This window comes from Manihot esculenta, chromosome 8, assembly GCF_001659605.2.
Source record: "Manihot esculenta cultivar AM560-2 chromosome 8, M.esculenta_v8, whole genome shotgun sequence".
Lineage (NCBI taxonomy): Eukaryota > Viridiplantae > Streptophyta > Magnoliopsida > Malpighiales > Euphorbiaceae > Manihot > Manihot esculenta.
In genome coordinates, this window is record NC_035168.2 from 18,133,359 (window position 1) to 18,205,447 (window position 72,089).

Consider the following 72,089-nt stretch of genomic DNA (forward strand, 5'->3'; position numbering starts at 1 on the left):
TCGGAGTGGTTGTCGTGGGCACTCACCACCTCACGATTTCTGTCTTGCAAGATTGACCAATCACAACACAACTTTATTTTTTGGCTACATTATTTGGTTCCATTACCGAGAGAATCTATTGAATCTTTTCTGTTCATTTGGATTAAAATCGATCTCTCATTCCTTCCCTATGAGAAAGATATCTCTCCCTTTATCTCTCGAAATGGCTAGAACTTCTCGTGTTGCTGCCAAGGTTGCTACCAACAAGGGTGTTATGATCTCTTGCACACCTACAATGGACAAAACATGCCCCCAATGGTCAATGAAGTCAATCTCAACCATCTAAACAATAAGCAAATGATCCAATACATCCAAAAGTTGCAGAATACTTTTGAGCAATATAAGGCTCGAGGGGAGGTGTCAGTCATGACTCCTAGGGGAAGGGAGGAAGCCTCTGTTGATACTCCGAGGACTCAAATAGAGGCAGTTAAGAATCGGTCTAAAGGGAAGGTCGAGTTAGAAGACAATGAATTAGACGATATTCCAAAAGGTATAGACTGGAAGCTAGTACGGGCTATTCAAAGGTACCAGAGGAGCAAGATGAGGACTTTGGCCTGGATAGTGCCTCATCCCTTTCAAAAGAAATCTTAGCGAAAATATTCCCAACCAAGTTCAAGCTGCTTAGCTTGGACAAATATGATGGAATAGCATATCCCATTAGTCACTTAGCAATCTTTAGGATGACCATGTAGCTTCAGGATATCAACGACTTCATGTTTTGTCAAGTGTTTTCATCAACACTCATAGGTTTAGCTTAGAAATGGTATCAACATCTGAGTCTAGGTTTAATTTTGAATTTTACGCAGTTTGCTGCATTATTTAAATCTAGATTTATTACTTATATACCTCCTAAAAACTCTCTTCTGACTTGCAGAAGATCCACCAAGGAGAGGGCGAGTCTTTAAAGAGCTTTATCTCGCGGTTCAATTTTGAAGCAATATATGTGGAGGAGTTAAATCATGAGATAGCGTGTGAAGTACTAAAGAAAGGTACACGCAACGTCAAATTCATGAATTCCTTAATAAAAAATCTAGCTACAATGTATCAACAGCTGATAGACAAAGCCCAGAAGTATATCAGGTTGGATGACGAAGTCCAAGCACTAAGAGAAGACAAGAGGGCAAACCAAAAGCAAAACTAAAGCTAGAGAGGCAAGGACATGAAGACCATAAGAGTTACCCCATCTCCCAAAGGAGGGATGACCAAAGTAAGTATAAGAATTATACTCCACTAAATGACTCATGAACATGTATTTTAATGTGGATCAGGAAAAGCCAGGTGGCCCCCTAAACTTAATCGCGAGAAAGCAGAAAGGCGAGATAGGGCCAAGTATTGTCATTTCCATGAAGACAACGGACATACGATGGAGGAATGTCGGCCTAAAAGATGGGATCGAGAGACTAATAAGGGATGGCACACTTCGGAAGCCTTCTAGGAAAAGTAGAGAAGAGAGGAGGCCTGAACCTGTGGTGACGACTCTTGAGACTCCCCCTGATCAGGAACCTATAGGGGTTATACATATAATTTTAGAAGGACCCAACGATGAAACAAACGAATCGCGGAAGATGTCATGAAGGCTTACTAGTAGAGACATATCACATGCCTTTAATGTAGAGGATTTAGTCCCTAAAAGAACATATGTAACCAGAGGTCATGCCGGGTCTGTGAAAACTGGAAATGACTGTCTAGGGTCTTGAAGGTCATTCATCTAGAATCCTATAAGTTGGCCAAGTTAGATGGCTGAGTTATTTTCCATTCTTGGAATATTTATAATCTGAGAAAATTTTATCAATAAATAGTTAATGAGGTATTTTTTTTCATATGTTGTGCTTTTCACTAACAAAGGACGGTGAAATTATCTTCTTCAAGAAAGATTAAGAAGACCGGGCATTGGTCCTACTAAATAAGGCTACAAGGCGGGTTCCGCTAGGCCAGATGACCAGGCATTGGTCCCACTAACAAGGCCACAAGGCAGGTTCTGTCAGGCCAGAAGACTAGGCATTGGTCCCACTAAATAAGACCACAAGGCTGGTTCTGCAGGCCAGAAGATTGGGCGTTGGTCCCACTAAATAAGGCCACAAGGTGGGTTTCGTCAAGCTAAAAGACCGGGTGTTGGACCCACTATACTATGCCATAAGGTGGGTTCCGCCAGGCCAGAAGACTGGGCGTTGGCCCCTCTAAAAGGCATTCAGGCTAGGCTACAAGGCGAGCGTAACTACGAGGTGTTAATCCCATATCAATTTCTAAGGAGGGTTGTCTTCAATTATTCCTTCCTCGTCCCGCCCATCCCCATCCTCCTCATCAGAAGATGTCGTCAATCTAGGAGAAGTTCTTTATATGAAAACACATGAGAAGCTCCTTCTTGACAGAGTCTTGGCCTTGTACAAATATCTCCCCACCCTAGGCCATCGTCTCTTAAAGTTCTGCCTCAAGCTCAACAACCCTGGTAGAGGCGACCCGGGCCTCCTCAGCTTGAGCCTGCAATTCCAAGACTTGATGATTTAGTAGAGCCACTTGATCCTCGGCAGTTGATCAAGCATAATTTAGCCATATTTTTATTATCTTTATTACTGTTTAAATATACATTTTTCTAGTTTAATCTATATTTTTATGATGTTTTTACAGAAAAGGAGAAAACTGGAAACTTGGAGAAAAATTGAAGAAAAAGATGAAGAATCGATTGGGTCGAAGTGATTTGGCCAAATCACTCGCAGGAAGCTGAAGCAAAAAATTGGGACTGACTTGCAGAAACAATCTGGGCAAGCGATCTGGGCAAGCGATTTAGGCAAATCAATTGCCCAAATCAAACTGACCCAGCAGACTCCAGCAGCGCGGGAAAAAGAAAATTCAGAATTTAAAAAGTGTTGGAGTCCTATCCTACTTCAAACATTACAAGACCAATCCTATGACATCTCCAAGAGCCACTCCAAAGGAAGACTTTCTCCAAAGAAGATTTATTCATGATTAAATACAAAAGCAAAGAAGGAATAAAAGACTATAAAAGACCAAGTCAAATTAGGATTCCAAATCCTAATTGGATTAGGACTCTTCACCTATAAAGAGGGACAGCCACAAACCAGCAAGGAGGCATCGAAAATTCTGCAGAACTTCAGCAGCAACGCAGCAGCCTCCTTTCTTCCTTTCTTCTCTCTCTTTTTGTGTATTTTTGTCCACCATGAGTGGCTAAACTCCTTCCTTTCTAGTTGAAGTTGGAAAATTTCAGTTTGTAATGAATTGGGAGATCTAAAACTCCATTGTTGAGCTCCTATTTTTCAATATTTATGCAACTTGATTTTCATGCTATTATTGCTTTGTTATTAGAATCAATTAAGGCCTGTTGTTTTTAATTGCATAAGTAATAAATTGTTAGTTTAAATAATTTAGGTCTGTAATTGCTTAGATTGTTTGAAAACAAGCACACTTGGTTGCATAATCTAAACTTGACCACGCAGTTGGCAAGGTCAGAATTAGGTTTCTCTAAGTCTTAATGCAGTTAACAGTTGAAAAGTAAAAAAACCCCAAGGACGTTCCTTGGCAACTTGTTAACTAGTGTTTGATTAGCGAACGTTTCCTAGTCAAACTAAAACTAAAGAGGAATTTGGTTGTGAGAAGCGTCTTCCACAACCTAAACTAATTTATTAAAATAAATAGGAGTATCAAAGAATCAATGATCAATTCTAAACAACTGAAATAGATCCATACTTCAACTAGAGTTTTTCTCTCATTGATTTACTCATCTTTTCAAATTATTACTTTCTCTTACTATTTAGTTTTAATTTTAGTTCTCTATCATCAAAACAAACCCCCCTCTTTTTATTTATTTTTGTTATTTACTTGTCCAAGTCATAATTAGGAAGATCTTTAGTGTCAAATCCCTGTGGTTCGACCCTATTGCCACTATCTACAAATTAATTTGTTGATTGATAATAGGTTTATTTTTTATGGCTTCGACAACCGCTATCAGCAGTCTTTGCCTGATTCTTGAGAACTAGCTTGGAAGCATTGGCCTTACTAAGCACAACCTGGAGCTTGTCCATAGACTCTAGAGTCTCCTTCATGGTGCCTTCTACCTTATCAATCCGAGTCTTCAGCCTCGAGCATTCCTCTACCAAGAGCCTCCTATCCATTTGCTGAGCACCAAACTCCCACCTCAGGATTTTGTTACGCTCCTTAGCCACATAGGCGTAGAGGACACTCTCCAAGGAAAAATGCATGACATTGTCAAAAAGCTCATCCTTCTTGAGCTCATTCAGGCAGTGACGGTCCTCGGGCCTCAACACATTCTTGGTTAACAGGATGGCCAGGTTAGAATCCACAAGGAGAGATGGCATCCAGGTTAATGCCAATTCCAGGCGTTGGGTGCTAGGAGGCCACGAGGAGTCAACCCCCACATTTGTAGGAACAAGCTCGTTAGGAATGGGGACGACAACAAAAGGCTTGAAAACTGGGACAGATGCAAGAGGCACCCATGGCAGAAGACTCAGGCTGCAAGAGGGCTGAATCTTCTAGTGTAGGTTGGGGAGAAGAAGGAGGAAGCATGATTATTTCTTCTACCTGGCGAGCAAACTTGGGAGGGGGACTGGTTGCCCTAGCAACAGCTTTGCCTTTGCGGGAAGCACGCGCCGCCTTAGCAAATCTACTTCTTAACCCAGCTATATCTGCGTAAGTTGAAAAGTAAGTATGTAAGGTAGTTTGAAATTTAAAAGAAGGCAGAAAGAAAAGTATCTTAATCTCTAGGCAGGGAAGTGCTCTCCCCAAGGCTGGGTAGGTGAGGACCCTGAGTTTGGCTTACCTGAAAATGACTCTGCCAAGACAAAATAGTGTTCCTCACCGCCTTGGTAATGTCTATTTTTTGAAGAGACATAGCCATCGTCAAGAGAAAGGCTAAAGCCTCATCCTCATCCTTCTTCGATTGGGCCCCATCCTTCCTCAATTCTACCCATAGGTTCCAGTTCATTTGGCGGCACCCAAAACCCTTAAATGTCCGGTGAAGGATGATGAAAAACTTATTTTTCCACTGCTTTAATGAAGAAGGTATCCAATCGAATATCATCTGGCATTTCTGCCCGCAAATAATTAGAGCTCTTCATTTTTGCGGGTACCTAGTTGGTACAACTGAGAGAAGAGGACTACACTCGGTTCCATGTTGTTATTAAGACAAACAAACTAGAAGGTCACCAAGATTCTCCAGTTGTTAGGATGAAACTGGGCAACCGAAAGCTTATAGAATCGAAGGACATCAACAAAAAATGGGTTCATAGGGAACCGAAGACCTGCTTTCAGCTACTCCTTGAAGACTATAATAGTGTTCTCTGCACGGATCAAGTCATTCACGCGAATGCTTAAGAAAGGGGCAAAGATAGAAAAGTCTTTCTAGGAATTTGGTATTTATCGTGAAAGCGATCCACATCTTGCTTTGATAGGATGGACGGAATATCACTAATCAAGCTACCTTCATTTTCTGGAGCTGCCCTTAGTGGAGCGATAGGAGCTAGGGCACGAATGGGGCCGTTGGAGGAGGAACTTGAGGTGGAACCTCCACTGGGAGTAAGAGAAGAAGAGAAAGTATTCCTATTCATTCTAAAAAGAAAAAAAGAAAACATAAATTACCATGAAAGTAAGGGAGTATAAAAGAAAGGAGTGACTAAATCTTCCAAAGAACAGAGATGACGGTTGTGAGCAAAAGTGATACTGAGAGAAGAAGAAGGGTCCTTATAAGATGGTTTTGATGGCAGGCTTTAAATGCGACTCAAGAAACAAGGCAGCCATCATAGAAGAGCTATGTAGGAAAAACGGTGTGATCAAGTAAGGACCAATCTTGATGGACCATGTACCCCAGATCGTGAGAACAACTGTTACCTTCGAATTTGAAGAATCAAAGACCAGCAGAGGGACCTCTGATGCTATACAAGAATTGCCCAAAGTGATCCATGAGTTGTCACCACAAGATAAAGGCATGTGGCAAGCATCTAACAATCCGGTACCCAATCCTACCCAAAAAAAGAATACTCGGACACCATTACACCCGGCTCTTCATCAAGACTCGACCTCCCCTGAAGAGGTCGAGCCTTCATATAAAGTTACCATTAGTAAGCACAATCCAACAGACTCCCGTTATACCTCCAATCATGGGATCACCAAACAGATAAACCGGCGAGATCCCTTATCAAATAGCTAGTCACATCATCATTAGAATATCAGGAGATACTATATTTAATTTCGTCTTTTTACAGTATAAATGCCAACAATTATAGAGACAAGATATGTAATTCTTACACAACTACACTTGAATTCTAAGCAACTTTTTACCTTGTCTCTATTCTACAGTTTACTGAATTGAATATCGGAGTGGCTACCGTGGGCACCCACCACCTCATGATTTTTGTCTTGCAAGATTAACCAATCACAGCACAGATTAGTTTTCCAGTTGCATCGCTCGTTATGATTTAATTTTATAAAATGACAAATTATTATCATTTAAAAGTAACTTTATAGCTTATAAAAACTTAAAACATACACCGATACAATTTCTGGCCGCTATCTTAAATCCATTTTTGTAACAGTGATAAATAGTAAAATATAAAGTATAATTATTAATTGCTTTCAAAAAAAAAGTATAATTATTAATAAATATCATTATTTTTAGGAAAAGTTATTATGAGGTACCTGAATTTTAACGAAATTAATTAATTGGTCTTTATAATTCTTAAAGTCAATTAAAATATCTCTCATTATCTTAAAATACAACCATTTATTCCTTTTGTTAATAATTGCTAATAGATTTTGTTAGTCTTGAATGAAAAGTCATAAATATCCTTTCTAATTGAGAAACTTAACTAGGATTGATTAGTTAAATTGAAAATCGAACTAAATGAATAGAATTAAACAAATCAAACCGACATATATATATATATAATCTTAAAGAATCCTATCTCCACTTTGTGGCCCATCTTCAATCTCATCTCTCTCGCCCTTTAGTTCTCCTCATCCCTTTCTTCTCCCTTAATCTTCAATTGAAATGCGTTTGAAATGCCTCTAGAGTATTGCCTTCATCTTCTATATCATATTCAACTCTTTTATCTTCATTGTTGTTAGAGTCTTGAAATATCTTCATCTTCGCTACCATCTTTTAGTTTGGTTAATGGTCAATGATAATTTTTTTCTGATTATTGTCCTCTTCACTGATGGCCCCCTCTCACTCAATTTGATCGACACTTGATAGTTTCTCTTTTTGCTATTTCATATTTTAGAATTCTGGGTTTGTAAGGACTTGGGGATATGGGATTCATTAGTATGGTTGTTTGGGTTTGCAATGAGTTTATGGAGTTGTTGTTTGTGGAGGTTTATATATTAACAAATTATTGCTTGAGATTTGATTATAGTTATTTCTGAGTTTATAGATTTGAGTTGTGTTTAATTTATTTATAAAATCTGAAGTTTAGTTTTTTAGATTATTGTTTATATTGATAATTAATACATGGTTTCTGGATTTGATTAAATTTGGATCATTTTCTGTTTTTGTATGATTAAATGTTCTTTTGACTCCAAAATTTAGGGTTCATTTAATAATACTATACGATTTTTATTTTTTGAAAACTCAAAACACATTTCTGATTTTTGTTATTTTTTCTTAAAACTATTTTTTAGAAATTATTTACATAAAAAAAAGTTTATACTTTATTACATAAAAGTAAGTAATAAAATATTTATTTTAAATATAATATAAATAATTTAAAAATGATTGCACATAAAAATAAATATTAAAATATTTTTATAAAATATATGATATTATTATAAAAATTAGAATAAATTACACTATAACCTCTAAGTTATACCATAGTTAACGGATCATTCCTTATATTTTTAAAAACAAATACTTAAACTCTTCTATTTTTATTTCATCCAAATGCACAGTCTTTATTACATTCTGCAGTTTAAAGGTAGGTAAATGGTTGATCAAACCTCTAAAAATTATTTTTTCTTCCCACTATATCTTTATTACATCATACAACACATATAAAAGAAATCTTTACATTTAAAAATCTAAATCCTCATTCTTCCTTTTTCATTCTGCAGTTTTTATATATTAAAACAAATCGGTTCTTAAATTTAAAATCTGCAGTTTTACATCTAAATCTTTTAATTTTTATGTATTAAAATAAATCAGCCCTAAATTCAAAATCTTCAGTTTTCTCAAAGTTTTCACCATTTTCATTTTCCTTTGTATCAAATCCAACTAAATATATAATATTAACTCCTTTCTTTTTATATACAAATACAAAAAAATTTAGAATTTTCTGACTTGCTACCATTTCTCAAAATTTCTGAATATAGAATTCAAGTAATTATAAATACTTAAATCTTTCAATTTTTATGTATTAAAACAGATCAATCACTAAATTCAAAATATGCAATTTTCTCAAAACTTTCACCATTTTCAATTTTCTTGGTATAAAATAAATTATATAATATTAACTCTTTTCTTTTTATACACAAATACAAAACAATTTGAAATTTTTCGAGTTCTTGCCATTTCACAAATTATCTAAATATAGAATTCAAGTAATTATAGATACTTAAATCTTTCGATTTTTATGTATTAAAACATATCAGCCCCTGAATTCAAAATATGCAGTTTTCTCAAAATTTTCACAATTTTCAATTCCTCTTATCTTTCACGGCCAAAAGCAAACATTACAAAACAAACATTTTTATTCATTCAAATATCTCATACAATTAAACTATTTTTCTACTACTACAAGCAATAAAAATATCCAAATTAATAATAAAATTTTCACATTTCCTAATACACATCTATTAACTTTCCATTCAGCTTCGAAGGAGAGAATGAGAAAGAAAAAAATTAGGATTTGGGTTTTTAGATGTAAAAATTTCTTTTATATGGGTTATATGGTGCAATAAGAGTGTGTGGAAAAAAAATAATTTTTAAAAATTTGACCAATCATTTACTTTTGAACTAATGGAGAAATGGATGGAGAGATTATATATTTGGATGGAATGAAAATAAAGGGGTTTAAGTATTTAGTTTTAAAAATATAAGAACTGATCCATTAATTATGATATAACTTAGATACTAAAATGTAATTTACTTTAAAAATTACTATTTGGTCCCTGGTATAGGAAAACTCATTAGTTAATCCATATATTTTGAAAATATATTAAAATATACTTGAGAATTTAAAAAGTCTACTAGTTAATCTGTCCATTAATTTTAGCCTTTTAAGTGTTGCAAAATAAAAAATTGCTATTTAGGATATATGATATATGAAAACTCACTAATTAGTAATTTAATTTTAAAAAATACATTAAAATGTACCTAAAATTTTATAAAATATATTAATTAATTTCTCTATTAATTTTAATTATTAAGAGTTATAAAAAAAAATTTACAATGCCATCAATATAAAAATACTAATTAGTAAATATTTTTACAAAATTGAGAGACCAATTAATGAATTTTCTTTTATTACAGAAACTAAATAGTAACTCACTTAACAGTTAAACTAATATGACTAATTAGTATATTTTTTAATATTTTTGAGACATTTTAATGTATTTTCTAAAAATTGAGAAATCAACTAACGTGTTTTTTTCATATCATAAGTACTAAATAGTAAATTTTTTTTTTATAAAAATTTAAAATATCTTTAATACGGAAAGAATAATTAATAGATATTTTCATAAAACTGAATGGCTGACTAATTAGTTATACTACGTATACTAAATAATAAAGCATTTAAAAATTAAAAATAAAAGAAAAGCTAATTAATAGATTTATTAAATCTTCAAGCACTTTTTAATATATTTTTAAAATTAAAGAGTTAATTGTAAGGATAAAATAGTAAATTTTTTTATAATAATAAAATAAAAATATATTTTATAAATTAATTAAATTAATATACATTAAAAAAATAAATTTGATGGATGAAGATAAACTTTTAAAATTGTTAATAATAATTTGATAAAAATTGTAAAGAAATATAATGTCTTCGATAGAATCTAAAAAAAATCAATGGTTTTCAGTTTTTATATTTCAATAATAAAAATAAAATTGAAATATTAACAATCGAATAAATTTTTTATTTTTTTATTAAATAAGAAATAAAAAATCAGCAATGAAAACGAATACACATTTAATTTTATGAGTTTAATATTTTTAATCCATAGATCGATTTTAATAATTAAATTAGATCAAATTAAACCATATAAAAAATAGTTAATATTCGATTATTTTGAGATTTATAATTGTTATCTCTCTTTTAATCGATAATTTTTTTATTTGATTAGTAAAATTATAATGATTAAATTTTAAGATAATGAGCGATATTTTAATTAATTCTAAAAGTTATATGAATCAATTAATTAATTTTATTAAAATTTAGATATTTTATAATTTTTTAAAAAAAATTAATAAAATATCAATTATATAATTAATTTATATTTAATTATAATAATTATTTATAAATTTAAATATTGAATACGTTATAACTTTAAGTGTTGAATAGATTTAAAACTTAAATTACCTTTTCTACTACCTAAACAAATAAAAATATTTGGTCTCTTTAAATAATTATAAAAACCAATACGATGTCGCATTTCAAAATGCAACAAGACAGTTGACATATATTTTTAAATTTTATAATAGTTTTTTCAGAAAGCAAGAAAATATTCCATTAGAATTTCATTCTATATTCAAAAGGGTGATCATGATTCCACTAAGATTTTTATTTTAGCAAAAAAAAATTAAAATTTATGTTTATTATCAAAATACAATAGGTTTATGACACGTGGGAGCTGGGAAATAATATCTCACTACTTTTCTGATTTAAATAAAAAAATTAAATATTTATATAACTATTGATCTATAATTTAATAATTAAAATAATTGTTTTTACCTTTTTATTTTAACTAAATATCACTGTGTTATTTTCTAATACATAAAATTAAACTCTTGAGATTCGTAAGTACCATCCCAATAATGAATTTTTCAACCTTTTATGTAGTTCCTTAATTATTATTCAGCGAAATTAATTTTTGTAAAATTTTAAAAAAAAATCAAATTTTCATAATAACTTTTAGCTTCGCCTCCAGGATAGTGTACTCCTTTTTAATCTTTCTTCCCTCAAATTTCATTTCCGTGGCTATTTACGATCAACATTCGGTTTAAACTAAAAAAATTGATTGAATTGAATCGATTTAAAATTTTAGTTTGATTTTTTATATATTTCAGTTCGATTCGATTTTTAATTTTAAAAATTTCGGTTATTTCAATTTGGTTCGATTTTAATCAGAAAAAATTAAAAAAATCGAACCGAACCGATTAGTGATAATAATATGTTTTGAAATTAAATCATATTAAGATTAAAATATTTTAATTAAATTTTAAAATATTAAAAATAAAGTGTAAAAAATAAAAAAATTATTAAAAATAGAATAAGATCAAACCGAATCGAATCGAACCGAATCAGACCGGTTCGGTTCGATTCGGTTTCTGATCAAAATCGATTCGATTTGGTTTTCATAAACACTAAAATTTCGATTTTCAGTTTATTCGATTCGGTTCGGTTTTAAACCGAATCAACCGAATGCTCGCCACTAGCTATTGATGAGTTTTTTTTTTCTTTTAAATAAATATCAAATTGTTATGTTAAGAATATATTTGATTCTCTTAGATTTCTCTTAATTGCGGATTCCATTTAGTGAGGTTTCATAGCTTTACTTATTCGACAGTCTCTTTAATAGAAAAAATATCATGTGAATTGTTGAATATCCTTTATTCAAATTTTAAATCCTTTATTACTACTCGGCGATGAAAACTCTTCTGTGAATCACAGAGACAGTAAATTTCTAAAAAAAAAAGAAATTTATTCTCATTCGCTTATATTAGCTTTGAATAGAAATTTTCAACTCTCCACATCATTATTTTTTTTTATATTGATCAACTACCAAATTTTCTATTACACTTGTGTGAAATAGCATACAATTTAAAGTTATACTTTAAAAAGTTATAATAATCTTAAAAATGAAGAAATAAGAATTTTGGAAAAGAATCCTTCCATGTGGAAAATGCCTGTCACTCTTTTTAAATTGACACCTGATTTCCAAATGAACTTGAAATGAGAATTTTGGTTAAGAATCCATTTGTATTCACATGCGATTTCCAAATCAACTTGGAATCTGGATAAGAATCCTTTTCATTGCAAATTTAACATTCAAAGCCTACGAAACAGGACAAAGGTTGTCTTAAAGAGATTCCCTCCAAAAGAAAAAGAAGACATTAACTAAAATTCCCACTAAGCAAAAGCCTTGATGATACAATTGTAAGGTCCATATCTTTAAAATTATATATTCTCATTTCTCATACAAAGAATCCAATTCATCCTTCACAAGAATCAAAGATCTCACTCCATTAGGTTCATCATGCAAATTGTGAGTTCCCCTTTACATCGCTAAATACATATTTACACCCTAAAATTTTATTAGAAAAGTATGAAATTGAATATTAAAAACGTCTCATGAACCAGTTAAACAATTTAAAGGCATAATTAAAATTAAAAAAAAATTACTAAATCCCTATAATATAAAGAAATTAGTCTCTTTATTTTAAAAAATATATATTTTGCATCTTAAAAAGTCTATTAATTAATTTTTTTTATTAATTTTATCCATTGAATATTGTAAAAAAAAAACTTAAAAAACCTAAAATATTATGCTAATAAAATTTATACAAAATTAAAGAATCAATTAATAAATTTTTCAAACTATAAAGACTAAATAGTAAAATATTTATATATAAAAATTAAAAAAAATAAATTAATAAAATTTTTAAACATTAGAAATATTTTAATTTATTTCTTAAAATAGAAATCAATTAATAAATTTTTCTATATCATATAAATAAATTTCTCATAAAATAAGTTATATTCTTAATACAAAGTGATAAATTACAATCAGGCTGACTTATATTCATAACACTCAAATTATCACCTAATTTTACCATTAACAATTAGTAACTTAATAATAATCATTATACATATAAATTTTAAAATTAAAACTTACCCTATATTTTCTATAAAAAAATATGTTTTCTTTAAATTCAAATTCGTCTATATAGAAAATTTGGGAATGACAAGGTTTATCTTAATTCCACTTTTAACAAGACTTTTCTGATTTTTTTTTCGGGTTTCGTGTCTCATCACATTTTGGCCAACTCCAAACTACAAAAAGTGAAATCAAGCAGAAGATAAGAAGAATATCTTCCAGTCACCAACAATAAAGTGCGGGGAAATTACCTAAATATAATTTAATTTTCTCAAAATAGGAAGGATCTAGCATTCACACCCAAATGTTCAACAGTTGTAAAAAATAATGATAGGAATAACAAATACAAGCACCAATCACATGGTTGTAAGAAAATAGTTTCCATCAACATGCTTGGAGAATGCAGCCATGTGATCCCAACATGGCTTCTTTTAAGAACCACAGCAGGCTGATTTTTGAGCAGCTTGGTTGGGCCCTCCTGCCTGGTCCGGTTGGTTAATTTTGATTGTCTGTGGCTGCAAAAAACCCAACAGAGGCATATGTTTATAACAAAAGCAGGAGGGTAACAAACCCAAATATGGGTTTGGGCTAGTTAGCAGCATGAAATGTTGATTCAATAGAATGATCAATAATTCATATTTGTTATCACATATGAATGGAACTTTTTGAATTGCCAAGATTGTCTTCCTATCCGTGATCATTTGGATGAATATGAATGCAATTACCAGAAATGCTATGAAATTACAGCTTTAACTGTGGTGAATAAACACGACTCTCGAAGGATAAAATTCTAATAATTTGTACCTCAGCCTTTGAGTCTGTATCTGCAAGCCTTTGCTTGATATCCCTAGCTATTGAAAAAAACACCTCCTCCACATTTAAATTTGTCTTTGCACTCTATAAGAGAATTTCTTTGTCATATATTCACACACATATATACACAATCAACAAGATATCAAATTAATTTCAACATAAGCAATTAAATCAACATACAGTCTCAAAAAACTTGATGCCATATTCATCTGCAAGAGCCTGGCCCTTTGAGGTAGGAACAGCCTAACAATGAAGTTCCTCATCAATTTTATTTAATGAAAAAAAGAAAAAAAAAAAAAAAAAACACACACACATGGAGAGAGAGAGAGGGAGAAAGAGAGAACAGACCCTTTTGCTTTCATCCATGTCTGCCTTGTTACCCACAAGTATCTTGTTCACATTGTCAGAAGCATGCTGTTCAATGTTACGGATCCAATTCCTAATATCTAGATATAAAAATAAATAAATATATAAATGAACAAGTAAATTGAAGAAAATAATAAGGATGGAAACGATAACAAAATATGATAAAAGGTACTTCATCCTTGACATTCCATAAGTAAAATAACAGCATCACCAAAGATAAAGGTCCACAATTATATAGTTGTAGAAAACTATACAAATGATATGGAGACCCAATCAGCAAGAGTAACAAATAAAAGCATGGCAAGCTAAACTTCAAAAGATAGGAGTAAAGAAGTAGTTACTATTAAAAGATGATTCATCAGTGACGTCATACACAAGCAAAATACCCATAGCTCCACGGTAATACGCTGCAAAAGGTAACTGTACTTCAGCAAACTTCAGAACCAATTAAAAGCAACAAGGAGAAGTTTTAGAATATAAGAAAGAAAATAAATAATTTACACAGAAGGCCACCAAAAAATAAATAAGAAAATCTTAAGGCTAATCTAGAAGCTACCCAGCATTCAGTCCAAAGTCACCACGACAGATATTTCTGTATGCTTGAATTTAAAATGCTGCTACATCTGTTAGCAAAAGTCCAGAAAAGGGAACAGTGGGCTGTGGATCCAATTCACTGAAAGTTTATTACAGAAAGAGGCTGAGGAAGAAAGAAGAAGGTTCTTCCAAGGATTATTCTATAATGGACAGCTGAAATTAGTTAGAAGGAATCTGCTGCCAAATGATTGGGCGATGATTGCAAATGCTGTGAATGAATAAGAGAGGTCAAGTTTGTTTTTATCTTCTCTTCTATTCTGATTTGTAAATAGAGAAGAACATGTCAACCTCGGGAGGAGTTGTTAGCTGCTATGAAAATCGAACAGGAGCAATGCTTCTCTTCTTTCCAACAAGAACAGAATCAGAAATTTTCTCACCTGGAATCTTTAATCACTTCTTTTATTTGCGGTAAAGCTATGGTTGACGAAGGTACCGCTTCTTCTCATGCGACCTCTGCGGCCACGAATTCACTTCCACCAGTTGTGTCCCAACCAGTCCTTTTGGACGATACCTCAATGGCCATCAAAAAAATTGAGCTTCCTAACTTTGAAGGTATAGATCCAGTGGAATAGTTAGCAAGAGCATAACAGTATTTTGCATTGAATCACACACGAGAAGAGATGAAAGTGCAGCTCGCTTTAGTGTGTATGACAAGGTCAGCTTTTCATTGGCTGGGCTGGCTTCGCCAGGCTAATCCCAATCTTTTATGGTCTCAGTTTTCCAAAGACTTACTGCATCATTATGGTGGGGATATTAGAGCCAATCCATATGAAAGATTAGCTACAATTCATGAGGAAGCTTCAGTGGATGAATATATTGATGCTTTTATAGAATTATTGGCTCAAATAGAAAGATTAACTAGCAACAATCCCTAGGCTTCTTTTCTCAGCGCGCTCAGAGAGGAGATTCGGGTACGTATTCAATCTCATGACACCACTTCTCTGTCTCATACAATGAATCTCGCTCGAGAAATTGAGCTGGAGATTCACTTTCTTCGACCACCTTCTTCCTGGAATCAATCTTCTTCTAAGGACATAAAATGGTCCTCTGGATATGGGCTTCGTTCTGTGTGCAGTTTTCAACCCAAGTTCTCCACTCTCGTATCTAAAGCCCAGCTCCTTTCTCACGCAATTAAAAACCCTTTACTGCCTCCACCTCAGCCCCCTGATCGACCTCTTTTTCCTCCCCCCAAATCAACACCACCTACGACCTCCACTTCCACAAATCATGACCCTTCCTCCCCAACAGAAATAGACCCACCAGACAGTATTCTCATCAAAAAAATTTAGACCTCCAAGCAAAGGGGTTATGTTACAAATGCAAACAACATTTTCACTCGATGCATGAATGTCCTAATAAGACTCTCCGAGCTCTTATTGTCAGTGAAGATGAAGTACCCAACCTTTCTGATGATTCTGAATTTGAAAAGTCTGAATTAACGGCTTCAGTGGTAGAAATCTCGGATGAAGCCCATTTTTCCCAAATGGAACTACCATTCTATTCGGTTGGAGGGATTTCGTCCCCAAAGACAATGAAATTGGCGGGAACTATTCACAGAACGCCCATCACAGTCATGATGGACAGTGGGCCCAGTTATAATTTTATCTCTGGCGACTTAGTTTCGAAATTGCAGTTAAAGGTGAATAATACCCCTTTGTTTGATGTTAAATTAGGTGATGGTCACAAAGTCCAAACCATTGGCAGATGCAAGGATGTTCCTATCCACATTGGTGAGTTTCTCCTGAAAGTCTATTGCTATATCTTTTCTCTTCGTGGAGTTGATCTTATTTTTGGGTGGTTTGGTTGCAAACCTTGGGAGAGGTTAGGGCAAATTGGGGCACTATGCAAATGTCGTTCTATCACCAGAACAAACAGATCACTCTATCGGGTAATCTAGAAATGTTGCGAGCTCAAATTTTTGCTCCTCAAGTTCACAAGTTAACTGTAGTGGATTATTGTGTTCTGTTATGGGACTGTTTTGTTCTGGAAACTACTGAGCAAAGGGAGAATGAAATTTTTGCAGATCAGCAACAACAGATGGATGAGTTGCTTCAGTATCATACAAAATTGTTCAGGGAATCTTCGATATCACCTCCACATAAACCTGCAGACCATGTTATTCCCCTTCACCCAGGAACTTCGACGGTAAACGTCAAGCCATGTAGATACGAGTACCACCAGAAAGACGAAATTGAGAAATTGGTGGAAGATATGCTTGCTGCTGGAATAATTAGACCCGGTTCCAATCCTTTCTCAAGTTCAGTTTTATTGGTTCGCAAGAAAGACAGAAGTTTGAGATTTTGCTTGGACTATCAAGCTTTAAACAAAGCCACAATTCCAAAAAAGTATCTGATACCAATCATTACTGACTACATGGTGCAAAATATTTTTCTAAGTTAGACTTGAAGTCCGAATATCATCAAATTCAAGTTTCAGAACCAAACATTCCTAAAACGTCATTCCGTACCCACTCTGGCTATTATGAATTTGTAGTCATGCCTTTTGGATTGACTAACGCACAGCTACTTTTCAAGCTACAATGAATGAATTATTCAGGCCCTATCTGCGGCAATTCATTCTGGTATTCTTCGACGATATTTTGATTTATAGTCGAACTTAGAAAGATCAAATACATGTAGAGACATTTTTGCAATTGCTAGCACAACATCAGTTTTGAATTAATAAGAAGAAGAGCTCTTTCGGGAGAACCATGATAGAATATTTGGGGCATGTTGTCCCTGTTCAGGGTATCTCTATGGATACAGCAAAAGTTGCAAGTGTTCTTAATTGACCTCAACCTAAGTCAGTAAAAGCGGTGTACGCTTTTCTAGGGTTAACCGAAGACTATAGGCATTTTATCGAGAGATATGGGATGTTGGCCAAGCCTTTGACTCAACTTCTCAAGAAGGAAAATCAAACCAAGTTTGTTTGGACACAAGCAGCCCAGGATGCCCTCGTTAAGTTAAATCAAGTTTCTTCCTTGGTTTTAGCTACACCAAATTTTTCCATACCTTTTGTTCTTGAGTGTGATGCATCAGAGACAGGGATAGGAGCTGTGTTAATGCAAGAACAGCAACCTGTGACATACTTCAACCGAGCTTTATCAGCCAAAACCTTGTCTAAATTTGCTTATGAGCGAGAAATGATGGCCTTGGTGTTGGCTATACAGCATTGGCATCCTTATCTATTGGGAAATAAATTTTTGGTTCACACTGACCACCACAGTCTGAAACACTTAGTGGACAGCTCAACAATATTGGGGTGCCAAAATTTTGGATTATGACTTTGTAATTGCACACAAACTGGGCATCTCTAATTCAGCGGCAAACGCCTTATCAAGAAGGAAAGAGGACATGGAATTGCAGGGGATTAGTTTACCACAATGGATTGACTAGGGTCATATTCAAGCAAAGATTCATCAAGACATGAAACTTCAATCAATAATTCAAAGTTTGGCAAAGAATCTGCTTTCATATAAGCACTACTCCATCATTTAATGTTGCTTGTTTTACAAGGCAGGTTGATTATTTCTCCCACATCTGTTTGGATTCCTAAATTAATTAAAGAATTCCATTCCTTGCCAATTATCGGTCACTCAGGAGCTTTTAGAACCTACAAAAGGATTTCTTCTAATCTATATTGGCCAGGAATGATGAAACACATCCAGAACTTTATGGCAGAATGCTTGGTTTGTCAACAACAAAAGTATGAGGCTTCATCTCCAGCTGGATTACTTCAACCATTGCCAATTCCAAATCAGGTTTGGGAAGACATTTCCCTTGATTTTGTTACTGGATTACCTCGGTCCAATTTGTTTGATGCCATATTAGTAGTGGTGGATCGTTACACAAAGTATGCACATTTTCTGTCTCCGGCATCCTTACACAGCCAAATCTGTTGCTGAGTTATTTGCTAAAGAGATCATCAAGTTACATGGCATGCTGAAGTCTATAGTCAGTGATCGGAATCCCATTTTTCTAAGTCATTTCTTATCAGAGTTGTTTCGCCTTCAGGGGACACATTTGAAAATGAGTACAGCATATCATCCTGAACCGGATGGTCAAACAAAAATACTTAATAGAAGCTTGGAAACCTATCTTCGATGTTTCACATTCGAGCAGCCTTATCACTGGAGTAAATGGATCTCTTGGGCTGAATACTCGTACAACTCTAGCTTTCACTCAGCCACTGAAATGACTCCCTTCCAAGCAGTGTATGGAAGACCTCCTCCAACACCGCAACAGTTTTTACCTGGCGAGACTAAAACAAAAGCAGTAGCCCAAGAATCGGTCATTCAAGATGAATTATTGAGACAATTAACTTACAATCTGAAATGGGCTCAACAACAAATGGCAAGGTCAGCTAATAAACATAGAAGAGATGTTCAATACGAGGTGGGAGATTCTGTTTTTCTGAAATTTAGGCCACACCACCAGACCACTCTCAAGAAAGTAATCAATCCAAAGCTCTCTCCCTGCTATTTCAGTCCTTTCCACATACTGCAAAAAGTTAGAAGTGTAGCGTATAAACTACAACTCCCTACTTCTGCAAAAATACACCCAGTATTCCATGTTTCACAACTCAAAAAAGTAGTGGGCAAGCATCCGGTTCTATCCACAAGAAATGGCCATAGAAGATGAGTTAATTAAACCGGAGGAGATTCTGAAAATTCAGGAAGTATTCATTGAGGGGACTAGGATAACACAAGTTATGATCAAGTGGAAGGGACAAACAGTAGATGAAGCCACCTGAATGAATCATTATGACCTTGTCAATCAATTTCCAAACTTCGGCCTTGAGGACAAGGCTGGTCTCTTAAGGGATAGTATTGTTAGCAAAAGCCCAGAAAAGGGAACAGTGGGCCGTGGATCCAATTCACTGAAATTTTATTATAAAAAGAGGCTGAGGAAGAAAGAGGAAGGTTCTTCCAAGGATTATTCCAGAATGGACAGCTGGAATTAGTTAGACGAAGGAATCTGCTACCAAATGATTAGGCGATGATCGCAAATGCTGTGGACAAATCAGAGGAGAGGACAAGTTTGTTTTTATCTTTTCTTCTATTCTGATTTGTAATACAGCTTCCTTGCTATGGGCTAGTAACGGTTGTTATTAGCAATCATTCTGTACTCTTGTTTTCTGAGGAATGGCTATGAATCACCTCTGAGTTTTCTCCTTTCTCTTCCTTTCCCTTCTATTCTATATTTCAGGTTCTTCACTCTATTAACATTTGTGTGTGTATATGAGTCAATAATCAAAGCAAGCATCCACATAAAGGAGACAACATCCAACTACCTAAAAAAAACACCACCAAACCATCATCTTGAAAGTTGAATGAAGCATTCTCTCTTATTCATTTAGTCAGGACTATTCACCAGTTGATTGAACTCCCAAGTAACCTAGTTGATTAGACCAACAACAAAAAGATTGAAAGATAAATTTTGGAATCTAACCAATCATGCTTATCAGCTCCATCAATAATTTCTTTTTAAACTCATCCCTCGAATTTATTTCCAAGTTAAAACAGAGTAACAAACTAATTTCTTCATGCTTCAATTGTTGACATAAGACTCCAACAAAGTCGGTCTGAAACTAAGAAGCTAGGAAGTATGCATATGGCAAACTTGCAGGTATCCTTTCATCAACTCTATAATGAATATGAAGATGTGCTCTATAAAGCTGCATTTCAAGGGAGAAAAAAAATATATAATCTCAATATTGAATACAATAGGGATATGGTTGGACAATGTGCCACCACCCCTCCATATCCTTCAAGGTGAAAGCCACCTCTGCTGGAATATCTCAACTCTATTGGTGGAAATCAGGAGATTAAAGATCAGCATTGCTTGAACAAGTGAGGGCTGCAAATGAGCTGAGCCTAATATCACTATGTATGAATTCAGATAAAGCCTAAATGAGGTAAAATCATAAATATAGACAAATTTAGCTGCATAGAAAACTTGAGTTAAAATCATGTCTTTCTTAACTAACTTTTATGTTGTAACTGTTCACGATTCTTCAAAAAATCATTTTATAAATGCAAACTTTAATATGCTTGACCATCCTTTGCTCTTTTAATATTAGCAACATATAGCAAAATGTGCAACTTTTACAAACTACACTTGGTATATAAAGATAATAATCTTTATTTATAGGATTAAGAACTTTAATAAAAATCATGAATAAATAACTATAAAACTAATATTCAAAATCAAATCATTAATGAGTTTACAACACTGAGCTGGCTCACAGGCCTCAATGAGTATTAGAAGTGTTCCGAAGTACACTAGACTTCAATTCAGTAACCTTAAAGGATTAACTGAAGGAAGCCATTAATAAGTCAAGTTCAAAGTTGATCCTAGGCTCATTTGTAGCTTTAGAAATGTAGTATGTGGCATGGTACAGTAATTTTTGCCTCATTGTAAACTTTCATACAACCAATCCTCCTGTTTCATCAATTAACTATCCTAATACTTTTATCTTTTTTACCAACACAATTGTCAAACTTCACAAACCATAAATGGGATAAAATTAAGCAAACAAGGACTAAAGGAGATACCAAATAGATGTTTAGAGTCAGTTCTACACAGTTAAGTTTGACATGTGAAATGGTGAAGGACGATGGAGAGAGAGATACAACAACTAAGCCTTAATCCCAAACTAGCTAGGGTCATCTATATGGTTCCTTCATTTCCATTCAGCTCTGTTAGACATTGATTGAGATGTAAACAAATTGAGCTGAGCCACACGCTCTAACTAGCTTAGTCTTGACTCACCAAAACATTGCAGGCTCAAGATGGATGCTGATTTTAATGTTAAAGCTCGAGCTCAACTCATTGCAAGCTCGTTCTTAGCTCGTCTTTTGTGGTCCGGTGGCACGTGGGCTAAGTCCTTTTTAATTGTTGGGTTTGAATCCCAAGCAATGTAATTTAGCTTTTTAGGTTTTACTTCTTTTTAACTTTTCCTTTAGTTTTACTTCTTTTTTAATTTTTCCTTTTTATTTCTCTTTATTGCATTTTTTTTTCATTTTTTTTATTTTTATGTTATTTTAATTCTTTGTTTACTGCATATTTACAGGTTATTTAATTGATATTTTAAAGCAAGCTAGCATTATTTACCATTTTACTATTTCCTTTCCTTTTTCATTTTTCCTATTTCTTTTTTCTCTCTCTTTCCTTTTTTAATTTTTATGTTATTTTAATTCCTTGTTTACTGCATATCTACAAATTATTTAATTGAGATTCTATATTTCATTTTTCTGAAAAATATTTAATTTAAAATTTATTATATGATATAAATATATTAATTATTTTAATTATTTAAAATACTTTTAAATTTTAACGTTTATTATTATATATATGAATATGTTTTTTTGTGTGAAGTTTCAGACTATAATTAAATTTTTGATTCAAACTTTATATGTACATATGATTAAACTATTTTCTTAAAGGGGGTTTCTATTGTTACTTGATGTAAAATAAAGTAAAATTACTTTGTTACAGAAATAAATTGAACTTTACATGAATTATATCTTTTATATTATAAATTTACATAAAGTGGTAGTTATATTTCTAAAGTAATCATTTTATGGAAATTATGTTAAATTAAAAAAAAAAAAGGTGATTTCTCAAATATATAAATATATTTGTATAAATTAATATAATAAAATTATATCAAACTAATAACTCAATTATTAATTAAAAATAACATTTTATTCTATTATTAAAAGAATACGTTGTTATCTTCATATTCTAAAGTGTTATTTTTAATATATATTATTTTTACAAATTTATAAAATGAAAATATAAATGTTAGATTTTAATTTTTAAAAAAATTTACAAAAAATATTATGTTTATATATTATTATTATTATTTCATTACTATAATATATTTTCTGTAATATGATTGATTAGGAAAATTAGATTCACTTTACAAAACATTTAAAGTAAAATAATAAACTTGTCATAAAATTTGATGGTTTTTGTAATAAAGTATTGCTTTGTTTTGAACAAAGTGACTATAGAAGTCACCTTTCCTAGAATTACACTTTATAATACAAATATATATGTGTGGATTTTACATGTTTAATTTTAAAAAAAAAAATCTATTAATATATGAACAACTTAATTTTCATGGAATAAGTGAAGAATATAAGTAGAAAAAACATTTATGAAGCACATATCTAAGTTAGAAGGTGTACAAGGAGAGGGATAGCCTAGTAGTAAACTTGAACCTTTTAAAGGTCCAAGATTTAGAGAGAATGATATTCTTAAAGGATGAGAGAGAAATAGAGACAGAAGGAGAGGGAGAGGTGGGAAGAGAGAGAGGGGGGAAGAGAGAGAGAGGGGTTTGAATCGTAATCCATATAGTATTTGGTTTACTTCCATTCTATAAAATTTTATGGTATTCAATTGAATTCTAGATAAAAACCGTTTAAAATGAATTCCATTGTTTGTATGGACAACTTAAAATACAGAATTCAATTGAATTCTACATCATTTAGGTTTGATATAATTTTATAACTGAAATTAATTTGCTTTCATTTCCTAAAGAAATGAATTAAGATTATAATTTTCTACTTAATCATAAACAATTGTTTATTTAATAAATTTACAACATTAACAAACATATATACCAATTACAATATATTAATATATTAATAAATTAATAAATGCAACATAAATTTGTCTCATAATAGACGAGGTCTATATAACAAAAATAAAGTGTCATTACTAAGAGCAAAATAAGGATTAATAGTAAATACATACAAAGTTATTTTTATGGTTTTTAATATAAGAATATGAATGATTTACAAAAAAATTATTTAATTGTTCATTTAGTCTAAAAAATATTATGTAATTTTGTAGAATTTATTTCAAAAATCCATCAAATTTATTAGGAATTAATTTTAGTTATAATCAATTCAATAGAATTAAATTCTTCGAAGTGATTATTCAAACCAAACACATGATACATGGATTCAATTGAATTCCACCAAATTTTGAGAATGGGAATTGCACCAAACATAATGTAAAAGTTTGGAATTCAAAGAAAAAAAAGAGAGAAGGGGAAGAGAAGGGACAAAGAAAGAGAAAAGTTAATGAACAATTTAATGTTAAAATTGAAACTTAAACTTTAAAGTTCAAAATTTAGAGAGAGAGATATCGATTTAAATTTCAAATCCCATTAACACTTAAACTACATAAGTTTAATTTATTACACAATTCAATATGAATAAATGGTTTAAAATAAATTTTATGGTTAAATTTTTTATTCAAATTTATATTTATAAAATGATTTAAATAATATATATTGAAAATGGAGAGAGTATTATTTTCAAACATTTTAAATTTATTTCCTATAGAAAAATTAATTTCATATTTAAATTACAAGCACTTATTTCTTATAATACAAATATTATATTATACATTGTTACATTATTTTATATTAAGAGCATATTTATTATTTTTAAAAAAAAATTATCATATAAAATTAACTTGATTTTTACTAAAACAAATTAAATTTAAATTACAAATAACTATATTTTATAAATACATTTCATGTATTTATCATATTATAGTTTTAAACTATATTATATTTAAAAAACATATATAACTTAAATATTTTTACAACTTCATAAAACAAAATAACTAATATAAATATTTTTACTTGATTAAATGATTTTACGAGCGAGGAAGCTCATGAGCATGTTTAACCTGCTTATAAATGAACCTATTAACAAGCCTGCTAACAAGCTAATATACGACCATACTATCGAACTTAATCAAGAGTCAGCTTATCGAGCCCGCTCAGAAGCCTGCTTTAACAAACTGAATATTCCTGATCTTGATCTCAACTTATTTATTAAAGAAGCCTAAAAATTAGAATCAAGCTCAACTCATCTAGAAAACAAATTTAATTGATTAAGCTTTCATCAATTGAGCCCCAAAAAGCTAACAAATAGTTTAGTTTTTTTACACCCTTAGTGAGACCTCATGGAGACAGAGAAAAATGGTGCAAACAAGCAAGTACTGGCATCTTCTAGTCCCTATATTCCCCTTTGGTATCTAATTTCTTTCTATAGTCATATTTATCGATGATGATAATAAAGTTCTTAGGATGTCTTCTTGAACATACTTAGGGTTGTGCAGTTTTTTATTTTAATCGAAAAACCGAACCAAATAGAACCCAACCAAACCAGCCAATTTTTGTTATTTGGTCTATTCGGTTTGGTTCAGTTATTAATTTCAAAAAATATTGATTTTCGATTTGATTCGGTTAATTTAGTGAAAAGCTGAGCTAACCAAACTGACCAAACCAGTAAAATAAATTTTACAAGAAGAAGAAGGATCTTATGTGGTACTGACTGACCTATAAAAAGGCATAAGATAGGGTATTGTGGAAGAGCGATGGAGAAGAAAGGAGTCCAATTTAAATATATAAATGTCATAAGAATATACAAGGGGGTAATCAAAACTCACAAGTATAAGAACAATGAGCAGGAATATGGACGAGTTCCCATAATAGTTTGATTGGATGGAATTTTGCACCAAAACATAATCAATTGAAGAATTTAGGTTCTGTTGTCCAAAATAATAATAGAGTAATAGATGAGGATGTAACTTATAAAACCAAAATAGGATGAATGAAATGGATGTGCATGATATACCAATAGGGGAAGCTAACACAAGATTCTTAGATTAAAAATTATTCTCTTTTTTGAAATTATCTAAGAACCTAATAAAAATATTTAACCAAGCTAAAGTTCCTGGTATTCTCTACAATCACAATACTGATTGTGCTCTTTTAAAAACTAATACTTCTCGCCTATTAGTAAGATTGATTAAAAGTAGTTTTTGTACCGTATCACAAATAACACTAGACAAACACATAGAAATCTTACAGGTTTGTTTGAATCGTCTAGATATAGTTTCCAGCCAGTTAGCTTGATTTTAGAGATTCTGATGTCCACTGATGAGTAATCAAATTTCCCGTAAGGTTCTCCAAGTAAATTATTAACTAGATTATATTTTTGTTCAACTAACTACTACTCAAAATCTGTTGAATCTCACATCGGTTGTGGAAAGGGGTAATGTGCAAGATGGGCCATAGGCACTCCTCCCCCTTGAGCTAGCTTTTGGGGTGAGTTAGACCTGGCCAAAATTGATTTTAGAGATTGTGATGTCCGCTGATGAGTAATCAAATTTCCCGTAAGGTTCTCCAAGTAATTCTTAACTAGATTATTTACTTGTTCAACTAACTACTCAAAATCTGTTGAATCTCACATCAGTTGTGGAAAGGGGTAATGTGCCATTTATATTGGTCATAGGCACTCCTCACCCTTGAGATAGCTTTTAGGGTGAGTTAGACCTAGCTCAGAGTTATCTAAATTATTTTCTTGTTTAACTACTACTCAAAATCAATTTAGAGTTATCTAACTGAGAACAACCTTTATTTACTACTCTTTTGAATTGCAATCGAACCAGAAACTTGGAAATTCTATTGATAATAGAGTTTGTACCAACATACACTCCTCAGGAGAATATTACAAGCACTCCCAAATACTTAGGAATTGCAAACACTTAGGGAATGCAAGCACTCTGAAAATAAAAACACACTTAAAAAGAATTTGTCACTCTCTTGTAATATATAAACTATTTATATAGGAGGTAAGAATCTTTCTACCATCAAGAGAATCTTTTCGTACCCTTCACAATTCATAAAGGTTTTGATTGTCACATCTTAGTCTTTTTCTAAATCATTGTCTTTTGCCAAGTCAAAGTGCAATTTTGAGCATTTTGGTTTTGCTTTTAAGTTCACAGATTCCTCCATATTTCCAGGTGTAGTAAATAATTAATTTTCAATCCTTCTTTTAGCACGAACCGTAAAAAATCTTTGAGAAATTTGGATAGATTAATAGAAGATTGAGCAATGCTGAATAAATTTGACTTTTTAAGCATACAACTTAATCCTTTATTGTTATAGACCAATTGAGTTTTAAAGAATTCATATTTATCCCATCATTTTATCATGATTTTCCTTGTTAGCCAGATACTCATTCTATTGATAATTCATTGAATTTGCAGAAAGATTAATAGGAAATTAAGCAATACTGGATGAATTCTAGCCTTTCACCTCTTTTTGCAGAAAAAGTTAGGCATCAGATAAGGCAAAACACGAAGGTATAAGCCCCTATGATCCATACACCTATAGAGAACTGGCATCTGAAGTCGTCTCTAGAACAATGAATTTTTTGCAAATGCAAAAAGAGAGTGTTAATGGAAAAAAATTACTAGGAAAATGTTTGGAAAGAAATAGAATTTCAACCGATAAATTCCCTTATAAAAGGAAATTTCAGGGGGAAAGGAGGAAGAAGTATTATATACCTAATAGGTCTAAGAAAACTAAAAAATCAAGCCCCTCTAATTCTGAAGGGGAAACTAAAAGGAAAAGAGGCCCTAAAAGTGGCAAACAAAGAAAACTATAGTATGTTATACGTGTGAAAAGGTAGGAAATTACACTAATTCGAATTGTCCTCTAATAGACAATATAGAAGATCCAGAAAAGAAAAGGAGTAAATTAGAGACCTATATTAAAATATAGATAGGGAAAAGTCCGAGACATCTAATTCTAAGAGTCCTCTAGAAAAACTCCTTTATGATTTGAAGGTGATATCAGATAGAGTTAAAAATATAAAGAAGGTTAGAGAGCCCACTATGCGAGACTTAATGGCGGAATTAAATTTAGTAAAAGTTGAACTACAAGAGTTAAAAGAAAGAGTAGTAATTTTCGAACTACTCCACAAGGAACAAAATCAACTTGACTTTAAAAGGCCTGAAAAAGATCTCTCCAATGGAGAAGAAATTAATAGTATCAATAATCTTCATTATGTCAATCTAGTGGATCGAGTAATAACTTATAAATGGCATACTAAAATAATAGTAGTTGTCCACAAAGAATATTTATTTAATACAATCTCGTGTAGATTTGAATTGCATAAAGGAAGGGTTGGTGCCATCAAGATATTTTTCCAAGAATATGGAAAAGCTACACATTGCAGATAGAAGCAAGATGGTGGTAAAATATAAGCGAAACAATATTGCTATTTGCAATAAAGATATTTGCTTTGAAAACCCTTTTTTGATGGTGAAAGGATTATCTCATCCTGTTATTCTAGGACCTTCCTTGCATATGTCATATCTGATTAAAAGTTTATAGGAAAAAGGAATAAGCACTGAAATAGAAGAATGGGTTACTTTTCACATCGTATCTCAACAAGGGTAAAAGAGATAAATATGCTCAAAAGCCAAATCGAAAATAAAAACAAGTTTATTAACTCCTTAAAACAGGAAGTGTCTTTTAAGGTCATAGAAGAAAAAATTAATGACAGAAAGATTCAACAAATAATCAAGATAATTCAGGAGATGCTTAATTGCATTTGTGTTGAAAGTCCCAATGCTTTCTAGGAGAGAAAAAGAATGTGGTTATTTTACCATATGACTTGACTTTAATGAAAAGATAATTCCTACAAAAGTCAAACTGATAGCAATGGGGCACCAAGACACTTAGAAATATATAACAAGGAAGGTGCAAATCTAGAAAAACGTAGAAAACGTTGCAAAATTAGAAAGGGGAGTACTTAGATCAGTAATTAATTATAAGTCTTTAAATAAGGCATTAAGATAGAATTAGATATCCTTTGCCTAATAAAAGAAATCTATTAATTAGACTCTATGAGGCAACCATCTTTCCAAAATTTGATATGAAATTCGGATATTGGCAAATCCAGATTGCAAAAGAAGATAAATAGAAAACAACATTTACAGTTCCATTCGGATATTATGAATAGAATATAATGCCTTTCGAGCTAAAAAGTGCCTCAACAAAATTTCAAAAAATCATGAATGATATCTTTAATGCTGATTCAGTATTTACTATAGCCTATATAGACAATGTCTTAGTACTTTCTAAGATAATAAATCAACATTTTAAGCATTTAAAGATGTTCATTAAAATTATTAAAAGCAATGGATTAGTGGTCTCTACACAGAAGATAAAACTCTTCCAAATAAAAATTAGGTTTTAGGGTCACAATATAGAAAAAGGGACAATTATTCTGATTGATAGAATAAGAGAATTTGCTGACAAATTTCATGATGAGATAAGAGATAAAATTTAGTTGCAAAGATTTTTAGGAAGTTTTAATTATGTATTAGACTTCTATAAAAGTCTAACTCACGATGCAAAACCTTTATTTCAAAAGTTAAAGAAAAACCCTCTAGAGTGGACTCTAACTCACGATGCAAAACCTTTATTTCAAAAGTTAAAGAAAAACCCTCTAGAGTGGACTAAGGAATATATGCTAGCAATGAGGAAGATTAAAGACACAGAAAAATCTTCCTTGTCTTCCTATACCTCACTCTAAAACCTTTAAAATTGTAGAAATTAATGAATTAAAAAAGAGTTATGGAGGAATCCTTAAGCAAATGATCAATAATAAAGAGTCATTAGAAAGGTTTACTAGTGGCGTGTAGACAGGTCCTAGGGTTAATTATTCTACAATAAAAAAAAGAAATATTATCAATAGTCCTATACGTTCAAGAATTTGAATCAGATTTGTGAAACTAGAAAGTCCTTATAAGGATAAACTCTAAAAATGCAAAAGAAATACTCTTAAAATATTGCATCAAACAGATTATCGCTAGATGAAAAGCCATCTTATATGTATTTGATTTTGATATTAAATTCATTAAAAGGAAACTAACTCATTGTCTAATTTCTTAACTCGAAAATTTCTTACAGGAAATGAGTTCAAAAGCTCCTACAACTCCATCAAAGAGGCTGCACGAGATCTCTCCGCAGTGTGGACAAACTAAGAGAAGATGCTTATAAGATAAGCATCAAAGCTACAAATTATAACAAGGTAAATTACCCATATATACCCTTTTTTTTTCTCTCAACTACTATTGACAGAAAAAGTTAAAGCACCACTCTGTAAGTCCCTATCTGCCAAAGGTTTTTTATTATTATCAGGCTATCCTAGCAAAAACAGAACCAGTGATTTTTTCTCTCATTGAAAGATCAGCGCATGAATGGACTTTTAGCAAAACTAAAAGAGTGATATCTCATGATGAATGCGGAGATTCTCTTTTTAACAAAGAGAATTAAGCTACGGAAAGCCTAGAGATTATAAAAAATTTTGATTATATCTAAGCACGGACAAGAACCCTCTTATATGAGAATAGACAATGAAAATTCAACTAGTTCATGCAGTTTTAACAGGATAAAGAAGTTGGGAATTTTTCCCTTGGTTCCATGATTGATTTTTTAATGGGGATTATTTCCTATCACTTTAAGTAATAAGGTAAGATCAACTCATGAACAATTTGTTGAAACGAACAGGACCTTAAAGTATCCTATTGTTCACAATCCTTTGGATAGTTAGGTAGGACTATAAAATTGCAACTAAAAAACAGAAAAAGTTTAATGGATTCTCAATGGAATGAGTATCCAAAATGGTGGAATAAATATGAATTCTTTGAAGCTCCATCAGTCTATATCAGTAAAGGACTAATTTACATGACTAAAAAACCAAATTCATCTAGTACTGCTCAATCTCTTACTAATCTATCTAAATTTTTCAAGGATTTATTAGAGTCCGTGCCAAAAGAAGAATTTAGAGAACAGTTATTTACTGCACTAAGAGATATGAACGAATCTATCAGCTCAAAAGCAAAAGTAGAATGATCAAAATCATGCTTTAACAAAGCAAAAGACAGTAATTCAGAAGACGACGACAAGATGTCAAAACAATTATTCGTAAACAGCTAAGACCCTTATGAATTGTGAAGGGTACAAACAGATTCCCCAAGCACTCCATTGATTGAGTGGTCTCCAAAAAGTGACATAAGCAATGACTGTAGAAAGATTCATACCTCTTATATAAATAGTTTATGTATTGCAAGAGAGTGACAATTTTTTTAAGTATGTTTATATCCTCAGGGTGCTCGTATTCCCTGCATGTTTACAATTCTTAAGTATTTGTGAGTGCTCTAACATTCTCCTGAGAGTGTATACTTATACAAACTCTATCAATAAAATTTCCAAACTTTCAATTCGAAAGTGCAGTAAATAAAGTTTGCTTTTAGTAAGATAAATTAATTGAAGAAGCTCGACAACTCCAAATTAATCTTGAGTTGCACTTAGTTGAATAAGAAAATAATCGAGTTAAGGATCTACAAAGAACCTTCTGGGTAGAGAAATTTGATTACTCGATACACTATTCCAAACCACCATCAGCACACATCTCAATGTCTAAAATCAAACCAACTAGTTGAAAACTACACCCAGACCATCAAGGCGAAACTGTAAGATTTATGTGTTTATGTCTAGTTTTATTCGTGATACTATATAAAAACTACTTTTAATCGATCTTACTATTAGGCAAAAAGTATTAGTTTTTAAAAGAGAATTAATAAGTAAAGGGTCTAAATGCAAAATAATTATTTTTAATATTTAAAATTATATGAAATAATATTTTTTTAAAAAAATTAATATCTTATCAAGTTGGGACTTATTTGGAATCAAATGCAAAGTTAAGGGTTAATTGGCAAAAAAGATCGAATTGGGCGATGTAAACTTTGATAGAAGTTGGGGAGCTTGTTTAGACTTTTTTCCCAAAAAGAAAAAAAGAAACCCCATCCTATTGAAGTATGAGTTGGGACCGATTCAACTGAGTTCTATCATTTCTGGGTTTCAGGGGTAACCTGGAGCAATCATATTCCTAGGTTTTCCAATAGAACTGGCTGGGACAGTGCAGGTCTAAAAACAATGATCAAAATAACCGTTAGATATCACTGGGAAATTGATTTCAAATAAAGCTAAATGGCGAAATGATCCATATAGCTAACAATTCTAGGATTATGGCTTAGTTGTAGTAGTTGTTGTTGACTTCTTGTTGCTACTGCCCTTCAAGTATATGCATTAAAAAAAAAAAGATAAATACATGTACACATGCATTCGCAAAGGTCAATTCTTTTGCATAAATCTACCATATGGCATCATCAATTTTTCATCTGCTAGAAAATGCATGAAGGACAAATTGACGATACAAAGAGATGATTGATTAAGAATTTAAGATAGTTTAGCCATGTCCAACGGACATTAAAATGCTCAAATATAGATGGGATAAGTTTATTCTAGAATGAGCGTAAAGAGAAAGGAAAATAACTAAAATTACAAGGACGGAAATGTATTAAAAGATTTACAATTTTTGGATATCAATGCGAAATTGGTTTTAAACAAATTTGAATGGCAAATATACATATAGCTGAGCTAACTAGTTTAAAATCAAGTTTTAGCAGTAGTTGCTATTGTTGAAATTCATTGCATCAGGGGCCAAAAGAAAAAGGATAGATGTAATTTAAAAAGTTCAACTCATTAGCATAACTCTACCCTATGATATCATCAACTTTTAAAAAATATATGTCCACATATAACCATATTTTATCATCCATGTATGCCACATTTATATCCATACTTGCTAAAGAAGTCAACATAACAATTCAAGGAAAAAATGATAAGGGATTAGGGAAATTATTTAAGAAAAGAGTTCTTTTATTTAGATATTAAATCAAGTCAAAATGTGGCTCTTTAAATCATATAAGCCTAGCATAGGAAAGAAGCTCACATGTTTACAACTAATGACAACTAAGAAAATATGATATCTTGTAGTGTTGCCTAAAATGTTAAGATACAAGCAAATGATGCATCAAAAAGTGTTCCCTCCTTTTTCTTTCTTTCTTTTTTTTTTTTTTTTGGGGTATAATAAAGAAGAAAGCAGGTATCCATATTGTAAAAGTAGCACCATAAATCAATTATTACATTTTAAAGGCATTTAATAAAAAATAAAAAAGGAGTTAAGCCCCGAGACCTACCGGTTGTAATTGTTCGAAAACGCTCTTGACCAGCAGTATCCCAAATTTGTAGTTTGATCCGTTTTCCATCAAGCTCAATTGTTCTTATCTTAAAATCAATGCTGTAAACAGGAAATTTGGCCACTAAAAATTTCCAAGAGTAAACAAAAAGTAACCCCCTAATATATCCAAGTTCAGAAAACACCCACCCAATGGTTGTAATGAAGCTAGTTGTAAAGGAACCATCTGAGAAACGCAAAAGAAGGCAACTCTTACCCACACCTGCCAAGGTACATATCAAAAGAAAAAGAGAGAGGGAAAAAAGAAAAGAAAAAGAGAGAATGAAATGTTATGGTCCTGAGTTAATACATAAAATGGTGTCAATACAAACATAAACATTTAAAAGTAAAATAAAACAAAAGAAAGGAGTTTTAATTCATCTAAGATATAACATTCAAACAACAGGGCAAGCTCATGTGGTGCCATATGCATCCTCTTGGCATTGAAAAACCCGACATGGTTGATTCCATTCCAGCAGCCACTTCATCCAACCCATGTAATTTGATAAATTTAATAATTAATCAAGGACCAAAAGGGAGAATTATCATCACGAAATCAAATGCACCAGCTTACACTAAGGATCCTACCCAATTCACTTTAGTTTTGACTAAGAGGTGCAAACATGCGTGTATAGTTGTTAGCCAATAGGTATTGCACTATATAAAGTCGCATACATAAGGGGAAAAAAAAGGAGCATTAATATGCTGCTCCTTTTTTTTTTTTGGTATTAAAAGTTGGGATTAAATTTAGGTTCATTATTGAACTAAGAATCGAGTCAAAGTAAGTTTAAAACATGCATTACACAATCAATCGTTTGAAATGCTGGCTAGGATGCAGACCATATGCTTGGAAGCATATTCTCATTCCCCTGTACATGATTGACCAAACCTCAAATTGAAAAGGAAAAAGAAAAAACAGGAGATCACATTTTAATTCAAATAGATTGAAACAACTCCCAGTACCAGAGGGTAGAAACATAAAATCATACCGCTATCGCCGATCAAGAGAAGCTTTATAAGGTAATCGTAATCGGCACGAGCTCTTGCAGGTGGAGCAGCCATCGATGAATTACTATCACAAAGCCCAATCAGAAGAAAAAAGAATAGAGAAAACAAATTAAACCCTAGGGAGAAAATGCATCAGCCAACATGAATTAGCATGAACGACGAAGAACAGTGAAAATTGAGGGAAAATATGTAAAATGCAAATTAATCGAAGAAGAAGTACCAGATCGGGAAGAAGAGACTGAGATCTAATAAGAGGAGATTAGTACTGGAGGAGGAAAGTGTCTTCTGGTTGTAGCACGTCAGCACCGGTCGGCCGTTGAAAAATTTTTTAAAGAGAGAGAGAGAACAGAAGAGAGTAACTTTTAAGAGAGAAACATGGATGCAACTTTTAACTACAGCATTCACCTGATGGCCGTTCGATTACAAATTATTTTAGATCTCTGTGATATCCGACGCTTGATATTGAACATGATAATGCCGAGGTACTACCGAATACGATTTCTGTTATTTTTTTAGTTAAATAAACGACCGTTTATTTGCAAAGGAATTGAGACGACCAGGTAATTTACATTTTAGCTTTGAACTGAACAAAAGTTCAAAAGTATTTGTTTAGTCTTTTTGTTTAGAGCCAAGTAGGCAGAGAAAGCAGATAAGGTCATTTACGTTGTCTTTGTTTTTTCTTATGCCCATCGAAAAAACATCTTTGACATCGGCTCATCTTTTTGGTTGGCCCTAATATAATTTTTTGATGTATTTACGAGAAATATTAAATCTGTATTTGACTTTTACAGTGAAATTTTTTTCGAATTAGATTGTTTTCACTATTTGAGTATGGTATTTGGTTGTCGCTGTCATTTGGATAGTTTAGCTATTGACATTAGCACATTTTTTTCATTGGTAATAGTATAATTTTTTGATGTACTTATGGAAAATATTGAATCTGTATTTAACTTTTGTAATGGAGTTTTTTCGATCTAGATTGTTAGTATGGTATTTGACCATCGTTGTCGCTGTCATTTGGATGGTTTGGCTATGGTGACTTGCTTATGAAACGGTGGATTTGGTGTCGAAGCGAGCGACTCTCAATAGTAGCTCTATGCCTATTTAAGCTTGGAATAGCATGGGTCAGCTTGTCGATAGTCTGCTGATTCGATAGTTGGACTCATTATTTTGGTTGGCCTCTGGCTGTCTGGATTGTTCGTGAAAGTCTAATAGTTCGTTTGTTGATTTGGAGCAATCTTTTCGGCGACTTTGCTTAGTAGTTTATCTTTTCGGCGACTTTGCTTAGTAGTTTCTTTAGTCTCGGCAATGGTGGAGGTGAACAATCAATGCTCTTCTTTCTCAAAGATTTTTGGTGGGTTGGCGAGGTTTCTGGGCTTTTGGATTTGACTTGGACTTAATTCTCTTTGTTAGTATATTTATCTTTTTTTCTCTCTAATGGTCTTTCTTATTTCTGTTACCATTTTAGAGTTTTAATGTAAAAGATATTTGTATGGTAAAAAAATAAAAATTTAAAAATAAAAATAAAAAGTTTAAAAATCAAACTGCTTTTTTATTAAATCAAATAAAAAATAATAAACAAATCGAATCAAACTAAATTGAAATATTTCAGTTTCATTAATCACTTTGATTGTAAATTATATCACTATTTGTTCTCAATAAGATAAAACTCAGTTGAAAACATCAAAGTTTTGGGTTATGTGATTAACAACAATAAGAGCAAGAAAAGATTTTAAGAGGGAAAGACATAAAAGTAATTGTAACGTCCTCTTATCATCTATTCTCAACAATCAATTAATAATTAATTAATTAATTAATTAATGAACTAATAAGAACAGAACAAATAACCGTAAATTGTAAATTACTTTACCTATCCAATAAATTACATGACTTATTATACATTGAATTTGCACTACATGCCTTGATGCATTGAGAGCCGTGTATCTCCTTTCCAAGCAGTGTAACTGTTGAAGCCTTCCGAATGTGATGCCCCGTATAATTAGGATTCGGATCGTGTTCTCTTCCATTTATCTTGCGCCTCTTGTTCTTTTTAATTTTTTGCTTCGTATTTTCTCCTTAGCTTGCCTCTTATTTCATAATGCTTCTTTTGGAATGCCTTGTTTTTACAGAAACACTTTTCTATGTTTTGGAATAACATGATTTGCACCTTTTGAAACTTGCTAAGATTTTCTTACATGACTTATGTTTGGACTTAGTTCCTATCATGTGCTTGCATAAGGTATCCTAGGATCTTAGTGTTAGCCTGACTATTCACGGTTATTCCCTATAGCTATCTAACATTAAGATGTGTTAGTAATATGTTCTACGGCTAATCTGTTAGTTATACTTAGATATTATTTTTCATGTATTTTAAATATTTAAATACATTATATAAAGATTGTTATTTAATTTTATTATTAATTTAATTGAAATTCGAGTAAAGATATAATTCATGATACTATATTACTGATTAAAGGAAATTATATTTGTGATTATAATTGTGAGATTCCAATTGTATTTAAGTAATATTTCCAAATATTTATAGTCGATATTTTTATCATAATTGAACAATAATTAAAACTGTTGAGAACGGTATATATCATGTTTTTTTCCTTTTAAGAGAAGCAACTTATCTTATAAATTGAGATATGTGAGATATCTAGAATTAATATAGATATTTATTTTATAAATAAGTGCTGCATGAGAAAAATAACTTTTATTTATAGATTATTCAAGTGATGGTTGTGTAAGTGATCATTTGACTTGAAATCAATAAATAATTATAGAGACTTTTATGTTTTAATTCATTTTACACGTTATTTAGTTTATAAGTAACAAATATGGAAGAATTTGATATATTAGGAACAGTATGAATATATGAAGGTATTTATATGATTGAGATAACATTCATCGCCCTAGATTAAATTAGAGAATGTCTCATTTGTTCTATACTAGTATTGATCATGAAATCTCTGCGCAAGGTGGAATGAAATGAAATTAACAAATAAGATTTGAAATTTTATTCAATCGGCCAATGATCAATAAATAAGACCTAATATGATTTAAGATTATAGATACATCACATGTATTAAATGTTAAATAAGCACATTTGTGATGGAAGAATATTAATTACACCGATAAACTATACACTTAAAATTAAGTCAAACCACTTTTAACATTTTAAATATTTAGATAATCTTGACATGTTATTAAACAATATTCTTGATTTTTAAATTAATTAAATAGTTAATTATATTTGTTGTCAATATATTTATAATTTAATGGATCACACACAAAAAGAATTATATGAGAAAATAAAATGTGAAGTTAAATCAAATAGGATTTGATTGCATATGAATTGATATTAGGATAAAATTATAATTTGAAAGAATTACGATTTTGATTTAATTAACTAAATAGGTATTTAATTAAAATTGTCTTAGATTTATATGACTTATTTATTAAAATTTTGGACTATAATTATAATTTATTTATATAAAAGCTTGTTCGAAAGCCTTCAGAATTTATAGGGAATGCATAAAATTAGCACTCAAAATCGCTCCCCTTCTCAAATTTTTAGAATGATTCTAAGATTTTTTTATTATTATTTTATATATACATCGTTAAAGACCGGATACTTAGATGTTTTGTAGTTTGTGATATCCTAACCAAATTCAATGATCCCGTATATATATTAAAAAAATAAAAAATATTTATTTTATCTGTAATATTATTATTATTTTTATTTAAAAGTGATTCATATTAGTAATTAAAGTGTATCAGAGTTTCGTTAAAATAATTAAAGTGTAACAGTTGATTATGTTTATTATTGAATTAATCTGATTAAATTTTGTATGCTAAAAGTTGTGATTTTGAAAATTTTGTGGGATCAGAAATTAAAATTATTTTGATTTTTAATTTTAATTGTTTATTAAGATTAAGTAAAATAAAAAATAAAAAAAACAACTTGGATTCACGATGAACGGTCATCGTGAACCCGGCTTTTTGGCAGGCCAGTTACAGCTCGAGTACGCCCACCGACGAGCGTCGCGCGCCTGTCGCCGGCGATGCTTGGTGGTTGGCGCGGCTGAGACAAGCAGGCTTGAAGTCGCCGGGAGAAGGGAGTGGCATAGCGATCCGCTGAAGCGTTAGATTGCAATTCCCTTCACGAATCCCTTCGGCGATGGAGATGCCGATCGGCGCGTCTGTCTCCTCGGCAACGCGTTGTCGCCATGCGATGGTCGGCAGCGTCGCCTTCTCGGGAGCTGGCCTGATGTCGCGGTCGGCCGTTCTGCGTGTGACGGCCGGGAGCTTCAAGGCGAAGATAGATCTCGGCTCCTCGCGATTTCTGTAAATCGCGAGCTCACCGATGATCTGCCGGTGTCGGGATGGTCTTGCCGGAAGGTGCGCAAGCTAGCGCGGCCTCCGGCGACCTGTGCTGACGGCTGGACGTTCGGGCGGGCGGCTGGATAGCATGCGGCGGCTAGGGCTTCGTAAGGAAGAAGATGAACTTTTAACTAAATTACGATTTGATCCCTGTAACTTTTTGAAAGTTTTCAAGAAAGTCTTTTTGGGCTTAAAAAATTATTTAAAAATATTTTTGGTCTATAAATTAAATGGCTATTTAATTTAAAATAGCTTTTATTGATTTGGACCATTTAAATATTTTAAAAATAATTAAAATTAATTTTAATATATTTTTTAACATGAATAAAATTGTTTTATTCATTAAATTAATTTTCAAAATTAAATATTAAATTTAATTTTATAATTTAATGTTATGATTAATTTTTTAATATAATTAGATTTTTGAATAAAATTATTTTATTCATAAATTATTTTTTATTGATACTAAAATTAAAATATTAAATTATTTAATTTTTAATTTTAGCCAATAAAATTAATAATAAATATAAAATAAATTAATGGTTAATTTATATACATTTAATATGATTTATTTGCCTGATGGATGGTTATAGATAAATTTTAAAAGGTCCAATGTGTTTGGATAAATGATTGAATCATTTTGATAATTTTTAAATATGGTTATGTATCCTGTCTTTTTTTTTTATTCTGGATTGTAAAATTCTATTTTTTTATCTAACTCTTCTTGAAAGTAACTTAAGATTTTTTATTCTAATTATATAATAGTTATATTATTAGAATATATAGATAAACATATTTTTGTAATTCAATTAAAAAATGAGACATTAAAAAATTATAAGAAGTATTGGTCGTGATGCATTATAGGAACCTTTTTTGACTTATAAAGATTAAAAAAGTAGCCACATATATTTTTAAATCATAGAGTTCCCTTTATAGCTCAATAAAATTATTTTTAAAATGTCCATAATTATCCAATTAGAATGACATGTTCTTAAGGGGGAGAATGTAAGACCCGGCTAGACCCCGGCATCGGAATTCCAACTTTCCGGCGGAATCTCCGTTGGAATCCGGAAATCTCAGATGTCGGAGCCTTCTAGAAGGGTAAAATAAAGGTTTTCTAAAATGTTTTTAAGTGTTTTATGGTTTTAATGCAAAAGAAATTGAGTTTTGAAAAGAAAAGACCATGGAGGCGGAGCCCAGGTTCGGCTGCCGAACATGGATAGTTTAGGGGGCACGTTAGGCTTCCGAAAGTGGCTTTCTTTCGGCCGCCGAACGTGGTGAAGTTTTGGAAGTAGCTTTGGCCGTCGAAGGAGGTCTGGCCGGCCACCTATAAAAGGCCCTTAGATCGAAAATGGGTGAGTTTCTCCCCATTCTTGAGCTAGGGTGAGTTCATGTCCTCCTTTGGTTGTTTTCATGCTTTTTCTTCAAATCCCTCAAGTTTTCATGAGTTGTGTCTTTGCTTTGAAGAGTTCTAAGCTTTGATCAAGTTTTGGGAGCTTAGAGACCCAATGAGTTCTTTCCTCCTATCTCCAAGTTAGGGATCGCACCAACCCTCGATCTTCAAGAGGTAAGTGTAGATCCACACCCTTTTCTTTGTTTTAAGTAAGTTTTAAAGAGTTTTAATGCTTGTGTGTGGGTAGATGTGCATGTTAAGGTTTATATGGGTTTTATGCTTAATGTATGTTTATGTGATGTTTGTGTTGGGTGGTATAAGTTAGTTTATGCCCTATATGCATGTGGGAGTGTGTATGCATGTTTGGGAGAGAGCATGTGAGGCTTTGGGTTGTTTTGGAAGGTTGGGAGGCTGTTTGTGCATGAGGAAGCTGAGTTCTGCCATTTTGGAAGAACTCAGGTTCGACAGCCGAAAGGACTTTCGGCCGCCGAACCTGCCTGTGGTGGCTTGTTTTGGCTGCCGAACCCTGCCCCCGAAAGTTGGACTTTCGGCTCTGGAGGGGAGTTTCGGCCGCCGAAGGTGCCGCCGAACATGCATGAGTTTCGGCTCTGGAACCACTTTCGGCCGCCGAAGGTGCCGCCGAAAGTGGCTGAGTTTCGGCTCTGGAGGGACTTTCGGCCGCCGAACCTGCAGCCGAAAGTGTCCTGTTCAGCCTTCTTTTGCATGATTTCTATGATGTTTTAGGGGGTTTTTGGGGAGATGTTTAGAGTCCTATTAGAGTATGTTGGGTCCCTCATTTGAGTCCACCTGTGTAGGATCGGATCTGAGGAACCGAGGTGATCAGCAGTGAGTTAGCTGCTCCAGAGTTAGTAAGCGTCAGCCAGAGGTGAGTAGAACATAACTCTTATTATATTAAAGAAATCAAATGTTTTAAGCATGTTCATGCATCATGAATACCATGTTATGTAATAGGTTGCTTGCATTAGAATTCACGAATATGTTGCATTGCATAATTCGATGATGATTATGTGGATGAATATTGAATGATCCTCTAGCCCTCTGTACGATATGATATGATATGTTATGACATGAGATAGAAAGACCAGGCGTGGCCGTATCGCCCCTGGCAATATGTTATATGTAAGAGAAGACCAGGCGTGGCCGTATCGCCCCTGGCATAGTCGGACATGTTATGATATGAGCTATGTAAGAGAATACCAGGTGTGGCCGTATCGCCCCTGGCATAGTTGGACATGTAATGATATGAGATGTAGAGGGCTATTGGTGACAAGTCCATCCTTGATGTGTATTGTTTGTGATGTAATGCATTTCATGATGGCATATGTTAAAATGTTTCCTTTAAATAGTTCTGCTCACTGGCCTTTATAGCTCACCCCTCTCCCCTAACCCCAGGTTTGCAGGGACAGAGATAGTTCAGGAGGTCAACAGGTTATGGCTATGGTTATGTTTTGTAATAGAATAGTAGTGGACATGATGTAATGTAAGGATGTGAAATAAAATGTAAAATGTTATAATGTAATGTAAATGTTAGAGTTGTGCTTTGCCCTAGTCATGTATGGTTAATCCCTCTTGACACATGATGTCATGTTAATGTATAAATGATGATGTTTTTGTAAACCAAGCTTAATATATGATATGTTACCCCATTGGAGCATTTGATGAGGGCTCCAGTGTGGGGTTTTATGATTATGAATTTGTGCATGCACAGGTTAAGTTTGGAAATTGAAAGGAAAAGTTTAAAGTTTTATGAAATGTTTGATCATGTATGGGATTATACCAGTTGTACAAAATGTATGTTAGGCTTGCTACGGGTCCCGGTGGCCTTAAGCCGATCTGGATCCTAGCGCCAGTAGCGGTCCGGTTTCCGGGTCGTTAGAACACTACTTGGGCTATCGAGTTGGTAACTAAATAACTAAATGACTAGAGGAGTGGGTCATAGGAGTGCATTAATTTTACTTTTCTACTTTTTGCTTTTGCTGTTTTTTTTTGCTTTTTTTCTTGATGACATTCCTTAATTTTAACATAAACATATGGTTTAAACAATGTTTTTAAAGTCATTCTTGACAAGGGGTAGTAATTCATTTAAAAGATCGTGCATTCATTATCAAACTATTAAAATAAGAACCATACTTTAGGAACTCTCAAAACAAGCCTAAAAAAAATAATAAAATGAACAAGGATAAATTTACTCTATTTAGGCTAGCATACAAATGGTATAAAAACTTAAATTCTTTGATAAGGACATCTAACTTCTCATGGCAAGTAGGAACTATAAAAAAATTAGAGAATTGAAAAAATTGACAAATTAGCGAGTGCAAGTACTGAGAAACAGAAAAAACAGAGCACGAGTACAAGCTTGGGTAAGCCTTTAACAGCAAGCAGAAAAAATTTGTGCAGAACAACAAATAGAAGAGAAAATACAGCAGAAAAATAAGTACATCAGCCAATACAATAAAAATAATTCTATTCCAACTTCCCCCCCCCCACACTTACTCCTCGCATTGTCCCAGGATGGCATCCAATTTAGCATTAATGTGGTGCATTTTTGCCTCAATTCTGACTAGGCGGGCTTAATCATCGGGTGCTAGAGGTGCTACTGAGGGGGCTGGGGCTGACTTGTTCTCTGTCCGAAATAAACGCGATCGTGGTGGAATGATAGGACCTAGAAGACAAAACACAATTTCTTTCCTCTCGTTGAGGTAAAGTAAGCCCATAGAGTTAAGTACATGTATATCAAGAGGAAGACTATGCTCAACAATGCGCAAATCAGTATACTCTGTGTCAAGCAAACCCAATCCTACAACTAGCATAGAAATCACGGAACTTAGATAGATGCCATACCCAACATCAAAAATATTCTTAAACTAGGAGGCTAATCAAAAACCAAAATTAACTTTACTCCTATTCAACATGCACCACATAAAGAAGAGTTCATATTTGGTCACCTTTGTGGGATCTTTATTTTTCCCAGAAAATATATAACAAAGGAACCTGTGAATGTACCTAAGGGCAGGGCTCTAAATATCATTTGCTTTAGATTTCCCCCATTTAAACCCAAGTGCAGGATTCCCTGTTAATTCTTTGTATACCGAATTTGGATCTCAACCAGCTGGATAATCACACAAGGAATCCAAATATTCATCAGTTTTAACATAATCATCATCATAAATACCCAAGTGCAGATTAAAACTTGTAATTGAATAATGTATCATTTTATTCTGCAGCCTAAAACGAACGATAGGTACATTTAAATTAAAATTGTGCACATCAAAAGAGAACTCAAAGGTAGCATAAAATTCACAGCATAGCTCAACATAAGAGGGGCAGTTTATTGCAAAAAATTTTCCTCCATCCAATATTATCAATTAAAGCATAAACTTCATTAAGCAATTGCAATTGGGTCAAGGCAGTATCATTTATGCTTTTGCAAGAATAAATATCAGAATGGAGAAAGGCTTGATATCTGGCCTTATCGTCGCCCTCAAAATTGAAGTTACCGTGTAGTTTGTGTTCATCCGGTAAGTATCTGGATTTACCGCCGGCTATCCTGGGCATTCTTTTTTTCTGTTTCTTTTTTGGAGGAGAAGCGAGCTGAACCTCCTCATTACTGGTGTCCTCTACCTCCTGTGCTGGTCCTGTGGTATCTTTTTCACTGTGGCTACAGGTTGTGTCCACACTACTGCTTTATGTGGAAGCTTCCAAGACCAATATGGTGGTCTTTAGTTGCACTTTTCGGTCCTGTAGCTATTTTAGAATTTTAAGCTTGACCTCCCATTCATCATTTTCATCGGTGTGCACTTCATAGATGGGGATTTTGCCTTTCGTCTGTGAATGGGTAGCTCTCCCCATTGCGACTGGCATAGAAGCCGCCGATGGTGCCGAGGTTTCAGTTTGCAATGGTGCCATAGTGGTCTTTGTCGTCTTTCTAGTGGTTTGCTTTCTTATCAATGAAGTCGCTGCTGGATCTTACGAAGTTTAGCAATGGCATATGGATGAGGGTGCAGTGGCCGTCATTGTGTCAAACTGAGCCTCAGTGCGTTGGTGCTTCGCCATCACCATTCCTGCAAGAGAGAAAGTAGAGAGAAAAAGAGAGTTGACGGCACAGGAGCGAAGAAGAGAAAAGAAAAAGAAAGTAAGGGGTTTAGGGTTTTTATAAAAGTTAACAATAAATAATAAAAATAGTAAAAATAAAATTACCTTAGAGCAGTTATAAAACAAAGCAAAAAATATTTTACTACTCAAATAACTATTAAAGGCTATACATGATCTCTAAAAAATTCAAACTTTGTCCAGAAAATATAATTTGCTCCAAGGTAGAAGACAATGGAAAAAATAATAAAAGAACAAAAATTAAATGAGAGATAAAGACTTTAGTTCACGGACAGGCTTGGGCAAGCCTGTCACCTTAGGTTACCTCCCAAGCTGTGCCCTTATTTACTGTCCTAGGCTAGACTTTCTTATCTTCAAGCATCGACCTGTGGTACCTCCAGAACCATAATCTCTTCATTTTTAGGCTTGAACCCTTCATAGAAAAGTTTGAGCCTATGACCATTCACTTTAAAAATTTTTTCAGTTTCAAGACTTTAAATTTGCATAGCTCCATGGTTAAATGTCTTAATCACAACAAATGGACCAATCCATCGTGTCTTCAATTTCCCTAGAAATAGTTTTAATTAAGAATAAAAAAGTAAAACCTTTTGTCCCGCCCTAAAATGTTTTTGGGAAATTGATTCATAATGAAATATTTTGGTTTTTTCCTTGTAAATTCTGGCACTCTCATAGGCTTCATTCCTTATTTTCTCTAGTTCCTGCAATTGTAAATTTCGGTAGAACTTGCCTCAATTAGACTGATTTTCCATTGCTTTACTGTCCAAAAGGCTTTATGCTCTAGTTCAACTGGCAAATGGCAAGGTTTGCCATAGACTAGACAAATGGTGACATGCTTATTGGGTTTTTGTAGGCTATCCTATAAGCCCATAGTGCATCATCAAGGTGGTTGCTCCAGTCTCTCCTGTTAACACTGACAGTTTTCTCTAGGATTGACTTTATTTCCTGATTGGAAACCTTTGTTTGACCATTTTTCTGGAGATGATATGCTGCAGAGGTGCGATGAGTTACTCCATATTTCCTCAATAATGATTTGATCACCCTATTGTAAAAGTGCGTTCCTCGATCACTAAAAAGTAGTCATGGAACTCAAAACCCGGTAAATATATGATTTTTTAAGAAAATAGAAATAACTTTTGAATCATTAGTTCTAGTAGCCTTTGCCTCTACCCACTTTGAAACATAGTCAACAACAAGTATAATATATTGATTTTCAAATGACGAAGGGAATAGACCCATCAAATCTGTGCCCCATACATTGAAAATTTCAATTACCAGTATTGGTGCAAGGGGCATTTGATCTCAGTATCCCAAATTACTTGCCTTTTGACAATTGGAACATGCCTTACATAACATATAGGAGCCTTTGAATACATTGGGCCAATAGAGTCCACATTCTAGCACCTTCCTTATGTCCTCCTTGGACCGAAGTGTCCTCCACAAGCCTTTGGGTGGAAAAAATGAAGAATGAACTCCATTTCACTTTCAGGGACACATGTTCTCACTATTTAGTCAGCATAAAATTTCTACAAGTGCAGCTCATCCCAAACATATCGTTGTGCATCATGTTTCAATTTTTCTTTTCTGCTTCTTGACATTTTGCTAGAAAGCTTCTAGTCACTATATAGTTCACCAGATCTACATACCAAGGGCTCACTACTTGCGCAGAAAATAAATGTTCGTCAGGAAATTCATCTTTTAAAGGAAATTCATCTTGAGGTTGAAATAAATGACTTAGGTGATCAACCACCAAGTTTTATGATCCCTTTTTATCTTTTATCTCAAGGTCGAATTCCTGCAACAACAACATCCATTGAATTAGTCATGGTTTCACTTCTTTCTTTTTTAAGAGGTACTTCAACGCTACATGGTCAGAAAACACAATTACTTTAGTACCTAATAAATATGATCTAAATCTTTCTAAGGCAAAGACAATTGCTAAAAGTTCTTTTTCAGTGGTAGTATAATTGCTCTGGGCCTTATCTAAAGTTCTAGATGCATAACATATAACGTGAGGTTTTCTATCAATTCGTTGATTAATAACGGCTCCTAAGACATAATTGGTTGCATCACATATTATTTGAAATGGATATTCTCAATTCGGTACTTGCATGATGGGAGCAGCAACTAGCTTTTATTTTAGAGTGTCAAAGGCTTCTCAACACTTTTCATCAAAATTAAACAGTACATCCTTTTGCAAGAGCTTGCATAATGGTTGAGCAATCCTTGAGAAGTCTTTGATAAAACTCTTGTAAAATTCTACATGACCAAAAAAAGATCTAATGTCCTGCACATAAGTAGGCTATGGTAAAGCCTTAATCATATCAATCTTAGCCTTATCAACCTCAATTCCTCTTTTAGACACTATATGACGTAAAATTAAACCTTGATCCACCATGAAATGATATTTTTCATAATTCAAGACTAAATTAGGCTCCAAACATCTTTTCAAAATGTGAGTGAGGTTGATTAGACATTCATCAAATGAATTACCATAAATTGTAAAGTCGTCCACAAATTCCTCTATTATCTTCTCAACAAATTTCAAAAATATACTGACCATACACCTTTGAAAAATTACTGGTGCATTGTAGAGCCCAAAGGCATTCTTCTATAGGCGAAAGTGCCAAATGGACATGTGAATGTGATAGAGCATAATTTAGACCACTTTATCATGATATTACTGATGTTCATTTACACTTTTTCTGCCTAATTTTGTGATTTTAATCTTATTCTGTAGAAAATGGTGTAAAGAGACAATTTAGTGAAAATGCCCCTAAAACTGCCTAAAATGGAGCAAAGAAGAGCAAGCATGCCAAGTGCAACTTGAAAGGAGCCAAATAAAGAAAGTAATTTGAAATTCAAATTTCAAATCATTAAGAGAATTTAAAATTCAAAATCAAGATTCAGCTAAATAAGAAAAGTGGCAAATAAGGAAAGTGCATTCAGCAGAGCAGTTTGAAATTCAAATCTTTAAGAATCCCGTCCCTTATTGAAGAAGCCAAATTTTATGAAGATGCACATTCAAATTTGAAATTCAAATTCAGCTTGTCAAGGAAGCCAAAGAAGACACACATGCCACCTCAAGTCTTGCACATTCAAAATTCAAAACTCAAAAGGAGGCTCCACCTCATTAATGCAAGGCATGGGCGATATGGGCAGCTTTTGGACAGCCAAGAGTTCAACTTGGGCAGCAAGGAAGATCTAGAGCAACACAAGAACTCTATAAAAGGATCACTTGAAGGACCAGCAGCCTCTCTCCCCACTCTTCACATTCGGCCGCCCAAGCTCCAAGGCTCTCCATCTTCGGTTCTTCATCTCTTCTTCTCCTTTTCTTTATTTTCTTATTTTGGTTCAGCCATGAGTGGCTAAAATCTTTTATTCTAGTTGAAGATTAGGCGAAACTTTGATTATATTATGGATTGTGAGATCTGAGCATACATTGTTATCTTTGGTTTATTCAATATTTATGCAATTTCATGCTTGATTCCATTATTGCTTTGTTATTATGATTAATGTGGCCACTTGATTCTTGATTGCAAAGTAATATGTTGTTAGTTTGAATAATTTTGAGTCCGTAATTGCTTGGATTATTCAAACACTAGAACACTTGGTGTAAAAACTAAGGAAGTTGCATAATCTAGCAATATCACCATGCGTTTGGGTAACTAGAATTAGGTCTCTCTATTTTTTAATGCAATTGACAGTTGTTTTGATGCCTAAGGCCCAAGGACGTTCCTTGGCAACTTATTGATTAGTAATTAATTAGAGGACGTTCCCTAATTGGTTTATGCTTAAGGAGAGATGTGGCGGTGAGAAGCGTCTTTCATCTCCATAACTAATTTATTGAATCAAACAAAGGAACCTAAGTTTCAATGATCAATCCCAACAACTGAAGTGGATCCAATTCTTCAACTAGAGCTTTTCTCATTATTTAATCTCTTTATTTTTATTATTTGCCTTCTTTTATTGCTTTCAGTGTTACATCAATTCAGTCAATCTCAAAGCCCCCCTTTTTACTTTTATTGTCAGTTTATTCCGCTTTCAGTTTAATTTGCTTTCAGTTTGCTTGCTTTCAGTTTACTCTTTTGGTTTTGATAAGAAAGATAGGTAAGTTTTCAATTCCCTATGGATTCGATCCTTTCACTACTATCTACAGTTGTAAGATTGTTGATAACCAGAAAAGTTATTTTTGACCGGCTTCGACAACCGACAGTCAAAAATTGGCATCGTTACTGGGGAATTGATTTAACTAATTTATTTTTCTTTCATGACCAGATCTGGACACAAGGAGACTCTGCCTTACGATCCAGAAATTGAGCGCACAATCAGGAGATTAGGGAAGCAAGCAACTCGGCTTTGGGAGACAACTGAAGCTGAATCTGTGCAGGAAGAGCCACCCATCGCAAATCCCACTTCTGAAGCCTCTGAATCGCATCACCAAGCTGCGGAGATGGCTGAAAACGTGGCACAACCTGCTGCCCCTGCTGAAAATGTTGTCCGTGGGGAAATAATACATGAAAATCCAGCAATAAGGCCCCTAATGCCAAGAGAAAGAACAATGAGAGAGTTAGCAGCCCCTATAGGTGATCAAGCACCTCTTTGCATCACTTATCCACCTTTGATAGTTCCTTTTGAACTCAAAACAGGTTTGATTCATCTACTCCCTAAATTTAGAGGTTTAGAGAATGAAAATCCACACAAGCACTTAAAAGAATTTAACATTGTCTGTTCATCCATGAGGCCGCAAGGCATAACTGAAGAACATGTTAAATTGAGAGCTTTTCCTTTTTCACTTGATGATTATGCCAAGGATTGGTTGTTTTACTTACCACCTAGATCTATCACCTCATGGGATGATATGGTAATAGCCTTTCTGAACAAATACTTCCCAACTTCTAAAGCCATTGGCATAAGAAGAGAGATCAGTAGCATTAGGCAAAAACAATCTAAGGATTTATATAACTATTGGGAAAGGTTTAAAAGATTGTGTACAGGTTGCCCTCAACATGATATTTCAGACAAGTCACTCATAGAATTCTTCTATGGAGGTTTGCTACCATCTGAAAGGAGATTCATTGATGTAGCATGTGGAGGTTCCATTGCAGATAAAACACCTAGGGAGATGAGAGGGTTGATCTCAACACTTGCAGCCTCATCTAGGCAATATGGAGAAGAAAAGCAACCGCAGAGAGGAGCCAATGAGGAAAGAGTAGATGTACTTACCTCATTGGCTCCTCTCTGCAATTGCTTTTCTTCTCCATATTGCCTAGATAAGGCTGCAAGTGTTGAGATCAACCTCTCATCTCCCTAGGTATTTTATCTGCAATGGAACCTCCACATACTACATTAATGAATCTCCTTCGGATGGTAGCAAACCTCCATAGAAAAATTCTATGAGTGACTTGTCTGAAATATCATGTTGAGGACAACCTGTACACAATCTTTTAAACCTTTTCCAATAGTCATATAAGTCCTCAGATTGTTTTTGCCTAATGCTACTGATCTCTCTTCTTATGCCAATGGCTTTAGAAGTTGGGAAGTATTTGTTCAGAAAGGCTATTACCATATCATTCCATGAAGTGATGGATCCGGGTGGTAAGTAAAACAACCAATCCTTAGCATAATCATCAAGTGAAAAAGGAAAAGCTCTCAATTTAACATGTTCTTCAGTTATGCCTTACGGCCTCATGGATGAACAGACAATGTTAAATTCTTTAAAGTGCTTGTGTGGATTTTCATTATCTAAACCTCTAAACTTAGGGAGTAGATGAATCAAACCTATTTTGAGTTCAAAAGGAACTGTCAGAGGTGGATAAGTGATGCAAAGAGGTGCTTGATCACCTATAGGGGCTGCCAACTCTCTCCTTGTGCTTTCTCTTGGCATTGAGGCCTTCAAGGCTGGATTTTCTTGTATTATTTCATCATGGACAGCATGTCCAGCATGGGCAACAGGTTGTGCCACGTTTTCAGCCATCTCCACGGTTGGGTGATGCGATTCAGAGGCTTCAGAAGTGGTCTCTGCGATGGGTGGCTCTTCCTGCGCAGCTTCGGCTTCAGTTGTCCCCCAAAGCCGAGTTGCTTGCTTCCCTAATCTCCTGATTGTGTGCTCAATTTCTGGATCGTAAGGCAGAGTCTCCTTGTGTCCAGATCTGGTCATGAAAGAAAAACAAATTAGTTAAATCAATTCCCCAGCAACGGTGCCAATTTTTGACTCGCGGTTGTCAAAACCGGTCAAAAATAACCTTTCTGGTTATCAACAATCTTGCAATTGTAGATAGTGGTGAAAGGATCAAATCCACAGGGAATTGATACTTACCTATCTTTCTTATCAAGACCAAGAGAACACACTGAAAGTGAACTGAAAGTAAAGTAACTGAAAGCAAAGTAAACTGACAATAAAAGTAAAAGGGGGGGTTTTGAGATTGATTGAATTGATCTAATACTGAAAGCAATAAAAGAAGGCAAATAATAAAAATAAAGAGATTCAATAATGAGAAAAGCTCTAGTTGAAGAATTGGATCCACTTTAGTTGTTGGGATTGATGATTGAAACTTAGGTTCCTTTGTTTGATTCAATAAATTAGTTGTGGAGATGGAAAGTGCTTCTCACCACCACATCTCTCCTTAAACATAAACCAATTAGGGAACGTCCTCTAATTAATTACTAATCAACAAGTTGCCAAGGAACATCCTTGGGCCTTAGGCATCAAAACAACTGTCAATTGCATTAAGAAATAGAAAGACCTAATTCTAGCTACCCAAAAGCATGGTGATATTGCTAGATTATGCAACTTCCTTAGTTTTTACACCAAGTGTTCTTGTGTTTGAACAATCCAAGCAATTACGGACTCAAAATTATTCAAACTAACAATATATTACCTTGCAATCAAGAATTAAGTGGGCACATTAATCATAATAACAGAGCAATAATGGAATCAAGCATGAAATTGCACAAATATTGAATAAACCAAAGATAACAATGTATGTTCAGATCTCACAATCCATAAAACAACCAAAGTTTCACCTAATCTTCAACTAGAATAAAAGGTTTCAGCCACTCATGGCTGAAACAAAAATCAAAAACAAGAAAAGAAGAAGAGGAAAAGGAACCGAATGGAGAGAGTGAGAGCCTTTGCGCTGGCCGACTGGAGAGAAGGGAGAGAGGGTGTGCGACAGCCTTAGGAGATGTTTATATAGAGTTTAGATGCTGCTCTAGGTCTTCCTTGCTGCCCAAGTTGATGTCCTTGCTGCCCAAGATGCTGCCCATACCGTCCAACCTTGCATTGATGAGGTGGAGCCTCTCTTTGAATTTTGAATTTTGAATGTGCAAGACTTGAGGTGGCATGTGTGTCTTCTTTGGCTTCTTTGACAAGCTGAATTTTAATTTCAAATTTGAATGTGCATCTTCTAGAGATTTGGCTTCTTCAATAAGGGAAAGGATTCTTGAAGATTTGAATTTCAAACTGCTCTACTGAATGCACTTTCCTTATTTATCACTTTACTTATTTAGCACTTTCCTTAATGAGCTGAATCTTGATTTTGAATTTTGAATGCTATTGAGGATTTGAAATTTGAATTTCAAATTACTTTCCTTATTTGGCTCCTTTCAAGTTGCACTTGGCATGCTTGCTCTCCTTTGCTCCATTTTAGGCAATTTTAGGGGCATTTTCATCAAATTGTCTCTTTACACCATTTTCTGCAGAAATAGATCAAAATCACAAAATTAGGCAGAGAAAGTGTAAATTAACATCAATATCAGAAATAGATCAAAATCACAAAATTAGACAGAGAAAGTGTAAATTAACATCAATATCATCATGATAAAATGGTCTAAATTATGCTCTATCATAGCCACTTGGACAGGTGACCAACTGAAAATATATACTTTCACATCAAAAGGTTGGTGACTTTTTCAAGCAAGATTTAAGTGCAAAAGGCTGAATAGAGTACTTCAAGGTAAGGGCAAATCAGTCTGAAAGCTAGAAAGAGTCTTAACTGAACAATAATATGTGCATGTGTAATCTCTCTCTTGAGGAAAACAAATACTAGCCATAGTATGTAAAGGGAGACAAGGAAAGAAGGTGAGTAACCTTGATGCATACATTCTTCACTGTAATGATTCAAAGTAGATATCTAGAGTAAGAGCTTAAGTGGAAATAAAGGATCAAGTAACAAAGAGAGCTTGTTTGACTATGTTTATTTGCTTGAGGACAAGCAAAATGCTAGGTGTGAGGGTATTTGATAGAGCATAATTTAGACCACTTTATCATAATATTATTTATGTTCATTTATACTTTTTCTACCTAATTTTGTGATTTTAATCTTATTCGGCAGAAAATGGTGTAAAGAGACAATTTGGTGAAAATGCCCCTAAAACTGCCTAAAATGGAGCAAAGAAGAGCAAGCATGCCAAGTGTAACTTGAAAGGAGCCAAATAAGGAAAGTAATTTAAAATTCAAATTTCAAATCCTTAAGAGAATTCAAAATTCAAAATCAAGATTCAACTAAATAAGGAAAGTGCATTCAGCAAAGCAGTTTGAAATTCAAATCTTCAAGAATCCCGTCCCTTATTGAAGAAGCCAAATCTTATGAAGATGCACATTCAAATTTGAAAGTCAAATTCAGCTTGTCAAGGAAGCTAAAGAAGACACACATGCCACCTCAAGTCTTGCACATTCAAAATTCAAAATTCAAAAGGAGGCTCCACCTCATCAATGCAAGGCATGGGCGGCATGGGCAGCTCTCGGGCAGCCAAGAGTTCAACTTGGGTAGCAAAGAAGATCTAGGGCAACACAAGAACTCTACAAAAGCATCACTTGAAGGACCGGCAGCCTCTCTCCCCACTCTTCACATTCGGCCGCCCAAACTCCAAGGCTCTCCATCTTCGGTTCTTCATCTGTTCTTCTCCTTTTCTTTATTTTCTTGTTTTGGTTCAGCCATGAGTGGCTGAAACCTTTTATTCTAGTTGAAAATTAGGTGAAACTTTGATTATTTTATGGATTGTGAGATCTGAGCATACATTGTTATCTTTGGTTTATTCAATATTTATGCAATTTCATGTTGATTCCATTATTGCTTTGTTATTATGATCAATGTGGCCACTTGATTCTTGATTACAAGGTAATATGTTGTTAGTTTGAATAATTTTGAGTCCATAATTGCTTGGATTGTTCAAACATAAGAACACTTGGTGTAAAAACTAAGGAAGTTGCATAATCTAGCAATATCACCATGCGTTTGGGTAGCTAGAATTAGGTCTCTCTATTTCTTAATGCAATTGACAGTTGCTTTGATGCCTAAGGCCCAAGGACGTTCCTTGGCAACTTGTTGATTAGTAATTAATTAGAGGACGTTCCCTAATTGGTTTATGCTTAAGGAGAGGTGTGGTGGTGAGAAGCGTCTTCCATCTCCATAACTAATTTATTGAATCAAACAAAGGAACCTAAGTTTCAATGATCAATCCCAACAACTGAAGTGGATCCAATTCTTCAACTAGAGCTTTTCTCATTATTTAATCTCTTTATTTTTATTATTTGCCTTCTTTTATTGCTTTCAGTGTTACATCAATTCAGTCAATCTCAAAACCCCCATTTTTACTTTTATTGTCAGTTTATTCCGCTTTCAGTTTGCTTGCTTTCAGTTTACTCTTTTGGTTTTGATAAGAAAGATAGGTAAGTTTTCAATTCCTTGTAGATTCAATCCTTTCACTACTATCTACAATTGTAAGATTGTTGATAACCAGAAAGGTTATTTTTTACCGGCTTCGACAACCGCGAGTCAGAATGTCATTTTCACCTATCTTCTAGGGCCATTGGTCTTTGGTAAAAACTTGAAAAACCATCCAAACAACAAAAGTGAGATTTTTCTGCCATTCTTTCTAACATTTGATCAATAAAAGGTAAAAGAAAATGATCATTCCTAGTCACTGAATTTAACTTGCAATAGTCTATACAAACCCTCCACCTGTTTTGAATACGAGTGGGAATCGAATCTCCTTCTGAATTGATTATCACTGTAATTCCTGTCTTTTTGGGTATGATTTGGACTAGACTTATCCAAATGCTGTCAGAAACTGGATATATTATTTTTGCATCAAGTAATTTTAATATATCCTTTTTTACAACCTCCATCATAGGGGAGTTCAATCTTCTTTGTGCTTCCCTATTTGGCTTACTATCCTCTTCGAGGAGGATCTTGTGCATGTATGTAGAGGAACTTAATCCCTTGAGATTTGCGATTGTCCACCCAACAGCTTCCTTATACTTTTTCAATACTTGAACAAGTTTATCTTCTTCACCCTCACTTAGCTTATTAGAAACTATGACCAGAAGTGTGTTGTTACTCCCTAGAAATATATATTTCAAGTGCGTAGAAAGTGATTTTAGCTCAATTTTCGGTGCCTGAAGAATAGAAGGAAGAAGTTTGTGGTGAGTTTCGGGTATTGAAAGCGAGTTAAAAGTACTTACCTTATGGTTCAATGTGTCCAATGAGTGGACTATTTCTATGATCTCCTCATTGAGTTGAGATGTGCTATTGTCAAGGTAGTCCAATGTCAAGTTTTCAGTTAGAACTACCTCCAACTTGTTTCCCTTGCTTAATTCAAATGCTTCTTGAGCGAGAGGATCAATAACATCTATGCTACAAAGAGAAAAATTATCACCAGGATATTTCATTGCATCATAGACATTAAACTTTACCTCATCTCCGTCAAACTCTATCGTGAGCATGCCTTCATGCACGTCGATCTTTATTCTAGCTGTGCTAAGGAATAGTCTTCTTAATAACAAATCAGTGGAGTTAGATAAAGTGTCATCTTTTATGTCTAAGACGAAAAAGTCTGCTGGAAAAATTAATTTTTCCACTTGAACTAAGACCTCCTCTCATACGCCTTTAGGGTCGACTATTGATATCGGCGAGTTGGAGTGTGACTTCTGTTTGTTTTAAAGGACTTGCTGTAATACCCGACTAGATTCTGGCATCGGAATCCCTACTTTCCGGCAGAATCTCCATTGGAATCTGGCATTTGAGGATGTCAGAGGTTTCTAGAAGGGTAAGAGAAAGGTTATCTAAAATCTTTTGAAGTGTTTTACGGTTTTGAAAGAAAAAGGACTTGAGTTTTGAAGAGAAAAGACCAAGGGAAAAAAGTGCGGGTTCGGCCGCCGAAAGTGCCTTAGGTTTGGCCCCGAAAACCCCAAGTTCGGCCGCCGAACGTTGCATGGTTTTGCATGCAGGTTTGGCCGCCGAAGCTGAGGCGGTCAGCCGCCTATAAAGGGTCCTCAGTCGGTGAAATGGATCAGTTTTGCTTCCTTTTCCCTACCAGAGGTGAGTTCTTGTTCCCCTTGGATGGTTTTCATAGTTTTTCATTAAATCTTTTAAAGTTAAGTGAGTTTTATCCTTGTTTTGAAGGTTTTGCACTTTCATCGACTGAGGACCCTTTATAGGCGGCTGACCGCCTCAGCTTCGGCAGCCAAACCTGCATGTAAAACCATGCAACGTTCGGCCGCCGAACGTTGCATGGTTTTGCATGCAGGTTTGGCCGCCGAAGCTGAGGCGGTCAGCCGCCTATAAAGGGTCCTCAGTCGGTGAAATGGACCAGTTTTGCTTCCTTTTCCCTACCAGAGGTGAGTTCTTGTTCCCCTTGGATGGTTTTCATAGTTTTTCATTAAATCTTTTAAAGTTAAGTGAGTTTTATCCTTGTTTTGAAGGTTTTGCACTTTAAGCAAGGTTTTGGAGAGTTTGGAGCTTAGATCCTCCATAGCTCTAAGTTTGGATCACACCAGCCTTTGTTCTGCAAAAGGTAAGTATAGATCCTTAGTTTTAATAATGTTTTACATGAGTTTTTTGAAGGAAAAAGGGAGTTTATGCATGAGTTTGCATGGTTATGCATATTAGGGTTTATGGACCCTTTATGCTTTATGTTTGCTTGATGAGTTTGTTTGTTGGAGTTTAAGTTGTTTTAAGCTCCTATATGCTTGTGGTAGGAGTTATGCATGTTTTAGAGAGGTTGGCTGCATGTGTTGAGGGTTTGGAAGGTTTGGGAGACATGTTGTGCACGAAGCTGAGTTCTGGATGAACTCAGGTTCGGCAGCCGAAGGAGGATTTGGCCGCCGAACGTGCTGAGGAGGTGGCTTCGGCTGCCTAAGCTTGCTTGAGCTTGCCCCCAAAAGTTTGGACTTTCGGCTCTGGAGGAGAGGTTCGGCCGCTGAAGGTGCCGCCGAACATGCCCGAGGTTCGGCTCTGGAGGGAGCATTCGGCCGCCGAAGGTGCTGCCGAAGATGCTCTGTTCAGCCTTCCTTTGCATGATTTCTATGATTGTTATAGAATGTTTTAGGGGGTTTTTGGGGAATTGTATAAGAGTTATTTATCAGTTGTATAGAGTATGTTTGGTACCTCATTTGAGTCCTCCATTGTAGGATTGGACTCGAGGAACCGAGGTGTTTCGCAGTAGTAACTACATCAGAGTTAGAGGTGGCCCAGAGTTAGCCAAGCATTGGCTACAGGTGAGTGGAACTAAACTTGATGTTTTAAATTGAGACATGACACGCTTCTAGCATGATCCATGCATCATAAAATGCCATGTTATGTATTAGGTTGTGCTGCATTAGAATTCACGAATATGATGCATTGCATAAGATGTTATTCGTGTGGATGAATGTTGGATGATCATTAGCCCTTAATAGAAGCAGAGATACTATGAGACCAGATGAGATATGGCATGAGATAGCCATACCAGGTCGCTCTTAGACAGACCAGGTCACTCCTGGAACTGTGAGACAATCAGGTAAGAGTCAGTCAGTTAAGAGAAGTCCAGGTGACGACCTAGTCTCCCTGGCACAGTTGGACATATTGTTATATGTATACAGTAGAGGGCTAGTGGTGACAAGTTCATCCGTGAGATGATATGTTTGTGATGTGAAGCATTTCATGAAAGCATTTCATGAAAGCATGTAATGAATGAACTATTTTCTTGTTCCTCCTCACTGGACTGTAGTAGCTCATCCCACTCCCTTAACCCCAGTTTTGCAGGTTCCGAGAGAGCTATGGGAAATCAGAGTCAGCAAGAGTAAAGAGGAAATATATGCATGAATGTATGTTTGTAATAGAATAGTGGACATGATGTAATGAAAAGATTAGTGTGTAATGTAATGTATAGAACTGTACTATCAGATAATGGATAGAATTGTGCTTTACCCTAGTGTTTTTGCCTTAGTGTGGTGTATGATTAATCCTTTTGTACATGGATCCTGTTTTGCGTTTCTTGATGAGAAATGTGTGAAACCAGGCTTAATGTATGGCTTTGTTGAGATGCCAGTGTGTTGTGTTGGGAAGAAAGGGTATCAAATCCCTTGACCCAAGAGCATAACAATAAGGGAAGAAAGGGTTTTAATACCTTGACCCACAGCAGTCAGTAGTCTCTGGTATAGGCCCTGAGGGCTGTTTCAGATTTGCATATCTGAGTAGCAGTAGTTAAGCCTGGTAGGTTACAGGATTGTTGAGTATCTTTGATCATGTATGGGATTTATCAGGTACACAGAGCGTATAGTCGGCTTGCTACGGGTCCCGGCGGCCTTAAGCCGATCTGGATCCTAGTGCCAGTGATGGTTCGGGCCGTTACAGAGGGGTACCGGTTTTCGGACTGTTACAGATTGGTATCAGAGCATAGGGCCTCAAGAGTACGATGTGTTGAGCAAGGATGCTCAAGGAATAGAGATATCCCACATCGGAAAGAGGTGTTGTCTTGTATAGGAGGGTAAGCACAATAGGTAAAATCATGTCCACTAGGATAGGAAGTGGAGTCCTGACTTGCATGATGATGTGGAATGCCATGACGAGATACATGTGCATTATTGATATGTTATATTATATATGTGTTGTGGATTCGTGTGTTCTCACATGGATCATTTGATGTTTTGTGTGATGTTGTGCTTTTCAGAAACAGGATGAGAGGAACTCGTCGATCTGTTAGATTGACTGGAGCTCCGCCAGAGAATGAGGGCATGGATGCCCATCTTCCTATTCTGCAAAGGGCAACGTCAGGTAGATTAAGCAGAGAAGGTACATCAAGGGACCCTAGAAGGTCTTTTGATGAGAGTAGAAGGGGAGTAGCTCAGGGTGGTATGTCAGCGGATATGAGAAAATTAGAGGAGGATGAACAGAGAAGAGATGGTAGTCTGGGCATGAGTATGTTAGGAGAGGATATGGGTGAGTCCCAAGGAGGCACTCAGGCCTCGGGATTTGTTCCACCTCAGTATCCACCCTACCCGTGGGGGTCAGGGTATCCGATGGGTGGTACATCAGATTTCCCTAGTTATAACCCATATCCCACCATTATGCCCTATCCTCCCTTTTACCCGCCATATCCACAGTATACCATGTTTCCACCCTTCTTTTGTTACTCAGGTTCAGCAAACCCTACCCCAGGGAATGTTGCACCTCCTCCACCACCAGTATAACCAGTAGCCCCAGTTATCCAAACACCTAAGCCTAGTTCACCTGAAGGAAGTAAGGTAAAGATGACAGATTACCTAAAGTTGAATGTTCCTCAGTTTGAACCAGGTGATGACCCTTTGGAGTATTTTAGAACGGTCAAGATGATAACTGATGAGTTGGGAGCCAGTGAGAGTAGGGCCATTCAGATGGCAGGGTTCACATTGAAATGTAAAAAGGAAAGGGACTGGTTCAACCATTATGTGGACCCGAGGTTGGAAAGCTTATCCTGGGAGCAGTTTTCCACTGGGTTTGTAGGATGGGCTTTTCCAGATAGCTCAAAAGAGCGAAAGGAGGCTGCCGTAAAGAGTAAAAAGAAAGTCAGAAGCCTCAAAAGGTCACAGAAAAGTGAGTACTGGAAGCAGATAAAGTCTGATCTGGGAATAGGTGAGGGATCGAGCTCTGGTTTGACCAACTCCAGATGTTCGAGGTGCGGTAGGCCGCACAAGGGAGTCTGTCTAGTAGGGACAACAACATGTTTCAGGTGCGGACAGGAGGGACACATAGCACGTGAGTGTTCCACCGCGACAGTGAGATCACAGTCCCAGCAGACAGAGTGGCTCAGCCAGGAGCTCTAGTCATAGCGCTGGGTAGAGGTAGAGGGAGCGGGATCACTCCTTCTTCCACAGGTTCCCCAGGTGAAGGTCCATCAGTGCCAGCACGGATCTTCGCTTTGACGCAGCAGGAGGCTGACACATCGGACATGGCAGTGACAGGTATATTTCACTTCCATATGTTTTGATATGTTTGCTTTTAGAGACCCTGATGTTTCGCTTTCCTTAGGGCTTTAAGAGCCATAGAGAGTATGGGTTTGATAGCTTTTAGGATTAGAGTGTCCTCTTTGGGTCAGTGGACCCAAGTGTGATCCATCAGTGGCAGAGTTAGTCTGCCAGTTGAGTTCAGTGCTAGTTGTGAGTAGGTGCCTTCCAGCTGACCTAGTGGTTCTAGCATGACTGTTTGATGTCATTCTAGGGGTGGATGGGCTAGCTACTTAGAGTACTGCCTTAGATAGCAGAGGTAGAGTAGTCAGGCTTAGAGCTCAGGATGGATCACAGGTAGCCTGTTGAGGGGATAGCGTAGAGATGCCTAGACGTTTGATATCAGCCCTATAGGCTCTTAGGCTGTGCAGGAAAGGTGGTCAGAGGTGTCTTGTTCATGTTAGAGAGCATAAGAGTTAGTCAGATCAGGAGGGGAACCAGTTTTAGTGCCCGCAGCCAGAGAAAAGTTTTAGATGTTGTCCCAGACAAGTCGCCAAGTTTACCACCTGCTAAGAGAATAGAGTGGGATATAGGAGTGGTGTCTGGACCCAGAACCATTCCTAGTCTTCTCTGCAGGATGGCACCAGTAGAGTGAGAGAGATAGGAAAAGCCAGACGAGTAGTTGTGAGAGTTGGTAGACAAGGATTGTATTCGACTTAGTACCTCACCCTGGACTGTTCCGGAGTTGTGATGGGAGACGAAGGATAAATCCGTGAGACTTTGTTTCGACTGTAAGTCGTTGGACAAAGTCACTACCAGCAAGTAGCTGTTACCTTGGATCGACGATCTATGTTAGACCAAGTAAGAGTAGCCAGTGGTCTTTTCAGGATAGATCTGAAATCCAGGTACTATCAGGTAGGAGGAGAGTAACCAAGAAAGTAAGGACAGCGTCCAGGAAGAAATATGGGCACTAAGGGTTACGGGCTAGTAATGCCCTTATCGCATTCATGACTCTCATAAACAGAGGTTTTAGTGCGAGTCTGAATCACTCCGGTAGTGACAAGACCGTGATGAGATCCAGAAACACAGAGGAGAGTACTCATGATCAGAAAATAGTGTTGTAGACCTTGAGAGAACGTGGCGTGTATGCCAAGTTCTTCAGGTGTGAGTTTGAGTTGAGGAGTCGTTCAGTACCAGAGAAAAGGGATTGAAGTAGACCCCAAGAAAGTAAAAAGGTATAGTAATGAGCTTAGACCCATCTCAGTGACAAGGATTAGTAGTTTCTAGGTTTGGCAGATTGCTACAGAGAGGTCGATCTAAGACATCTCTAGAAGGTGTCACTCTAATGATCAAGACAGACCAGAAGTTGTGTAGTCTAACTAGTGTAACAAGGGTTGTGAAGCACTGAAGGAAAACTGACGTCAGTACCAGTGGTAGCTCTGTCTACCAGTCATAAGAATTTTACAGTGTGTGGTGATACATCCCTTGTAGGCCTAGATTATGTGGTAAGGTAAGTGGTAGGGTAATTACTTATGTTTCTAGGCAGCTAAAGAAGCATGAGTTGAATTATTCGACACATAGTCTAGAGATGGCAGTTTTAGCCTTTACACTCGAGGTATGGAGGCAATACCCCATACGGTAAGATGTGAGAAACGTAGGATGAATCCTGCAGACCTTGTAGAGGATCAGGTCATACCAAGGACAGGTGGTCCCACTAGGATTGATGATCGTTTGGATCAGCTAGCAGGAGCCAGTTGTCCTCCAAACTAGACCTGAAATCTGGATACTAGCTGTTGAGAGCTAGAGCTAGTCTCAGTGTACCAGTGAGAGAACAAAAGAGAAGGAACCAGTGTAGTAAAGAAGAAGAAAGGCGGGCAAGGATTAGAGTGCATAACGGAAGTTTATGAAGTATAGGTGAAGGTTACAGTGTTGTTTGTGGTGTCTCCAGTAAGTGGTGATCCATTGAGGGTTGAAAGAAAAGTGACTTCAAACTGTATCGAAACCCTTGGACTCCTGTAGAGGATTAGAGAGATAGGATTTACCTGCTTTTAGAGGAGAACCATTCGGTTTCCTTGTTTCTTTGTTCTGGAGTGGTATTGGATCCGATTGAGGTTCTTTATGAACCAGAGGTGGAGATCTCAGGGGATCTCACCTGTATAGCATCGTTAGAGCGGATCATACACACTCAGCTTGCAGAATAGAAAAACAGGAAGATCTGTTAAGGAAAGTCCCTTAGACTCACCCTAAGAGTATCGTATGGATAGGAAACCCGGGAGTTCTTACTCCAGCGATATCTGTGTCTCTCTTTGGAGAGCAGATTTAAGCTTCGCTTGCTTGCTTGTTTGTTTGTTGTTTAGGAACATTCGGGGACGAATGTTCTTAAGGGGGGGAGAATGTAATACCCGGCTAGATTCTGGCATCGAAATCCCTACTTTCCGGCGGAATCTCCGTTGGAATCTGGCATTTGAGGATGTCAGGGGTTTCTAGAAGGGTAAGAGAAAGGTTATCTAAAATCTTTTGAAGTGTTTTACGGTTTTGAAAGAAAAAGGACTTGAGTTTTGAAGAGAAAAGACCAAAGGAAAAAAGTGCGGGTTCGACCGCCGAAAGTAAGTTCAGCCGCCGAAAGTGCCTTAGGTTTGGCCCCCGAAACCCCAAGTTCGGCCGCCGAACGTTGCATGGTTTTGCATGCAGGTTTGGCCGCCGAAGCTGAGGCGGTCAGCCGCCTATAAAGGGTCCTCAGTCGGTGAAATGGATCAGTTTTGCTTCCTTTTCCCTACCAGAGGTGAGTTCTTGTTCCCCTTGGATGGTTTTCATAGTTTTTCATTAAATCTTTTAAAGTTAAGTGAGTTTTATCCTTGTTTTGAAGGTTTTGCACTTTAAGCAAGGTTTTGGAGAGTTTGGAGCTTAGATCCTCCATAGCTCTAAGTTTGGATCACACCAGCCTTTGTTCTGCAAAAGGTAAGTATAGATCCTTAGTTTTAATAATGTTTTACATGAGTTTTTTGAAGGGAAAAGGGAGTTTATGCATGAGTTTGCATGGTTGTGCATATTAGGGTTTATGGACCCTTTATGCTTTATGTTTGCTTGATGAGTTTGTTTGTTGGAGTTTAAGTTGTTTTAAGCTCCTATATGCTTGTGGTAGGAGTTATGCATGTTTTAGAGAGGTTGGCTGCTTGTGTTGAGGGTTTGGAAGGTTTGGGAGACATGTTGTGCACGAAGCTGAGTTCTGGATGAACTCAGGTTCGGCAGCCGAAGGAGGATTTGGCCGCCGAACGTGCTGAGGAGGTGGCTTCGGCTGCCTAAGCTTGCTTGAGCTTGCCCCCGAAAGTTTGGACTTTCGGCTCTAGAGGAGAGGTTCGGCCGCCGAAGGTGCCGCCGAACATGCTCTGTTCAGCCTTCCTTTGCATGATTTCTATGATTGTTCTAGGATGTTTTAGGGGGTTTTTGGGAAATTGTATAAGAGTTGTTTATCAGTTGTATAGAGTATGTTTGGTACCTCATTTGAGTCCTCCATTGTAGGATTGGACCCGAGGAACCGAGGTGTTTCGCAGTAGTAACTGCATCAGAGTTAGAGGTGGCCCAGAGTTAGCCAAGCATTGGCTACAGGTGAGTGGAACTAAACTTGATGTTTTAAATTGAGACATGACACGCTTCTAGCATGATCCATGCATCATAAAATGCCATGTTATGTATTAGGTTGTGCTGCATTAGAATTCACGAATATGATGCATTGCATAAGATGTTATTCGTGTGGATGAATGTTGGATGATCCTTAGTCCTTGATAGAAGCAGAGATACTATGAGACCAGATGAGATATGGCATGAGATAGCCATACCAGGTCGCTCCTGGACAGACCAGGTCGCTCCTGGAACTGTGAGACAGTCAGGTAAGAGTCAGTCAGTTAAGAGAATTCCAGGTGACGACTTAGTCTCCCTAGCACAGTTGGACTATAAGAGAAGTCCAGGTGACGACCTAGTCTCCCTGGCACAGTTGGACATATTGTTATATGTATACAGTAGAGAGCTAGTGGTGACAAGTTCATCCGTGAGATTATATGTTTGTGATGTGAAGCATTTCATGAAAGCATGTAATGAATGAACTGTTTTCTTGTTCCTCCTCACTGGGCTGTAGTAGCTCATCCCACTCCCTTAACCCCAGTTTTGCAGGTTCCGAGAGAGCTATGGGAAATCAGAGTCAGCAAGAGTAAAGAGAAAAGATATGCATGAATGTATGTTTGTAATAGAATAGTGGACATGATGTAATGAAAAGATTAGTGTGTAATGTAATGTATAGAACTGTACTATCAGATAATGGATAGAATTGTGCTTTACCTTAGTGTTTTTGCCTTAGTGTGGTGTATGATTAATCCTTTTGTACATGGATACTGTTTTGCGTTTCTTGATGAGAAATGTGTGAAACCAGGCTTAATGTATGGCTTTGTTGAGACGCCAGTGTGTTGTGTTGGGAAGAAAGGGTATCAAATCCCTTGACCCCAGAGCATAACAATAAGGGAAGAAAGGGTTTTAATCCCTTGACCCACAGCAGTCAGTAGTCTCTGGTATAGGCCCTGAGGGCTGTTTCAGATTTGCATATCTGAGTAGCAGTAGTTAAGCCTGGTAGGTTTATAGGATTGTTGAGTATCTTTGATCATGTATGGGATTTATCAAGTACACAGAGCGTATAGTCGACTTGCTACTGGTCCCGGCGGCCTTAAGCCGATCTGGATCCTAGTGCCAGTGATGGTTCGGGCCGTTACAGAGGGGTACTGGTTTCCGGGCTGTTACACTTGCATCCAAAGACAAATAAATAAACAGAGGCATAACATTTATGAAAGCTTCTAAATCACACATTACCTTCTTAACTTCAAAGTTTCCAACTTTACATGATATTGCAAACATGCCTTTATCTTTACATTTTTGTGGAATCTTTCTTTAAAGTATACTTGACACATCCTCACCTACTTTTATCTTTTCATGCCCATATAATTTTCTTTTATTAGTACACAGGTGTTTTAGAAATTTTGCATACCTGGATATTTGCTTTATAGTTTCAAGAAGAGGTATGCTTATTTAGACTTTGCAAAAAATCTCTAAGATCTCTTTTTCTTCCCTTTCCCTTTTGGATTGAGCAAGTCTTTCAAGAAAAGGGGGCGTGTTACCTGAATTAGGGGCTATTCTACCTCGAATTTTTTGGGCTGGTTCTCTATTGGAATCTCCAATTCTAATTCTGGTATCAGGTCTGTCGCATTGCCTTGGGCAAGCCTCTTCGAGTTGGCAGTTTTCAATTCTTTTCCACTTCGCAGTGTAATTGCACTTGCATTTTGTTTTGGGTTTGGCACGGTTTGGGAGAGCAGTTTCCCTTGAGATTCGAGCTTTCTCACTAATATAGCAAGTTGGCTCACTTGGTTCTCCAAATTTTGAAGCTCGACTTCGTTTCCTATTAAAAAGTAAGGGTGCTATTAGTAAGAGATTGCACAATGTCTTCTAGAGACATACATGATTTTGAAGCTTGGTAATTTGCTCTTAGCTGAAAATTTTACTGTCTATTCCCATAGCTAAGGTTCAAATGATCTCTCAACCCCGATTGGACGTATTTGAAAACAGATCGTACTTCCTTTGCTGTCCAATAAATCCTCCAATTGCATTTACTCGTTGTTCATCTTCCTGAAGGGTAGGACATATATCTGTGGAATGGTAATTTTTTTTGCAAATGCCATAAGTCCTTCCATTATTTCCTACAGCCAATTGTTGAATTATAGCTGTAAGTTGTGAAATTTTAGAGTTTAAGGATGCGATACTTACCTCATTTGCATTTCTAGGAATGTCCTCATCTCGACCATACTGTCTAGAATTGGCAGCCATTTTCGAGATTAAAGTTTTACTTTCTTCAGGTTCCATTTTCGAAAATGTACCTCCACTAACAGCATCTATTATTCTCCTTTCTAATAGCAACAGTCTTTCATAGAAGTAATGATTGAGTTGTTTTATGGTGATTCCATGTTTTGGATAACTTGCAATCAATTTCTTATAATGTTTCCAATATTTATGAAGTGTTTCATTTTCTAATAGCAACAGTCCTTCATAGAAGTAAAGATTGAGTTGTTTTATGGTGATTTTATGTTTTGGACAACTTGCAATCAATTTCTTATAACATTCCCAATATTTATGAAGTGTTTCATTTTTTTTTGTTCGATTCCACTTATTTCCTTTTTTTATAGATGAAGCTTTAGTTGTTGGAAAAAATATTTCTAAAAATAAATTTCTAATTTGCACCCAAGTGGTGATTGATCATGGGGGCAAATAGAAGAGCCAATCCTTAGTAGAGCCAATACTTATTTTCCATTTCAATACTGAAGCTATACAGGTGGAGAGTTGAATTATGAGATAGCATGTTGACTAGCGGTTGTTGAAGCCGGTCAAAAATAACCTTTCTAGTTATCAACAATTTTACAACTGTAGATAGTGGTGAAAGGATCGAATTCACAGGAAATTGAGAACTTACCTATTGTAACAGCCCGAAAACCGAACTGCCACCGGCACTAGGATCCAGATCGACTTAAGGTCGCCGGGACCCGTAGTAAGCCTGCTATCCTGTCTGTATACCTGTGAAATCCCATACATGATCATACATTTGCTGTAAAAACATAAAACTTTTCTTCCATTCCAAGGCTTAACCTGTACATGCACTCTCTCTGTGCTCTACTCATCCCTACTAGAGCTCCTCATGGCTCTAGGCGGATCAAACTCATAATGTTAAGCATGGTTTTGCTCATAAACATACAACAATAAAGAAACATACATAAACTGATCATGTGACGCTACAAAGGGATTACAAGTCTTATAAGTCAAGCACTAGTCTATACATATACACTCTCGCTATACAATTACATGTCCACGCTAGCTATTACAAAACTCTTGTCCTCTTCTTGTACCCTGCTGAGTTCTCTCTGACCTCTGAACCTGCATAACTGGAGTTAGGGGAGAGGGATGAGCTACTATAGCCCAGTGAGTAGAATAGTAAAATAACAGGTGAGAAAATATGCTCTTATGGAAATGCATCACATCACAACATTTCATCTTTTGGACGGACATGACCACCAAAAATCCCTAGACTCTCAAGGTTGCCCGGCTCACCCAGGTCTTACTCGATCTGCCTGCCTGGCCCAGCCAGGTCTTAGACCAATAGGCTGCCTGGCCCGGCCAGGTCTTACACAGATCGGCTATTGGGGTCGCCTTGGTCCATCTCTCTCATCATGTGCATCATATTATGCAATGCGTCATATTCGTGATACTAATGCAAACAACCTACCATAATCATCATGATGCATGAAACATGCTAAAATCATCTAATTTTTCCATATTAAAAGATTAAGTTAAATTCCACTCACCTGGTTATCTCGGTCATCTTCACCTTACTTCCCCCTGAAGAACTGGGTTGCTGTGCTTCCACAACAGTGGCTACTGGTTCAGGAGGTGGTGGTGGAGGAACTGGTTCCCTCACTTCAGGTTGTACTGGACTTGGATGAACAGGTGGGGGTGGATACATGTGATATGGTGGATAAAAGGAAGGATAGGGCATATATGGCATGTAGGGTGGATATGGGGCAAAGCTGGAGTAATCCGACGTGCCTCCCATCGGATACTCTGGGCCCTGAGGAAAGGGTGGATAACCAAACCCCGAGGCCTGCATGCCTCCCTGGGATTCCCCCATACCTTCTTCTGACCTTCCTACATCCATGCTTACATCTCTACTCTGACCCTCTTCCATCACACCTCTTTCTTCTACTGACCTTCCCCCTCTGTTTACTCCTCTCCTGCTCTCGTCAGAAGACCTTCTAGGGTCTCGTGACGTTCCTTCCCTGCTTGACCTGTGAGAGCTTGCCCTTGGCAAGGCAGGTGGACGAGCAGCTGTACCCTCACTGACAGGTGGGACTCCAGTCAATCTCGCGGATCGACGAGTTCCTCGCATCTTCACTCTCTGGAAACAACAAATCACATAACACATCAGCAACACATCAAAACATGCACAGGGCATGGCACATCAACATATAGACAGGACTGACATCCTATCCTAGTGGACATGTTTTTCCTATAGTGCTTGACCTACTAAACCTCTCTATGAGCCCAACTCTCGCTCTATAGGTCCGACCATGTGAACCTAGGGCTCTGATACCAATCTGTAACAGCCCGGAAATCGAACTGCCACCGGCACTAGGATCCAGATCGACTTAAGGTCGCCGGGACCCGTAGTAAGCCTGCTATCCTGTCTGTATACCTGTGAAATCCCATACATGATCATACATTTGCTGTAAAAACATAAAACTTTTCTTCCATTCCAAGGCTTAACCTGTACATGCACTCTCTCTGTGCTCTACTCATCCCTACTAGAGCTCCTCATGGCTCTAGGCGGATCAAACTCATAATGTTAAGCCTGGTTTTGCTCATAAACATACAACAATAAAGAAACATACATAAACTGATCATGTGACGCTACAAAGGGATTACAAGTCTTATAAGTCAAGCACTAGTCTATACATATACACTCTCGCTATACAATTACATGTCCACACTAGCTATTACAAAACTCTTGTCCTCTTCTTGTACCCTGCTGAGTTCTCTCTGACCTCTGAACCTGCATAACTGGAGTTAGGGGAGAGGGATGAGCTACTATAGCCCAGTGAGTAGAATAGTAAAATAACAGGTGAGAAAATATGCTCTTATGGAAATGCATCACATCACAACATTTCATCTTTTGGACGGACATGACCACCAAAAATCCCTAGACTCTCAAGGTTGCCCGGCTCACCCAGGTCTTACTCGATCTGCCTGCCTGGCCCAGCCAGGTCTTATACCAATAGGCTGCCTGGCCCGGCCAGGTCTTACACAGATCGGCTATTGGGGTCGCCTTGGTCCATCTCTCTCATCATGTGCATCATATTATGCAATGCGTCATATTCGTGATACTAATGCAAACAACCTACCATAATCATCATGATGCATGAAACATGCTAAAATCATCTAATTTTTCCATATTAAAAGATTAAGTTAAATTCCACTCACCTGGTTATCTCTGCACTGACTCTGCAGGTTCTGACACTGGACTCACTACTGACCTCCCTGATTCCTCTGGTCCGTACCTACACAGGTGGACTCCAATGAGGGACTAAACTCACTCAAGAACATCTCTCAGAAACTCCCCAAAAACCCCTCTAAACAATCCTAAAACAAGCACATAAAACATGCAAAAGAAAGCTGGACAGGGCACTTTCGGCGGCAGGTTCGGCGGCCGAAACCCCACTCCAGAGACGAAACTCATGCATGTTCGGCGGCACCTTCGACGGCCGAAGGTCTCGTCCAGAGACGAAACTCACACACTTTCGGCGGCCGAACTCCCTCTTTCGGCGGCCGAAAGGCTCTTTCTAAATCGAAAGCTTAGCTTTCGGGGGCAACCTTTGGCAGCCGAAACTGCCTCCACAAGGGGTTCGGCGGCCGAACCTTCCTTCGGCAGCCGAACCTGGTTTTGCCCGAAGGACAGAACCCTGCTCTGTTTCATGCAAACTTTGCCCAAAAACCTACCAACATGCATATCAACTACTCCCAACTAGCATATACACATAGATATGCATCAAGGGGTCTAAACCTACCCTAAAACCCCAAACAAACATAGCACATAACACTTAAACATGCTGGAACACCACAACTCACCAAAAACCTCACCTAAACCTAAACATGCATACTACCCATACAACCTGCATAAAACCTTTCAAAATCATCAAAGAAGCTCATGATCTTCACTTACCTCTTACACAACTTGAGGATGAAGGATCCTAACGTGGAGATATGAAGAAAAGCTCTTCCAAAGCTCCAAACTTCAAAACTTGGTTCTTTTGCTCAAAACCTTCATAAATCACCAAAACTCTTAAAACTCTTGAAAGATTTGATGAAAATCATGGAAAACATGAAAGTCAACGTAGGAGAGGCTGAAACTCACCTCTGGCTGCAAGTGGAGGAGAAATAACCTCCTTCCACCGACCCTTGGCCCTTTTATAGGTGGCTGGCCAGACCACCTTCGGCAGCCGAACGTGAAGCCGCAACCATGCAATGTTCGGCGGCCGAAAATGCCCTTCGGCGGCCGAACCTTTACATTTCTCCCTTGTTGCTTTTCTTTCAAAACTCAATGCTTTTCACACTTCAAAACATGAAAACAAGTGAAAATACCTTGGAAAACATATGCATTACCCTTCTCGAGGGTTCCGACACCCAAGATTCCACCAGACTATAGGAATTCCGATGCCGGACTCGAGCCGGGTATTACACCTATTTTCCTTGTCAAGACCAAGAGAATAAACTGAAAGAAAAATAAACTGAAAGAGAAATAAACTGAAACGAGATAAACTGAAAGCAAATAAACTGAAAGTAAAATGGGGGGGGGGGTTTGAGATTGATTCAAGAGATCTAAAACTGAAAGCAATAAAAGAAGCAAAAAGTAAAAAAAATAAAGAAAAATCAAATATGAGAAAGATCTAGTTGAAGAGTTGGTTTCACTTTAGTTGTTGGAATTGATCATTGACACTTAATTTCCCTTGATAGATTCAATAGATTAGTTATAGAGATGGAAGACGCTTCTCACCACCATGTCTCTCTTTAAGATTAAACCAATTAGGGAACGTCCTCTAATTAATTACTAATTAACAATGTAACGATCCGAAATTGGACTGCTACCGGCGCTAGGATCCAGATCGACTTAAGGTCGCCGAGACCCATAGCAAGCCTAACATACAACCTGTCATACCTGGTAACCCCATACATGATCATACATGTAATGTTTTTTTTTAATGTGATGTTAGACCGAGCTTGATGTATGATATGATGTCCCACTAGAGCATTTGATGAGGGCTCTTGTGTGGGGTTTTTATGTTATAGTTATGATGCATGCACAGGTCAAGCTTGGTGAATGAAAAAGTTTAAAATTTTTATGAAAATGTATGATCATGTATGGGATTACCAGGTATGACTGGTTGTATGTTAGGCTTGCTACGGGTCCCGACGACCTTAAGTCGATCTGGATCCTAGTGCCGGTAGCAGTCCGATTTTGGGTCGTTACAGATTGGTATCAGAGCCCTAGGTTCATATGGTCGAACCTAGAGAGTGTCGGGCTCATAGATTTTCTGGAAGGGCAAGCACAATAGGAGAATCATGTCCACTAGGATAGGATGTGGAGTCCTATCTTAAATGATGATGTGAAATGCCATGATTTTATGCATGTGCATTAATGTTATGCTATGTATGTGATGCGGGTTCATGTGTTTCCACATGAACCATATGATGCTAATGTTTTATGTGTTGTGTGCTATTTTTCAGTAAGCAAGATGAGAGGTACTCGTCAATCTGCACGATTGACTGGAGTCCTACCAGAAAATGAGGGCGTGGATGCCCGTCCCCCTGCATTGCTAAGGGCAATGTCCTACAGATCTAGCAGGGAGAGAGTGTCAAGGGACCCTAGAAGGTCTTTTGATACAAGCAGAAGAGGAGCAGTTCAGGGAGGAGTGTCAATTGAGGGGGAAGATATGGATGTTGACCAGAGAAGGGATGGAAGTCTGGGAGTAAGCATGTCTGAAGAGGGCATGGGAGAATCTCAAGGAGGCACTCAGGCCTCGGGGTTTGCTCAACCACCCCAATATCAACCCTTTCCACAGGGCCCCGGGTATTCGATGGGAGGCACATCGGATTACCCCAGCTTCAACCCTTATCCCTCTTTCATGCCTTACCCACCTTTCTATCCACCATACCCCCAATACCCAATGTATCCACCCTCACCTTTCTATCCAAATGTAGCAAACCCTAATCAAGGGAATGTTGCACCTCCCCCACCACCCCCTGAACCTGTAGCTCCTAAAGTCCAAGTACCTAAACCTAGCTCATCTGGAGGGAGCAGAGTTAAGATGACTGACTACTTGAAACTAGATGCTCCCAAGTTCAAGACGGGAGATGATCCATTTATATTACCTAAAGACAGTAAAAATGATCACAGAGGAGTTAGGGGCAGATGACAGTAGAGCCATTCAGATGGTGGGGTTCATACTCAAATGCAAAAAGGCCCGTGAGTGGTTTAAATTCTATGTGGACCCAAGATTGGACAGTTTAACGTGGGAAGAGTTTGCTAATGAATTTGCAGGGTGGGCTTTCCCTGATAGCTCAAGGGAATTAAAGATAATTGAGTTTGAACAGTTGAGGCAGACTGAAGAGATGAGTGTTGATGAGTTTACAGATAGGTTTTTGGAGCTGTTGCAGTTTGTGGAGCAAACTTATGATACAGATCAGAAGAAGGCAAGGAGGTATACCATTAGGCTTCACTCTAGGTATTCCTCCCTAATTCTTGCAGCGGAGAGGGAGAGCTTCCACACTATTGTGGATGCGGCACGGAAGATGGAGGCTAGTGCCATCATTCAGGGGACAGTTAAGCAGTCTGTGGCACAGTCTTCGGGTTCCAAGACCCCAGGCGGGGGAAGGTTAGATCCCTCTTCTCTGAGTACAACAGCTTCAGGCAGTAAGAAATGGGGTAAAGCCAAAACCAAGAAGAATAAGTTCTGGAACCGCTTGAAATCAGGTCTGGGACTCGGTGGTGGCTCGAGCTCGGGTTCAGATGGTGCAGAATGTTTGAGGTGTGGCAAGCTACACAAGGGAGTGTGTCAGTTTGGGACCACAGCCTGCTTCAGATGTGGGCAAGAGGGACACATGGCACGGGAGTGTCCTAGGGCACCTTTCATGGCACCATCCCAGCAGACAGCTTCTGGTAGTGTGGCTCAGCCAGTAGCTCCAGCCGTGACTCAGGGCAGTGGCAGAGGCCGAGGGAGAGGGGCAGCCTCTTCTTTAGCAGGTTCCCGAGGTGAAGGTCCAACAGCTCCAGCTCGGATCTTCACTATGACACAGCAGGAGGCGAACACATCTAATACCGTGGTGTTAGGTAATCTCATCATTGGTTGTTCAGATGTATATGCTTTAATGGACCCTGGTGCATCTCATTCTTTTGTTGCTCCGAGAGCTGTTGAGAGGTTGGGTTTGATGGTCTCTGGGTTAGAGTGTCCCCTCTGAGTTAGTGGAACCAAGTGTGATCCATCAGTGGCAGAGTCAGTCTGCCGATA

The 72,089-nt window shown here is 36.1% G+C and overlaps 1 protein-coding gene and 1 long non-coding RNA gene across 3 annotated transcripts; both read right to left on the bottom strand.

Moving 5' to 3' along the window:
- Positions 1-13,338: 13,338 nt before the first annotated feature.
- On the bottom strand, positions 13,339-34,320 carry LOC110620808 (ras-related protein RABE1c). 2 transcript variants are annotated; one of them, XM_021764697.2, is made up of 9 exons: positions 34,074-34,303; positions 33,835-33,917; positions 32,996-33,068; positions 32,808-32,908; positions 14,622-14,687; positions 14,263-14,360; positions 14,095-14,157; positions 13,906-13,998; positions 13,339-13,616 (listed from the first exon to the last, which is right to left on the bottom strand). In XM_021764697.2, the coding sequence occupies exons 2-9, from the start codon at positions 33,905-33,907 to the stop codon at positions 13,533-13,535; spliced, it is 651 nt and encodes a 216-aa protein (XP_021620389.1). In that variant the 5' UTR covers positions 33,908-33,917; positions 34,074-34,303; the 3' UTR covers positions 13,339-13,532. The 2 variants fall into 2 exon arrangements, with proteins under 2 accessions (XP_021620389.1, XP_021620390.1); XM_021764698.2 differs by lacking the exon at positions 14,622-14,687 and having other exon boundaries at positions 34,074-34,320.
- Positions 34,321-41,923: 7,603 nt separating this feature from the next.
- LOC110620536 lies at positions 41,924-43,774 on the bottom strand. Its single transcript, XR_002488833.2, has 2 exons — positions 43,151-43,774; positions 41,924-42,315 (listed from the first exon to the last, which is right to left on the bottom strand). It is a non-coding gene; the product is annotated as an uncharacterized LOC110620536 (long non-coding RNA).
- Positions 43,775-72,089: the final 28,315 nt, after the last annotated feature.

What these genes read in the sequence shown, in the direction of transcription:
- LOC110620808 (XM_021764697.2), bottom strand. Translation starts at nt 33,907, where the DNA reads ATGGCTGCTCCACCTGCAAGAGCTCGTGCCGATTACGATTACCTTATA. An exon ending in TGATGAATCATCTTTTAATA is followed by an intron (nt 14,361 to 14,621) that starts GTAACTACTTCT and finishes TTTTATATCTAG; the next exon opens with ATATTAGGAATTGGATCCGT. An exon ending in ACATGGATGAAAGCAAAAGG is followed by an intron (nt 14,158 to 14,262) that starts GTCTGTTCTCTC and finishes CTTCATTGTTAG; the next exon opens with GCTGTTCCTACCTCAAAGGG.